This window comes from Pinus tabuliformis, chromosome 2_2, assembly GCF_031772625.1.
Source record: "Pinus tabuliformis cultivar Carrire ecotype Pingquan chromosome 2_2, CPIR1, whole genome shotgun sequence".
Classification (NCBI taxonomy): Eukaryota; Viridiplantae; Streptophyta; class Pinopsida; order Pinales; family Pinaceae; genus Pinus; species Pinus tabuliformis.
Window position 1 is genome coordinate 748,235,319 of NC_142300.1, and position 72,089 is coordinate 748,307,407.

A 72,089-nucleotide genomic window follows, 5' to 3' on the forward strand; every position below is an offset into this window, starting at 1 on the left:
AACCTTGATTGATCTAGATTTAAACAAGAACACAAATAATTACAAATATAACCATAAATACAAAGATGAAACATAAATAACACTTCATTTCATTAATATCAAACACTGAAATATGCTTACAAACATAATGGAAATAAGACTAGCTTGGGTGATGGTAGCTTGTCTCTGAGAAGAGATGTGGCAGCTACATGCATCTAAACTATGTTACAATGAGGCTCAAAGGCCTATTTATTATTGAGAAATAATGGAAAGCCCTAAACATCCATAAACCTAACCCTAGGAGATGAAGTGCCAAACTATGGGCCACGTTTGGATAAATTGGTACATCAACTTCCCGGGGTCGTAACTTTGGCATACAATCTTTGTTTGACATGCAAAATACCTCGTTAGAAATATCTAGTTGAGGACTACAACTTTTGAATCGCTGAAATCAGTCCATTCTAAATTTTGGCCCCAGTTTTCACAAAAAGCATCGTTTAGGGCCTCGAAACAGCTCCAGAAAGGAACTGAAAAACTACAAAAAATAGTAAGTTGTGCTACAAATAAGTAAACTGAAAAAATGAAAGAATAAATTGTGGGCGTCCAAGTGGAATAGGTGGGTGGCCACCAAAATCCACCTAGATCATTCCTCTCCCCTTAAGAAGCAATGGTCCCCATTGCATTGAGTTCCTCAATGAGATGAGGAAACTTCTACTAAACTTGGTCCCTGGTGAGGCACTTGACCTCGTGAAGGAGTTGGCCTACTTTGACAACTCAATATAGTTGGATCCTTCGTTGTCTATTGTTCTTGATCTGCGTGTCCATGATCCAATCAGTTGTGGCTTGTTCCATGTAGTCTGGATTTAACTTTGTAGGTGTGAGTTGTTCTGCAATGTATAATGTGTCCACCAATGGTGGGAAGTATGGTCGAAGGTGGTCCACATTGAACACTAGGTGCAGGCCAAGGAATGGGGAAATTGTGAGCCCACCTGAAACTTGTGTGGCACTTGATGTTGATCATGTCACTGCTTGTACAAGGCATTTGATTTCTCCAGAATGTAGTGGACATGCTTGCAGATGTGTTGGATGTTCTCAATGAAGTTGTTTGTGTTATCGGCTTCGGACTAGACATGAGTCGAATCTGCCTGAGTAACTACAAATGGTATGGCTACACCAATAGGACATAGTTGTTGGAGTCCCAAGCCCACCTAAGAAGGGTTGTGGCTAATCGAACTGTGGAGAGCCCATTAAATTTATGCTGGACATAGGAGAGGATCTCATCCCATGTGCGTGGATGCTTTGAGTTTTACATGCGCAGAATGTGTACTATCATCCTCTTGACGACCTATGTCTGGACATTGGTTTGGGGATGGAAAATTGTGGACTTATTGAGCTTGGTGTCCAGCATCGACCAAAGAATGTAACAAAATGTACTGATGAACCTATCGTCCCGATCTGAAATGATTGAATGTGGGACCCAAAAGTCTCGCCACACTCATTCACATAAGAGTTTAGCATTGGCTTCTGCTTTGATATTCTTCTTGTAGGCCGCCATAATGGCCATCTTCAAGAATCTATCGACGACCACAAAAACACAGGCATTACCATGCTTAGTAGAAGGAAGGCCCAACATGTAATCCATGGAGATGGATTCCCAAGGTCAATTAGGAGTAGGCAGCGGAGTATAGAGGCCTTGCTTCTTGATGGTCGGTTTGGCAACAACGTAGGCAGTGCAGTATCTGATGTACTTCCTGACATCCTATCAAAGATATGACCAATAGAAATACTTATGAAGTATTTCCACCATTTTCTCAACCCCGAAATGCCCAACGACCCGACTGTAGTGCGCTTCCCAAATCATATTGGCGCGCTTGCTTGAACAAACACAAAGATGTCCCTAGTGGCATAACAGGGCATTGTGGAGGTGAATATCTGGAACTTGCCGACCCTCCAAGGGCATCTGGTATGTGTGGATGAATTTTGGTTTTCCTTTTTAGAGAAGTGGCCAATCAGAAGTCTCGTTCCCGCAAGAGTTGAGCACAGTGGTTAAAGCCATGATCAGTGGTCGGTTGAGGCATTCTACAACATTATTGGTGCTTCCCTTCTTGTAGTTGATATTCAAATAGAAATTTTGCAAGTATGTGGCCCACATATGATGGCGATCATTCTGCAAATTCCCTTGCGTCTGTATGAACTACAGTGGTCGGTGGTCTATGTGGATGATTTTTTTCCTTCCCCAAAATGTAATGCTTCCATTATCGGTAGGCCTGCACAATGGAATACATCTCTTTGTCATAAGTGGGATACTTCTATACTATGTCTGAAAGTGTCTCACTATGATAGGCCACTAGATGCCCCTGTTAGATAAGGACTGCCCCAATAGCATATTCAGAGGAATATGTCTCGATCTCAAATGGTTGTTGTAAGTTTGGTAATGTCAGCACTGGTGCAGAGTAGAGGTGATGTTTGAACTCTGCAAATGCCTTCTGTTGAGTTTCAGACCAAAATAATTTTTCTTTCACTTCTCCCTTGGTGACTTGACTTAAGGTCCAAGCGATGTGACAAAACGCCAACACAAACCTGCGGTAGAAATTGGCAAGACCCAGAAAGTTGCGAAGATCTGTCAGAGTGGTTGGGGCTAGAAAATCCCAAATGACCTGGATCTTGGCTAGATCCACATGAACCCCCCATTTATCAATAATGTATCCCAGATGCTGAACTAAGATCATGCCAAAAGTTCATTTCTCCAAATTTGCACATAGCTTGTGTTGGCATAGTTTTGGAGGTGCTCTTCCCAACTCTGGCTGAAGATCATGATTTAATCCAAGTATACCACTACAAATGAGTTGATGAATGGCCACAAGTTGTCATCCATCAGCCTCATGAAGGTTGCAGGAGCATTCGTCAACCCGAAAGGCATAACCAACCATTCCAAAAGGCCCTCCTTCACTTTGAAGGCAGTCTTCTACACATCAGAGGGTTCGATTGGTACCTAGTGATATCTATACTTAAATTCGATCTTGCTGAAGTATTTCCCCTTTTGAGTTGGTCTAGAATGTCATCAATCTGTGGGATCGGGTACCTATTCTAGACAGTGATCTTTTTCAGCGCCCAATAGTCAATACAGAGTATCCAAGTCCCATCCTTCTTCTGTACCAACACGATCAGGCTCCCCTAGGGTGATGAACTCGGCCAGGTGTGACCTTTCTGTAGCATCTCATGAATCTTCCTCTTGATTTCATCGTTCTCCATAATGGAGAACCGATATATTGGTCCATTGGGCAACGACGCACCTGGGATTAGATCAAGGGAGTGCTTGACCTCACAGTGCAGAGTCACCCTTGCAAGATGTCCTCATTCTCCTCCATGACCTTGATCATATGTTGTTGTCGTGCGAAGGGTCCCTATCTAGAGGTCATGGCCACCGTCTTCTTCTTTCTCTAAGGATGTATCATCAAGAAAACAGATTTCCCGATTTTGGAATGAGCTTACTGCATTGTTTTGTAGTAACCAAAGAGATGGTGACAGGCAGTGCCAACTTTGGTATCATGTACAACTTATTTCCCAAGGTAAAGATAACAGTGTGAAGCCTTGACTCACACACAACATGTCACTTCCACAAGTATGGTTGGCCTAATAATACATCACAAACATCAAGGGGAACAATGTCACATAATACCTCATCCGTGAAGGGCTTGATGTTGTATGGAAGTAGGAACTACTGGCTCACGCAAAGATCCTATATTTGGTGAAGCCACCCTATGGTGTATAGTTGTGGGTATGATGTGAACAGCAAGCCCAGCCGCTTCATGACCTATGCTGAAATGAGGTTCTTTTGGCTCCTGCTGTTGATAATGAACAATAGCAAGGAACCCTTTACCCACATCTGGGAGTGGAAGAAGCGATCCTGCTCCTCTAGATCTTTAGGTTCCTCCTTCTAGATCTTCATGGTGGCAATGGTGGCCTTTAGCTCCACATCAATAATCTACTTCCCTTTTTCATTCCCTTTGTCAGGCTTTGAATCATAGTCAAAACATGTATCTAATTTTGAAGCCTTCAACTCGAACACCAGTGACTTCTTAGCCCGACACTCACTTGTGTTGTGAGTGGAGCTCTTATGGAACTCCCACAACTTTCATGTGTCCTTCTTCAGCTTTGTGGTGTTGTTCCTTGCTTGCGGATTTAGCGGGTTATCCTGGGCTGTCCCATCTTGGCTTTGTCCTTTGTTTTGTAGTTCGGGAGCACCTTCACCTTACCACAGATTCACAAATCCAAAGTCTTGCTTCTTCTATTTAAAATTTTGCTCGATATTGACAGCATATCGGTACATCATGCTGAGCAAGGAGATGTCCAGGAAATCCATCTTGTCCTGCATGTACCTGTGTAGGCAGTCACAGTACTTGAGTACCAAATGTTTCTTATAATCCTTGATACCCAACTTCATGCCAAGGGTTTGAAAAACATTAGTAAACTCCGACACATCTTGGTCCCTTCCCTGCTACAGCATGATCCACTTTATGTATATATCCTCATAGCTCCCGACATGGTAGTACTGCTCTTTGATGGCGTCCCGGAATGAATTCAAAGTGGGTTTGGCTGAAAACAATGAGGTTGTACTTTCATCCTTCTGCTCACAGTAGGTTTCCCACTAGTCCTTGATGTGGGGGCGACTTTGAGAAGAGAAAAAGTAATATTTTCCCAAATGGAAAAATCACAAACACAAAAATATCCTTCTATCATATTTAACCATTTATCTACAGCGTGTGCATCTATTTAGCCTTGAAATATGGGAATGTCAATGTTTACTTGTACCTTAAAAGGATTTTTTTTTACATAATAAGTTGTTTCAAAATTTTAATGGTAAATGGATGCATGCATGTGATTGATTGCAGGGTTGGTTGATATGCAGGGAAGGGAACCTTCACCACTTACATCCTAAGCTATTTCATCTTCTCCTTCCACTTCCAAAATCTCTCCCAAAACCCTATTTTATAAGCCATTATGCCTAGGTCACCGAGAGCACTCACTGTAGTGCAATACAGGCCTCTGAGAGGTCTTGTTCTTGGCTAGGGGACAAAATAAACCTCCTTTCATTTGCTTCAACTACTATCCAACTCTCAATACCTTAAAGACAACTTTCTCACCTTCAAAAACCACTTAGAATCCCTCATGTATCATTACAAGCCCGCCTATAGTATTATAGACTTCCTGTAGTAGCATTTTCCTTCAACAATTTTGATCCGCACTGTAACTTTGACATAGCATAGATGCATAGTGATCCCCATCTATGATATTTTCATGAAGGAAATATTCTAAGCTACTGCAAACCATCCTTTTATTCACTACAAAAACAAAGTAGAGTTAGCTTCTTTATTATGCCAGTTGGTTATTCATTTATGAGAAAGTATGAACTAGGTAGATGGTACATGAAATTTTGATTGGTAGTTTGATGAATTATGCAAGATAAATTAGTTTCCCTTCTGCAAGTCAATGATGTAATTTGATGAACTATGCAAGACAACATAGCTTTATTTCTACAAGTAGGTTAGCCTTCTTCCTTTCATGAATTAATTAGTTAGGGTTTTACAAGTTGAGTCAATGGAATTTCTATTTTCATAGCTAGAAGAAATTTCCAATTGTCCCTTTACCAAGATTTCATTCTAATTCAATAGGAGGAAGGGTCTCTAAGCACTTGTTGATCTAATTTCATAATATGGGAAAAGGAAGGTGATGAGACACTAATATTCATATAGGGGGAATTAGAAATAAAATGAAGGGAAAGGATAGAGAAAATGGGACATCATTAATATAAAGGAATTAGAGAAACAATTGATAACTTTTGATCATTTTCAGAAGCAAGGCTCTAGGAGAAGAGAGAGGGAGCACTTAGACACAATCAAGGAAGCAAGAAAAGGACAAGTAGAGGAAAGTGAGGGACCACAAGGAAAAGTCGGAAGAGATGCTACAATAAGAAGACATTGCAAGTAATAGGTTGCATGTGTGAATTCCCTGCTGAGATTTGAATGAATGGTACATGCATCTGGTCGTTTGGCTATTTTGTTTTCATTGGCATGGGATTTGCCTATATTGACAGTGCTTTCAGCCTTTCCTTTCCATTTAATGGATAGCCATGATGTAGTGGGTTCTATATTTTGATTAATCTTTGGATGGCCGATAGACTTAGATCTCAGTTGAGGTGGTCTCAGAAAAATTCCAAGGGTTAAGATAGAGATGGGATTTCTCTTGGACCTCTTAACGGATGGGTGGAGATAAGAAAACTCTTCTAGAGATGGTGAAGGAAGTTATATCCATCCAAGTTTGTTTTGGTATCAGTGTTTTGTTGACCATTTGAAGTGATATCACTGTGCCTGAGGATTGAGGTGGTTTGACCTTTGGAAGCCCTAGTTGGTTCTATTTTTTGTTAACCCACATGATCCCACATTCATGCTTAGAATATGGCACTAGGGTGATTGGTTGAAAGAGAGATTTGGTTAATCCTAATCTATGGTTAGGTGGTATGAGGAAGTCCCTCACCTGGTTGGCATTTGCATATGCTAATATGAATCATGTTCCTATTTTGATAAATGGGAACATGTGCTAGGTATTGTGTTGACCTTATGGCTAGTTTTTCATGGATTTTATTCTAGTTATATGTTGGTTATATGCTTGGTTGAATGATGTTCCCTTACTATAGATCTTTTTCACGATTTAAGAGGTTATTGAATAGTTAATGTATGAATGGGATAACAAGTTTTGTTGAATCTAGCTTGAGAGGGTAATGATTCTTCCTAATGATTCTCTGATGAAGTTAAGAAGATAATTATTAGATGTGTATTCATGACTTGTAGCTTCTATGTTTACTGCAAGAATCATGAAATGTCTATCGTATAACTAAAATGTTTTTGGATAGATCTAGCCATAGTATTATTTGTATAGACTTATTATTAGCTTTGACATAGTTCTGGGAAGTTCTGGGTTGTTCTGGGAAGTGGCCTAGAGGCTAGCCTTGAAAGGGTAGCATTGATCTCATAACCGCGCCCTCAAAACTCACAATAGTTTATTGCAACTGCATGCAGGAAGGTTCATGTACGCGTTTGGAGCCTTCCAACCACATGCACATTATGTCATGCATGTATTTGGTGTGTAAATCTTGAGAAAAATAATTTTCGACTCAGCTATTGATCACCAGTGCTATTTGTTAGACACCTCGGTCATATCGAGTCCCTTAGGGATGGTAGCACGGGAGATTCACTCAATGATCCTCTGACATGTCACATGCTTTTGTAGCATACTAAACAATACCCCTAATTTGAATACATATTGGAAAATACCTCTAAAAAACATATTATTTAACCCCCACAAATATGAACCCAATAAACCTTCTCAATATAAAAAAACCCCTACTTTCAATAGATATAGTAGGTATCGAATTTTTCATTAGAATTTTTATACCCTTTTATATTTTTTTATTATCTCTGAGCTCCATGTTTTATATCTGAAAATATAAAAAACCTTTACCCCCTATATATCCCCGAATATATTATGTAATTTTTTCATCAATATATATCCCCCAATATGAATGCATGTTGTATGATATTTCTCCCCTAGTGAAGTCCCCATGGATGACAATAATTTTTCAGTTAGTAGACCCCACTTAAATAACTGGAACTTGGAGGTCGGTTCATGTCATAGTAACATTTAGCTCATGTTTACCTTGGAGGGATTGTAAAAGCAAGAGAATGTGGTATTGGCTGGTTACAATAGCCAACTATAACATCTCTCTCAAAAGAAAACTGTAAAATAATGTATATCAACACACTTGGACTATATATATATATATATATATATATATATATATATATATATATATACTATCTTAGAGCCTATTTACTATATAAGTATTCATGAGCTCATATGATTTAATACAAAACATTTCGAAAAGCATTAAAATACTCATACTTAATTGTTCATTTAACTTAGAATATTCACATACCAAACTATACTATTCAAGTCATATTTTGATTTTTGGCCAATCATATATATATATATATATATTCCATAAATTTGTGACTTTTTTTAGTTCACATAATAATGTATGTCATGATTATATATACAAGCACCCCATTGGGCATGTTTGTGTTACCACAATTTTACATAGATAAATCAAACCCTTCCCCTTGGAGAGACATTCATCATAGCTTGAATGATTTGCAGATTATGAAAATCCTTAATTTGTTTAAGAAAAACTTATAAATCCAACTTTATATCCATTATATGATAACTCACAAACCATTGGAAGTTATAATTGTTACTTTCACTTCTCCTACGAGGACTTCTATTAAATTTAGATCGTTCCTTCACTTAGATTAGTTTTGTTGTATGTATGGTGCTCTTCTCTACTTTACTGTTAATGGTTCTCATGGTTAATATTTCCAAAGGGTCTAGAGAATGTGAGTTGTGTGGCATGTGGTTTTTGTGCATGTATCATAGATTTTTGTGTAGTTGATATGTCATGACATTGATAGTTTGGATGAATTAGGGTTGAATTGATGATGATGAGGTTCTACATTCAGTTATGGGGTAACTACCCTCTCCCATGATACCACACCACCCTCATTTACTCTCTCTTTTTTCCACCATGATCTTTGCAACCTAATCTCACCTGTAACACTTGGAAATGTATTATCTCTATGAGTGTTGGATTTTCTAATGCTACAGGGTCTTTGAAAATCCTTCATTCTAATGTTCTTTCTTCTTAGGTTATGGTTTGTGACATTGTCTCGTTTTCACCAATAAGTTTTTGGCCACTGGCTAGTTAGTATTTTTTTTTAGTTGATACCTCTATTCCTTAGGTGAAACTCAAGGTTTTAATTTGATTTATGTTATGTTTGCAGACTTCCTATAACCAAGGGCTTTTTTGGTGCCAAGGAAAGGAGAGTGTAGGTATTAATTCTTCCCTTCTCCTCATTTACTCTATTATTTATTATGTCTTTAAATTCAAGTTTTAGCAATAACCTTGGTTCTATATTATGACTGCAGGTACTAAAATTCGACCCCAGGATTCTTCTTATGCAAGTGACCTTTTTATAAAAACCATTGCAATGTAATTTTTCTTTATTTTAGTTTCCAATTGAGCACTTCTTCTTTTCTAACAAACCATTTTTTTCTTCTGTGGGTCTGCAGGTTAGCTCCTTTATGGAACACAATAGATACAAAAATAAGCTAGCTTTTCAAGGATAACTCTTCTCGGTTGACTGTTGTCCATATTTGTTTTTTTTATCAACTTACTCTAGGGTTTTGGTTGTGAAGCTAAAACCTACTCCTAGAGTTGCACATTAAGGGGCTTATACTCTTGCTTGCACATTTGTTTTCTTTATAGATCCCTTTCGACTTAATTTTTCAATACATAAACATATTTTATTCTCTATATAATTTCATCGATTTGGCTTTACAAAAGTTTGCTCTAGAAAAATGACTAGTACTAGTGCTTTTTTTGCATGATGGTTGTATATTTTCCAAACTCCATTTCAGTGTGCCACACTGTATTTTTAGTTGCCTGGGCATATTATGATATTGGCCGTTCTTCTTGGCCTGAACATTATGGTTGACTAACTATTGAAACCTTTTTTCTCATACATGGAAAAATCATATTTTTTATTAAGAATAAATCCTTTCGGTTATATTTTGTTTTACTGTCATCATTGATATGTGCACTTTTTTGTTATACTTCAATTCCATGTAGTAACTGAAAAATTAAATATTTCCTTTCATTTACATGTATAGAGTATTATGTTAATTTATCGATAAATGAACAATGATTTTTTTTTTAAATAAACCTTCCTCCTTCATTCTTTAATTCTTTCCTTTCTACAACACTATTATCTATCCTCCTTTGTATACTTGCATTGTAATGAAGATATTCGGGTTGGTAGTAAGACTTTGTGCATTTCTAAAAATATTTGTATTGAGGCATAATAGTCTAGAGAAGAAGGCAGGGCTTATCCTGGAGGCCTACATTCTACCTTCTTCCTTCAGACATATCTTCTAGATTCTAAGGCCAATACCCTCTCTGGTCAATGAATATTCAATTGGTTCATCTAACCTCAGTAACTAACCTAACTCAAACCCTAACACGTGTTTAGGTAACTACTATAGATGTAATATATATGTATATATTTTCCTAAACATACATTTTTCTATTGTACATTTTCCTTATTGTGGGTGATCAAAATAAGAATATGGATTGATGCAATACTTTAACTTTCTCTTTCCTTTTTTTTTTTTCTAAAATAAAACAATTATAGTAACTCTTATATGCAACTATTTACTTCCAAAGTTTTCTCGATAAGCCTTACCTTACCTACCTTGGTATTCTCCAAGCTTACCAATGAACTTGTTACAAGTTAATATTACATATAATACCCATCCATAGAGTCAAATGTGTATATACAGTATAGTTCTTTCTTTATATACAATTATCCTGAATAGTTTTGAAAAGTACTAATTCAACATCTAGTTCAAATTAGTTTCTATTTGAGAAAATTTTCAAGAGATTATTCTGAACTAATAAATACTTATCTAGTCCTTCCTGAAAGTGTGAAATGGGCTTCCTGAAAGTGTGACATGAGCTTTCACTGTCGTCTGAATTGTAAGTTAGATCTTAGATCTAGCTACCCCCAAACTCTAATCCACACTATCAAAGAATAATTTTCAAAATATATTTATAGGGTATTAACCCCTAAACTCCTACATATCAACATGCTTATTTTCCTGAGGTTCCAACCAATATTCTTATTCCACTAGTGATAAATAAGAACAATTGTATTTCTTTCCCACAATTTATTCCTACATAGAACTAATTTATTGGCATTTATCTCCAACCATTACTTTTTTTCTTTGGTCTGTCTCTTTCATTTTTCCATCCATACTCTAGCAAAAGGGATAAAATTTCCTCTCTTTTTTTCCTTCCCTTTTCTTGGATCATAACTAATTCCAACTATTCCCTGAGAGGTGTGAGTTAAGTTCCACCTGACATCCCTTGACACATTTTCAAGAATGGAATGACAAAAACAATAATTTCTTTTTCATTAATCAACAAAATATAAAATATTTACATCACCTAGTCAGTGATAAACTCTTAATCTTTTCCCATCATATTGAAATAGTAAAAGTTCATAAGTAATTATCGACGGGTTTTACATCTACCCTCCCCTAAAAAGTGACACCATCCTCGGTACTTCATATTCCATTATTCTTTGGAATAGCATTGGAAAAGCCTCTTTCATTTCTTCTTACAATTTCCAAGTGGCCTCCTCCAGCCCAAAGTGCTTCCCATTTCACTTTGACTTGAGAAATGGTTCTTTTGCAAATAGTAGTTTCCCTTTGATCCAAATTTTGTATGAGCTCAACCTAGAATTCTTTTTCTGGTTCGACCTATACAACATTTCAATAATTACATGATTAGGATTAGATATATATATTTCTTTAATAATGACACATGAAATACATTATGAGCGTTAGTATAAGCTAGTAAAGCTAATTGATAAGTCACTAGCCCAGCTCGAGCCATTACATCATAGTTCCTACAATATCAAGGAACCAATTTAAAACAACTCCATGATTTTAGGGAACTCTTATTGGATTTTACTTTCAAATAATCATGCTCCCCCACTTGGAATTCATGGGAGTTCTTTTCATATTTTCATATATGTTTTCTCTATCATGTGCCTTCTTCAAGTTTTGTTTGATTTTCTTTACCATTTGCTCCATTCTTGCAGTAATTCAGGTAATAGTACCATTTTATCTTTAATTTGACTCCAACATATTGGTACATGGCATCTCCTCCCATATAGAGCTTCAAAGGGGCTCATTTTTAACAAGGACTCAAGTCCATTACTATAAGTGAATTCTACCAGGTGTAGATAATCGTCCACTTAGTAAGTCGATTCATACAATACATATGCAACATATATTCAAGAATTTGGTTCACACTTTCAGCTTTCGCATCTGTTTTTGGATGGTATGTGGTATTTGAGTTTAACTGTGTGCCTAATCCAGTAAACAATGACCTCTAAAAGTTTGAAGTAAACTTTGGAATCTATCTGATATAGCTACCTTGGGTATACCATGCAAGTTAAAAATTTCCTTCAAAAACACATTAGCCACTTATGTAGCTTTATATGTAGTTTGCATGACAATCAAATGGGCAGCCTTTGTCAAATTATCAACCACCACCATTATGGAGTTATGGTGTTTCCATGTTCAGGGTAATCCCATGACGAAGTTTAGGGATATTACCTCCTACTTCCATTCTAGTATAGGTAAGGGATTGAACAAGCCTACTAGGTGTTTGTGTCAAGTCTTTACTTACTGACATTCCTAGCACCTAGTCAGATATTAAACAATTTATTTTTTAATTATGGATCATAAAGGCTCTTATTTGAGGGTTGTAACTAGTTTTTGGTACCTTGGACAACCTGCAAGAGGTTTCTCATGGTACTCATCCATTATCAAACATTTGATTCCCTCATGATTTTCTATATAAAAGTCTGGTTTTCTATATTAACATCCAATTTTAGCAATTTCATAACCAACCCACTTGTCTAAATGATATTTAGTTTCGAGAATTCTATATATTTGATGGTAGTTTTGATCCATTAATGCTTACTTTTTATCTATTCAAACAAATATGGTTCAATTCACTGATGGAAACCTCATATACTTATTTCAAAATCTGACTTAAGGCATCTACCACCTTATTTTCTTTACCTTTTGTGTGCTTAATGCTGAATTCATATTCACTTAGGAAATCCATCCATCTAGCTTTTCTGGCGTTCATCTCGAGTTGAATGAAAACGTATTTCAAACTCAAATGATTCATAATCAAGGTAGATTTTCTTCCAATCAAGTGTTTCTTCCACATTTTGAGGTCATGAAGTAATACCATCAATTATAAGTCATAGATTGTGTAGTTCTTCTCATTATCTTTCAATTTTTGAGACTTGTATGCCACAACATGCCCCTCCTACATAAGAACACCTCTCAGGAATTCAACATATATGTTTGTACATACTTCAAATTATTTCTCTAGATCTACTATCTTGAGCACCAGAGCAACAACGAGTAAGTGTTTCAGCTTTTCAAAGCTCTCTTGGCATTGAGGAGTCCATAAAAGATTTACCCCATTCTTCCACAGGGAAGTTATGGGGTAGGCTAGCTTACAGAAAGCCTCTATAAACTTATGATAGTAACCAGTTATCCCCATAAAATATCTTATGTCAACCATGTCCTTCAATATTAGTCAGTCAAGAATGACCTTCACGTTTTCAAGATTCACAACTATTCTTTCCTTTGAAATCACGTGACCCAAATAGTGTACCTTATCCTGAAAAATTATTGCATTTACTGAATTTTATATATAAATCGTTTTCTCATAGAGTTTGTAGTACTATATCCAAATGTTGTTTATGTTCCTCCAACATTTTTGGGTACACCAGTATATCATCTATAAAAATAAATACGAACTTATCCAAAAACCTGCTAAAAACATTATTCATTAAACACATTAATGTGACAGGTGTGTTCATAATCCTGAAATGTAACACATTGAATTCATAGTGTCCATATTGGGTTAAAAACATGGTTTCTGGTATATCCTCTTCCCCGATTCTCAGCTAGTGATACCCAAATCTGAGATCTATCTTAGAAAACATCATCGCTCTATTAGTTTGGTAAAAAATATCATCAATACGAGGTAAAGGTTATTTTTTTTTTTACTTATAACTTATTCAAATGGCAATAATGTATGCATAGTCTGAATATGCCATCCTAATTATTAATAAAATAGAAGGGCACACCCCATGGGGATACATTGTGCCTAATATACCCTTTACTTAGTAATTATTGTAATTAAATTTTCAATTTAATGAGTTCTGGTACCATCATGCAATAAGGGGCTTTAAACACTGGTGTTTCTCTTGGTACTAGTTCTATGGAAACATATATCTCCCTCCTTGTTGGTAGTCTTAGAATCTCATCGGGAAATACATCTTGAAAATTTTTGACCACGTCTAATTATTTTAGCAACTTGGTTGTCTTTCTTTGAGACTGAATTTCTATTTGGATGGAAAAATGTTGACACCCTTTTCTAATTTTTTTTTTCAATTGCAATGCTAATATTTGGTGTATTGAAACAGGTATGGGTATACCTCTTATGACTTCATCTTCGATACCGTCAGTTATACAGATAACTATTTTCTTAAGATAGTTAACAAGTTCTCTATGACTTTCCAGTCATTCCATGCCTATAAGGACGTCATAGGAGACCAATGGCAATATATTTAAGTTCATTATAGTATATTTCTCGTTAAACACAATAGAGCAAGCTTTTATTGAATTTGTAACACTTCTCTTTGCAGCCATTGCTAGTTGAACTAGCCAAGGATTTTAAATTTTTCTACTTGTAAATTACAGTCTTCTACGGCTTTAGGACTAACATAACTTAGGTTTGAAATACGATAAATTCATACAGATATAGTTTGGTTCAAAATAGTACTTTCTATTTCCACCATGGTGGATTGGTGCTCCATCTATTGATCCTCCAAGCCTGCACTAATGTGCAGAATGTTTCTAGCTACATTGTTGACTGAAGAAGCCTCTTGTATGTTTTGAATATGTTGTACTAATTTTGTTTTATAAGGGAAATTGAGTAAGAGATGAGCTTCACCAAAACCCCAACATTTTCATTCCCATTCAATCCTTTACTAGGTTCAGTTTGCATATTTTTCATCATGTCTAAAAATTCTCTATTAAATACATGGGCTTGATGGCCAAAATGTACATAAATATGATCTTCGTCAATATGGGTTTGCTTACAAGGTTCTTCCATAATGCCTTCCTTTTATCAAATCCTCTTTTGTCTTAACTATACAAAATCAACAAATTATTATTGTTGGATACTTTTGGGAGACATAGTTGACCAAAGGCTTTAGTTTTTGAAACCTCACTCTGATACCACCTATAACATCCCTCTCAAAAGAAAACTATAAAATAATGTATATCAATGCACTTTGATAATTTTCTTTTTCTTTTTATATATAAAAACTATTTATGGTCTTAGAACCCATTAAACTCAAGGTTAACATATGTATATGGATTTCTCTTATTTCAGAAGTCTAGAAATGATAATTATTCATGAGCTCCTCTCATTTAAAATAAAGAATTTTAAAAAGTGTTAGACCAATAATAGTTAATTGTCCATTTACTTTATAATATCCTCATACCAAAATCTACTATACTATTCAAGTCATATTTTCATTTTTGGCCATATATATATATATATATATATATATATATATATATATATATATATGTATGTATGTATGTATGTATGTATGTATGTATGTATGTATGCATGTATGTATATTCTGTGAGTTTCTTTGGTTCAAATAACAATGTAAACCATGATTATATATGAAAGTACACCAGTGGGAATGTTTTTGTTACAATAACTTTACATAGGTCACTCAAGCCCTTTCCCCATCGAGACACTTTTTCATAGCTTGAATGATTTGGAGATTGTGAAAATTCTTAAGTTATTTAAAAAAAAAACAATAAATGTAATGTTATATACATGATCACATAACTCACGAGCCATTAGAAGTTATAATTATTAGTTTGACTTCTCATACAATGAGTTATATTAAATTTAACTCATGCCTTGACTTAGATTGGTTTTGGTATATGTATGGTGCTCTTCTCTACATTACTATTAATGGTTCTCATGGTTAATATTTCCAAAGACTCTAGAGAATGGTAGTTGTATGGAATGTGGTCTTCATGTATGTATCATATATTTTTGTGTAGTTGAGGTGTCATGACATTGAAGGTTCGAATGAATTAGGGTTGAATCAATGGTGATGAGGTTCTAGGTTCAATTATGGGGTAACTACCCTCCCTCACGACATTGCACCACCGTCATTCGCTCTGTCTCACTTCTAGTGAGAGTTTTCCAACTCTATCTCACCTGTAACACTTGTATATGTATTATCTCTATGGGTTTTATATTTTCAATGGCTTATTTCACTCTTTAGCACCCCAAATATTCTAATGTTATTGGGTATTTGATAGTCCTTCATGGTTTTTCTTTCTTCCTAGGTTATGGGTTTTTACACTTTCTATTTTTCACTAATAAATCACGGCCACTGGTTAGTTAGTCATTTTTTTTGAGTTGACACCTCTATTCCTTAGGTAAAACTTGAGGTTTTAATTTTATTTATGTTATGTTTTGAAACTTCGTGTAACCAAAGGTTTTTTTGGCGCCAAGGAAAGGACAGTGTAGGTATCAATTCTTCTCTTTTCCTTATTTACTCTAATTTTGGTCTTGTCTATAGCTTAGAATTTTAATAATAACCATGGTTCTATATTGGAACCACAGGTACTAAAATTTAACCCTGAGATTCTTCTATGACAGGTGAAATTTGTTTAGAAATACTACTGCAATGTCGATTTTCTTTATTTTTCTTTCCAGATGACTATTTTTGCTTCTCTAACAAACCCTTTCTTATTGTGTTGGTTTGCAGGTCAGATCCTTTCTGGAAGACAACATATATGAAAATAAGCTATGCTCGCTAGGATAATTCTTCTTGGCCGAATGTTTTCAAGTTTCTAAGTTTAATTTTTTTTTTACTAGCTCCAGGCTTTTGTCCATGAAGCTCAAACCTACTCTTAGAGTTGTACATTCTAGAATTTACACCCTCACATGGAAATTTGTTTTCTTTATGGAGCCTTTTAAGCTTAATTCTTCAAAACATAAACATATTTTATGTTCTGTATAATTTCTGTCATTCGGCCTTACAAAATTTTTCTCTAGAAAAATGGCTAGCAATGAAGATATATGGGTTAGTAGTAAAACTTTATGTGTTGCCCAATATATTTTTGTTGAAAATAAGAACAAGAAATTTTAAAAATAACATCTAGAAATTCTAATTTAGTTTGTCCTTGAATTAAATTGAGAATTAAATTGTAATTTTTTTCTCATAGAAACTTGTAATAGTTAACTAAGTTAAGTTGACTTAGTTAACTTAGGAAATTCAAGTTGGAAGTCTATCTATAGTCATGTAAGTGTAATCCCTAAGTCTTAAGGATCTAGATTGAGTTTATTGGAGTCGTAATTAGATAACTGAGTTCAACTAAGTTATAATTAGTTAAACTAGCTCTAACTGTTGGAGGAACTAGTAGAGGTCTAGTATTGAGTTGGTGCACTAGTGCATCCTTAGTGCCACACAAGATAACTGAAGATTCACTTAAGAATAATGCATGCATGTCACTTTAGAGGAAGACCCAGTTGAGACTAGAGTGCAGGGACAATGTACTATCAGTTGTATAATTTTCTGAGTTTTACAGATTGTGCATGCAATCAGTTTAGGACCTATTTTTATATTGTGTAGTTATAAAGTGAGAATTTCCCTTTAAATACAGGCTAATTCTCTCAAGAATTGTGCAAGGAATTAGGAGCTTGGGGGCTTGGAAATTTGGTTAAGTATTGGCCAAAGGAAGTCAGTCAAGTAGTGGATAGAAAATACTTGTGCAGGTTGAGCTCAAGGTTGAGAAGAGCATATTGTATTCATCGAAATTATTTGACCAAGAGATCAAGGAAATAGGGGCTTGGCAGGAAGTGGAAATTGGCTAAGCATTGGCTAAGAGTGGGCTTCTGAGGCAGAGAGTTGAGCACACTTTTGTGGAATTCTTCTAGTGAGAACAAGCTTTGTATCTTCACTAATATTTTTTGTTTAATGCAATACAAATAGGTGAGGTTTTGAGTAGTGGCTTTCCCTAGTAAAAAAATTTGTGTTATGTGTCATTAATGTTCTTCCTCTTGTTGGATATTTTTTTTATCGATCATTGGTTTCCGCTATTTGAGAGTAGAGTATATTCTTATCTTGTGTTTTAGGAAATTACATGAGTTGTGAATCTATAGGAAAATCTACATGGTATCAGAGCTAAAGATAGTATAGAAGAGAATAATTTTAATTTGTCCTTGTAGATTGATGGAGCTCTAGTTTAGCGAATATCTAGAAGTCCCTATGTGTAGACTTCTTAATGGAGCTAGAAGGCCACTAGTGGGTAGATTGAGGATCAATATTTTTTTTGGGCTGAGAGTTTGCAGATCATATCTAAATTTTTTGTTGAAAATTTAAAAAAAAATAACAAATATAGATTCCTTGTGGAAAAATACCCAAATTCAAAAAAACAATTGTCTGAATCAGAGTTCAGATGAGGGAGATATTGTTGATTTAAATCAGGTCCTTTTTTAGAAGAAAAATTGTGATGGCAGGACAGATGAAAGAGATTGGTGTGCAAGCCAACAACTTGTATGATCTTGAGGTACAAGATCCATGAAAAGCCTTGAGGAGTAAGGAAAATGTTAGAGGCCTAGTGGTTGAGAGGGAGAGTGAATTACCTCTCAACATGCAGCCCCAAAAGAAGCCTCAAAAGCAGCCTCAGACAATTGTGGAGTAGCCACAATTGGAGAAGCATAGAGGAGACTAAGTGGAGGAATCCACTCATAAAGAGACCTCTAGTAGGGGGGAATTTTGAGACAAGCGGGTTGAGGGAGCACATGCAGCCATACCTCTAGGTGTGAGGTGGGGCGATGTGAGGTGATAGTCCCAAGAGGGCTGAAAAATGGGCAGGTTCCATTGAGAGGTTTTGCCTCATGCATATTACCTTACTATGGCAACCCAAAGTTAATAGTAACAGGAGGAATTGGTAGTGATCGATGCAGTCAGAGATCAAAGTGCTAGAGGCTAGAGCAGCTAGATACTGAAGAACATAGAAAAGGGTTGACAACAATGTAGAAAGGCAGAGTCCACAGAATTGTAGAGTTTGCAGTAGACAGAGGCAGTAGTAGTTAGAGACTTTGGTGACAGATGCATCATACTAATTTTGGTTTGATTTTTTTCAGTTTCAAGAGTTGATGTAGCAACAAAACTAGAGAGAAGTGTTGCATGCAGAACATTCCAAAGGTTCAGTGTCAGGATAGAGTTTAATTCCTTTCTTGCTGATAGGGATTGTTGAAAATAGAAACAAGAAATGTTATAAATAGCATCTAGAAATTCCAATTTAATTTGTCCTTGAAATAAATTGAGAATTAAATTGTAATTCTTTTCTCATAGCAACTTGTAATATTTAACTAAGTTAAGTTGACTTAGTTAACTTAGGAAATTCAAGTTGGATGTCTATCTGTTGTCATGTAAGTATGATCCCTAAGGTTAAGGGGTCCAAATTGAGTTTATTGGAGTTGTAATTAGATAACTCAGTTTAACTAAGTTATAGTCAGTTAAACTAGTCCTAATTGTTGGAGGAACTAGTAGAGGTCTAGTAGTGAATTGATGTACTAGTGCATCCTCAGTGCCACACCAACTAACTGAAGATTCACTTAATAATAAATCATGCATATCAGTTCATAGGAAGACCCAATTCTCTCTAGAGTGCAGCGACAATGTACTATCAATTATATAATTCTCCGGGTTGTACAGATAGTGCATGCAATCAGTTGAGGAACTATGTTTGGATTGCACGGTTATAGAGTGAGAATTTGCCTTTAAATATGAGCTAATTCTCTCAGCGATTGTGCATGGAATTAGAATCTTGGGGGCTTGGAAATTTAGCTAAGTATTGGCCAAAGGAAGTCAATCAGGAAGTGGATAGAAAATACTTGTGCAGGTTCATCTCAAGGTTGAGCAGAGCATATTGTATTCAACCAAGTTCTTTTACCAAGAGCGCAAGGAAATAGGGGCTTGATAGGCAGTGGAAATTGGCTAAGTGTTGGCTAATAGTGGGCTTGTGAGGCAGAGAGCTAAGCACACTTGTGTGGAATTGTTCTAGTGAGAACAAGATTTGTACCTTCACTCATATTTCTGATTTAATGCAATACAGATAGGCAAGGTTTTGAGCAGTGGATTTCCCCAAGAAAACTTATTGTGTTATGTGCCATTAACTTGTCTTCTTCTTGTTCATATTTCTTTCACCAATCTATTAGATTTCACTGGTTGAAAGTAGAAGTAAATTCTTGTCTCTTGTTTTAGTAGATTACATGAGCTTGTGAATCTATAGGAAAATTCTACAATTTTTACTAAGGCATAATACTCTGGAGATCAAGCTAGGGCCTGTCACAGGGTCTTGCCTTCTTCTTTTAGGCGTATCTTCAAAAATTCTAGGACATTTATCCTCTTTACTCATTGAACATTTAACTGATTCATCTAACCTAGGTAACTAACCTAACTCAAACCCTAACACATGTTTAAGTAACTACATATGTATATACAAAGTGATGCAAAAATTTAACTTTAACTTTAACTTTCTCTTGCATTAGTTTGGATTCTTCCCTTATCTTTTTTGATTAATAGAAGAATCCAAATTGACACAAAAATTTAACTTTCTCTTTTCTTTTCTTTGTTAAATAAGAAAATGATAGTAACTCTTACCTGCAAATATTTACTTCCAAAGTTTCTACAATAAACCTTACCTTAACTACCTTGGTAGGCTCTAGTATCATACATACCACTAAACATGGTACAAGTTTGTATTACATATAATATCCATCCACAAATTCCAATATGTATATATAGTAGAGTTCCTTCTTTATATACTATTTTTTGTTGAATAGTTTTCACAAGTACTAATTCAACACCTAGTTCAAATTATTTTATATTTAGCCAAATTTTCTAGAGATTATTCTGAAGTAACAAATGCTTATCTAATCCTTCCTAAAATGTGATATGGGATCTCACGTTCCTCCCCACCATAAATTAGCTCTCGTAGTTATCTACCCTCAAGCTCTACTCCACATTGTCAGAGAATAGTTTTCATGAAATATTTACTCGGTATTAAACCCTTTTAGAAACTCCTTATATATTCAAACTGCTAATTATAATTTACTAAAACAATAAACTCGAATCTATTATACTCGTCAGTTAAAACAATTAAAAGATCGTGAAGTCACAAAGCATACAAGAGAAATAATTCAATAAACACATTACAGAATTATTTCTTGGGGTAAGCCATAACTAAAAATCTCTGCTATCTGTATATTGCATTAGTCAGAAAATATGAGAAGATTACAATGCTTTACTCAAGCTCGAGCAACCTCTACACTATATTTGTCACACGGCTTCTTAGACAAGCGTAGGCCAATACTTAACCAAGTTGTGGCTTTCCCAATTCCTTGCTTCCTTGTGTTGTTTCATTGGGAATTAGCCCCCCATTAACTAGGGAAATTCCTCAATATGAATTGTGTGCTCATCCTAAGCCTTCCTCTGACTGCATGCACCACATGTACAATATGGATGATTATACAATTGATAGTACATTGTCCCTAAACTCCAATCTCAACTGGGTAAGTCTCATATCTAACATGCATGAGTTAATTATAAGTCAATCATTAGTTAGATGGTTGAACACATGAAGCAACACCCTACTGTCTGACCTCCTACTAGTTCCTCCATCAGTTGGAACTAGTTTAATTAACTTTAACTTTGTTAAACTGAATTAATTAATTACAACTCAAAACAAACTCAACCAAGGCTCCTATAATGTAGGAGACACTTTACGTGACTCTAGTTAGACTCTCAACTCAAATTAACTGAGCCAATTAACTTAGTTAACTCATACAAGTTGTCTTGTGATGTGGAATTACAAATTTATTCCTAATTTAATTCAAGGACAAAATTAAATTAGAATTTTCTTGTTGCATTTTCAACACTCCCTCTCAACAAGAAAGGGATTATTAGATAACCCAATCATACCTTTATGAAACACACATTTTCCTCCTGATACTGCCTTAGTTAAGATGTATGCATCTTGTTCCTCTATAGGATTGTACTCCATCAATATGATTCTCCTTTGCACACAATCTCATAGATGGTAATACTAGATGTCGATATTCTTACATTGATCATGGAAAACTAGATTCTCAAAGAGTTTGATACAACTCTCAATGTCATGGTAAACCACTGTAGGTTCCATTTGCTCACCAAATAACCCAATAAATATATTTCTCATCTGGATAGACTCACAAGCTTCTTAACTAGAAGCCATGTACTCTGCTTCTGCTGAACTAGGTGCAACTAATCTCTGCTTCCTATTGTACCAAGAGAATATTTTTGCAACAATACTAAATATCCCCCCCTAATGTGCTCTTCCTGTTGGATGGAATCCCTACCCAATCTACATCTGTGAAGCCTTTTAACTTCACTCCCTCTATCTATTTGTACCAAAGACGAAACTGAGTGGTGCCTCTGAGGTATCTCAACACATGTTCAGTTGCCTTCCAATAAATTTCGATTGGCTTAACCATTTCTTGACTAAGCTAGTTAACTGCAAAACATATGTTTGGTCATGTGCTCACCAAATACATAAGTGAACCCACAAGCTATCTCTAAATAGTAGCTTCCACTACTTCACCTGAAGTAGCATCTTCCTTCCTCCAATTCCATGCCAGAGATTTGCTCTCCATGTGGAACTTCTTCAGTATCTTGTTGGTATACTTGCCTTGAGAGACAAGAAATTCCTCATCTCCTTCTCATACTTCCATAATAAGGAAATGATGCATGAACCCTAGTTCCTTCATCTCAAATTGTCTTGCAAGATCCTCTTTGAAATATTTTACTAGCTTCTCATCACCTGTTAGAATTAAATCATCGACATATAATACTATAGTCAATAACTTACCTTCAACCATAATATAGCAATGATTTGAATCTACTCCACTTTTGGTGAAGCCCAACTTGGTGAAATAGATATCAATCCTGGTGTACCAATCACGAGGTGCTTGTTTCAATCCATACAACACTCGATTGAGTCTGCACACATGCGACTCTATCGAAGGTATCAAATCCTTCTAGTTTCTTAATGTACAACTCTTGCTCAATCACTCCATTGAGGAATGTTTCTTCACATCCATCTTATGTATGTTCCATCCCATCTGTACTAAAAGTGCTAGAATAGATCTGATTGAAGAGTACCTTGCTACTGGATCAAAGGTATCCTTGTAATAAATTCCCTCCTCCTTAGAGAACCCTCTTGCAACAAATATGGCCTTGTGTTTCTCCACAATCCTATATGCTACTTTCCTTACCTTGTAAAGTCATCTAGAACTCACCACTAACTTGTCTATTGGACTTGGGAACACTTCCCAAACCTTTTTTCTAATAATGGAGTCATACTCCTCTACCATGGCATCAACCCATACTAGTTGTTGCAATGCTTCCTCGAATGAGGATGGCTCAATCTCTACACTCTCACTCATCAAAGCCATGTAGAAAGTGTACTGATTTTGTGACCTCCTCTTTTTTCACTATGATGTGGGTGCTCCCACATTCTCTCTAGCATCATGCATTAATATGTCAGCCTCTTTGGTGTGCTTCCTTCCATCTCTGGAACTCTCTGCATGAGTGGGTGCTTCCACTCTATGCTCCTCCGCATGTGGTTACTCACATCATCTTGAGGTTCTTCCATTGGAGATAAAATCTCCTCATATCCATGCAACTGAAGCTCCCTCTCAAGGGAACATCTCATGGCATTCTCTTCATTTAACTTCAAATCTATATGAACCACTATTATCATGTGATATGGTAGGTATACTTGATAGTTATTAGGTGTATCAGTGTACCCCACAAATATGCCCAAGTCAACTCTTGGTTCTAGCATTTTCCTTGCATCCTTGGTAACAATATAGTAAATTGATGAACCAAAGATCTTGAAGTGTGCCACGAGTGGTTTCTTACTTGAAAAAAGATTCTTCTAGTGTACTCATATTGAGAATCTGATGAGGACTTCTTTTTTTCACATATACAACTATCTTACATGCTTCAACCCACAAGTGCAATGATAGGCCCTAATCATGTAACATCAACCATGCAGCTCCCAAAATACTTTTGTTCTTCCTTTCATCCACCCCATTCTCTTGTAGGTTATGGGGTACTTTTAACTCTTGTCGAATGCCTTCTGATGCACAAAAGTTATTGAATTCATTTGACACATATTCTCCACTGTTATCGCTCTTCAGAGCCTTCATTTTCTTGCCAATATCTTTTGTCAACAAGTGCTTTAAATTCACAAAATTTAGAGCACGTCTAATATTTCTCCTACATGAAGAAAATCCAACACTTAAGTGAGAATTACTTCAAAAATATTACATAATACATGTGCTTGGTCGTCGAGGCTTTCGAGAAGAGTCCACACACATCTAAGTGAACTCTTGTAAGGATCACTTGCGCTTGACTGTCCTTATCATTAAAGGTGGCTTTCGTGTACTTCCCCAATATACACCTTTTCTATGTATCTCTCTGCTCTCGTGCACCCTTGGGAAGTCCTGTAGAAATCTATTACATGATCTTCAAATCTCTGTGGTGCAAGTCACTAAATATTCTATGCCACAATTCACTGATGTCTCGGCTCTACAACTTCTCTTATATTGTGCTCAATGTTGCAAAATCTTCTACATCCAATTTGTAGCGGTTCTTCACCCAAACCCCGATGCATTTCACATGTCCTGAGGATATTTGATGAAAGAAAGTTTTTCCTTTCCTAAATATCATATTGTAGCAACAATCCCCCAACATAGCAACTGAAACCAAATTCTTCTTCAGACCCGGAACATACATGACATCTTTTTATGTGAGAGGATAACTAGACTTGCTCTGAAAAGTAACTGTGCAGATGTCGATCGCATTATACCTTCCATCATCTCGCATTTTGATGTGCATCTTTAGGTTCTTCTCCTCCAAGTCACTAAAGAGTTCTTTGTTTCTGGTCATATGGAATGAGGCTCCACTATCCAGATACCACACACTACCCAGCACCGATGTCACTATGCAAGAAATTAGGGTGAAATCCAACTCGAATTGTGAACAAATGGCTTCACATATTACTCCTCCTGAAGTCTTCTTTCCATCCTTCTTATGCAAACACTTCCAGGCATAGTGTCCTAGCTCATGACAGTGAAAACATTTAATCTTCAACAAGTCCTTCTTCTTTCCATCCTGACTAGAATTTGATTTTGGAATGGGATGACTTATGTTTCCCTTTCTTTACTGCTCCATCCAAGGAACATTTCTCCTCATCAACACGCTTGGATGAGGATCCATATCTGGTGCTCCGTCGAATCTCTTGCACCAATTCGGACCACAAACACTCCCACTCTTGTAGCTTCTCCCTCCCAATTATGAAAGCTTGGTAGTTGTGCTAGCTCTTGGGAAGGCCTAGAAGTGCTAGGATGACCAAATCATCTTCAGTAACTATAAAAGGAGCACTTCCCAGCTCATCTCAACATTGGGTGAACTTGGTAAAGTACTTTTGTATTTTGTCACCCTTCTCCATCTTAATTTTCCTAAGCTTGTCCTTTAGTGCTAGCTTCATGTGATCATTTTTGTTATGAAATGGGTTTGTAAAGGCCTTCCACATTGCATATGGAGTCTCCTTCCCATGGAGGTATGAGACAATATGATCTCGAACTCATTCTAGTATTATCCTTCTCACCTTTGCAACACATTTCCTCCACTCCTCCAGATCTTGAGCATCGGTTGTTGGGCACTTAGGAATATCTTTGTCTATGAATTCCTTCAGCCCATTGTCTTCCAACACTTCATCCATCCTTCCCCTCTAAGCAATATAGTTCGAACCACCACTAAGGTCATATTCGAGTCTCAATCCATAGAATGATATCCTGTTGGATCTGGGGAATGATAATTTAAATTTTATTTCACCTATAAAAGAAAAACTCGTATTCTCCTCTTATAGTGTGATTTCTTCTGTTGTACCATGTAGAAATTCCTTGTAGATTCAAAATTCTAATTATAATTTACTAAAACAATAGACTTGAATCTACTCCACTCATCAGTGGAAACAATTAAATGATCGTGAAATCAAGAAGCATACAAGAGAAGGAATTCAATCAACACATTACACAATGATTTCCTTGGGAAAGCCATAGTTGAAAACCTCTGCTATATGTATATTGCATTAGTCAAAAAATATGAGAAGATTACAATGCTTTTCTCAAGCCTGACCAACCTTTGAACTATCTTTATCTGTCTCACAGCTTCCTAGACAAGCCCATGCCAATACTTAACCAAATTTTGGCTTTTTGAAATCCCTATTTCCTTGAGTTGTTTCCTTAGGAATTAGACCCCTATTATTTAGGGAAGTTCCTCCATATGAATTGTGCAATCCTCATAGGTCTTCCTTTGATTGCATGCACCACCTGTACAATTCAGATGATTATGAAACTAATAGTAAACTATCCCTGAACTCCAATCTCAACTGGGTAACTCTCAGGTTGGACATCCATGAGTTAATTATGAGTGAATCATCAGTTAACTCGTTGAACACATGAAACACCACCCCACTATCTGACCTCCTACTAGTTCCTCCATTAGTTGTAACTAGTTTAACTGACTTTATCTTAGTTAAACTGAATTAATTAATTACAACTCAAAATAAACTCAACCAATGCTCCTATAATGTAGGAGACACTCTACATGACTCCAGTGAGACCCTCAACTCAAATTAACTAAGACAACTAAGTCAATTTAACTTAGTTAATTTGTACAAGTTGTCTTGTGATGTCGAATTACAATTTTATTCCTAACTTAATTCAAGGACAAAATTAAATTAGGATTTTATTGATGCATTTTCAACACCCCTGAACCCCTAAGCAACATACTGCTTATTTTTCGTGGGTTCCAACCAGTATCTTTCTCGAACTAGTTATGAACAGGAATAACTGTATTTTCCTCCCACAGTTTATTCCAACATAGAACCAACCTATTGGCATTTATCTTTGACCATTTTATTTTCTCTAGTTTCCGTCTTTGCTTTCTCCATCCACCCTCTCACAAAAACAAGAAAATTTCATCTTTTTGTTCTTGTGCCTTTCTTAGAGCCTAAATAATTCCAACTATTCCCTGATTGTTTGGAGTTAAGTTCCACCTAACAGCCCTTAACACATTTTCAAGAATGCAATAACAAAAATAATAGTTTTTTTTTCATTAATCAACAAAAAATAAAATATTTGCATCACCCAGTCTCTTATAAACATTTAATCTTTTTCAGTCACAGTTAAATAGTAAAATCTCAAAAGTAATTATCTAGGGGTGTTACACTAACCTCTGGGGAGTATTCGCCAGATGAAGCATGAACCCATCATGGGTTGTCTACTCTATCCTTGATTCTAACATGAGACCTATTTAGGGAGAGAGTATAATTTTCCCAATAGCAATATATCCCTGTTATTTTAGCTACATGGCACTTTTCCAGCTTTGTGCACACATAGTAGTTCTTACATCATCAATTGCCTAGTATAAGTGATCCCCTGCTCATTAAGTGATGTGACGAGGTACCGTGGTAATCTAAAAATTTATAAAAAACACACCGAGGGATCAATCCAGACCCTCAACCTTTTGGTGTTGCCAACATTTCTTGTCAAACCACCATTGATCACAAGGAAGGAGGAGATGACAACTTTCCAAATGATAGAAGGATGATGTCATTTCTTGTCAGGGTTTAGAATCCACTCCTCTAAGGATAGAGGAAAGATGTGATTATGTGTAAGAATTGGTATCCACACGCTGTTAGTAAAAAACACCCTCCAAACGACCTTTTCCTCCAACAACCTTGAAATATAATAATCTATAATAAAATTATAGTTAATTATGGTAAAATATAAACCATACCCAAACATACTTATAAATTATAATAAAATTATAGTTAAATATTGTAAAATATAAACCATAGCCAAACATAATTATAAATTATAACTCAAAGTCATTTCTAAGTAATTATTACCTTCCATTAAATTATACTATTGTCACCGTAGAAAAAATAAAATAAAAAATAATATTTTAATGTTGAGAATATAAAGTACAATAATAATAAATATAAATGCCTGGAATAAAACAAATTATAAACATAGATATGCTTTTAACAATATGATAAAAATAATATAAAATAAATTTTCATATCTAATAATTAATATTTCTCATATTAATAATATGTAACCATATTTATATATTATTTTCTATAATAGCAATTATCTAACCTATATTATTATATTATAAAATTATACAATATTATATTAATTATTTTAATATAGTATTATTATAACATATAGTAAGCTAAAATTTAATATATATTATAATAATTTATAGTAGGCTAAATTTTTATCTGAGTCAAGATCAAGAAAGCATAACATTAAGTATTTGTTTTTTTGCGTGGTTTTTCACTCGAGAATATGATAAATATAAATTTAAAAAATTTAATCTAGAAACTTAAATATATCACAAACATAATGAATTTTATATAATATAAGTTTGAAAATTATTATATAATAATATTTAATATTCTTATTTATATTATTACCTTGAATAGTGCTTAATGTCTATTTAAAAATAATTATTATTATTTATTAATATATATTTTTAGACACATATTTGTATAATAATTATTAGTAATAGATACGTTTAGATAATAAGGATAATGGCTAACCGAAACTGTAATTATAGTTGGTCTTTTGGACCTTAAGAAATATAAAAAATAACTGATACTTTTTTAAAATTTGATTTATATGTTCGAAATTTGTTAAGATAACTATTCCAAAATTACTATAATTTTGATGATGATTAGTAAGGTAGGTATTATAACAAATATCTTGAAATTGACTTTTAATTTGGGTATACCCAAATCGATTTAAGAGGAAGAGATTTTCATCTTCAACTGTTAAAATTGGCAACTTGGGCCAAACTCCATGTGGGTCACCTTATTAATGGCTGATAATATTTTTCCTAGATTCCTCTCGTCGAGAGGTGTATGATTAATTTAAATATCATCTGATTCCAATAAGTATTTATGGAAATATGAATCTATTTTGATTATTGACAAATTATCAATGTCGGCCAGCAACGTATGTGGGCTCAAACGCCCAACAGACACATCCATTCACCTTCAACGTTTGGATATAAATACAAGATGACTCCTCCTCATTTGGTCACTCACTTCTCATCATATCTCTCTCTCCTGCGTAGAAAGGCTCTCTCTCTCTCACGTGTGAAAAAAAAGACACAGATTTCTTACACTGGTGCACAGCGAAGTCTTGGACTGATGCATAGCGAAGTCTTGGACTAGTGCACGCTGAAGTCTTGGACTGATATGCAGTGAAATCTTGGATTGGTGCATGACGAAGTTTTGGACTGGTGCACGACGAAGTCTTGGACTGATGTGAGGTGAAGTCCTGGACTGGTGCATGGTGAAGTCTTGGACTGATGCACAACGAAGTCTTGGACTGGTGCACGATGAAGTCTTGGACTGGTACATGGCAAAGTCTTGGACTGGTGCATGGTGAACGACTCACCGATGGAGAGTTGACGAGTTCGATCTAGGGTTTGCTGCCCTAGTTTAGGGCTGATCTAGGGTTTGCTGCTATTGATATAAATCAGATCTTTGTACTATTTTTCTCTGTTGAATTATTGAAGATAAAAGAAGATTTGATCAAAGGGTTTCCCCATATTGGGGTTTGTCCCTGGCTAGCTGCCACATCTTGTCTCTCTTGTCTTGGCTTGTTTTTTGTTGATCATTTAAATGTTCTATATGCACTTTACTTAATGTACATGTGATTGCTAATCTATGGATAATTATAAGAAAGATAAGTAAACTGCTCTAAGCATAGAACATACCATAACTTAACATGGTATCAGAGCTGAAGTGAAGACAAAGCCCAAGCAAGAGCAAGAGAAATCACCGAAGAGAAGGTTGGAAAGGCTGTCTGAACGAAATCATGGGGTCCTCAACACACTTCCCTACCGAAGACAAACTCCATGAGAAGTCTAACTATCACGGATGGGAGATGTCTCTCGATCTAACATTAGAAGAACAAGAAGTGTTAGACCATGTGAGAGGCGGAATTGTTGAGCCTCCATCAAATGCATTCGCTGCTACTAGGAACAAATGGACAAAGGGAGAAGTCAAAGCAAAGAAGATCATCCAGGACTCTATCAAGAAATGCTCGGTGGCCTATGTTTCTAAGCTGAACACCTCCAAGGAAATCTATGATAGACTGGTGAGTTTATTTAAAGTTAATGATGCAAATCAAGTCTTGTTTCTTAGAAATAAGCTGAAGGAAATTAAGAAGGGAAAAGATGAGAGTATGCAAGCATACTTCTTAAGAATCACCGAGATCAAGAACGATCTCCTATCTATTGGGGAAGTAATTCCTGACAGGGAAATGACACTCACCACTCTTGGAGGACTACCATCTGAATGGTATATATTCAGGACTACTCTTCTCAACAATAACGTAATTCCTGGATTTGAGGAATTAATGGCCAGATGCATTCAAGAAGAAACAAGGATGGAAGAGCAAGAAATACCCATACTTAAAGGTCATCCCTCTGCCTTTTCTTCTCATACTAAAAGAAGAAACAATACTGGGGCTAAATTCAAAGGAAAGGTTGTTCCAAAGGGTGGAAGAATAGGAATCAGGATGATGTTACAATTGCAATAAAACGGATCACTATGCAAGGGAGTGCCCTGATAAAAGGGACCATAATCTGGTAGAGAAAGAAACCAACCTAGAAATTATTCTTGGAGACAATTCAAAATATCCCATGAAAGGCGTAGGAAATGTCACTCTTCAACTAAATCAGGGTAATACCATCCACATACAGTATGTATTATATTTACCTGATCTCAAAAAGAACCTGGTGTCCATTTCGGCAATGGAATACAAAGGCTATAAGGTGGCTTTGAACAATGGCAAGATACGTGTATGGAAAAAGAACTTTAAAGATGCTTTTACTCTTGGGTTTTGAGTTGATTCATTATATCAAGTCGGAGGAAGTCCGTTGGGTGTCATGACTTGTGACACATCTCTTCAGTCTGAATTATGGCATCAAAGGTTTGCTCACCTTCATTATAAACCTCTACCTGATGTAAGAAAAAAGGTGATTGGGATGCCGGAGTTCAGACTAGAGCAAGAAGGTGTATGTCCAGGATGTGCCGAAGGGAAGCTCAAAAGGGGACTATTCCCCTCAAGCCAAAGCAAGACCTGCGATATATTGCAGTTGATTCACTTAGACATATCTGGTACGATGCATGTGAACTCTTTGGGAGGATATTTGTATTACCTCACTTTTACAGATGATTATTCTCGCAAGACTTGGATATATTTCTTGAAAAAGGAGGAAGTGTTCTCCTGGTTTCAACACTTCAAAACCTTGATCGAGAATCAAACCGAAAAGAAGATCAATATCCTAAGGACTGATAATGGGACTGAATATGAATCCAATTAGTTTCATGACTTTTGCAAAGAGGCTGGCATTAAGAGGGAGACCACTACACCCTATACTCCTGAGCAGAATAGTGCGGTAGAAAGGAAGGACTGTATGATTGTGGAAGTTTTCCATGCTATGCTCCATGATCAAAGACTTCGAAAGTTTCTATGGACCGAAGTTGCGAACATCGTTGTATATGTACAAAACCGATGCCCTCATCAAGCATTGGGTTCCAAAACTCCTAAAGAAGTATTCACCGATAATAAACTTGACGTATCTCATTTTAGAATTTTTGGAAGCCAGGTATATTTTCATGTGCCGAAAGAGAAAAGGAATAAATTGGGTGCATATGGAAAGAAAGGAATCTTTGTGGGTCATAGTGAAAATACTTAGGGCTATAGAATCTATGTAGCTGGTCAAAGGGAAGTCGAGATTAGTCATGATGTCACCTTTGACGAAGATATGGCCCTTAGCAAGGTGGACAATCTTCCTACTTTGAGGAACACTAAAGAAGCTGATACCAGGGAACCGAAAGAAAAAGAAGAGGAGACAATGCCCGATGTGGAAGAACCCCTAGATCCTATTGATCCTCCTCTGCCTGGGCCCTCCTCTTCAAGGAAGAGGCCTTCGTGGCTTAGGGGGACAGTTGATGATGCTGAAGGACACACAACACCCTGAGGAACCTTCCGTGAAAGTGAGAAGCCAAACAGATATCAGGGATGCCTCACCATCATGAGCACAATCATCCAAAATGAGCCTTCATCATTCACAGATACCATCAAGTATCAAGTATGGAAGGATGCTATGACTGAAGAATATGAGTCTATAATGATGTCTAGGATATAGTCCCCAGACCCCAGGACAAGGGAGTTGTCACTTCAAAATGGCTTTACAAGATAAAGCATGCAGTTGATGAAAGTGCGGAAAAGTATAAGGCTCGTTTTGTCACTCGTGGTTTCTCCTGGGAGAAGGAAGGTATAGACTATGATGAGATATTTGCACCTGTTTCTTGATATACCACCATCCACTCAATCATAGCCCTTGGTGCTTCACAAGGATGGAACCTATATTAGATGGATGTCAGGACTTCATTCTTACATGGTTCAATCAAAGAATAGGTCTATGTGGATCAACCCGAAGGATTCGAGATTCATGATCGAGAATCTCATGTGTGCAGGTTGAAGAGTGCCCTCTATGGGCTAAATCAAACACCCCGAGCATGGTATGAGAGGATTGATAGCTACTTGATGATGTTGGGATTCACTAGGAGTGAAGCTGACCCCAACCTTTACATTAAGGTTATAAGATGACAAGCCTCTCATATTGGTGCTATATGTTGATGACCTCTTTCTAACAGGTGCAAACTCTCTCATTCACAAATGTAAGAGGGAGCTGGCTTCTGAGTTTGAGATGAAAGACCTAGGACTTATGCACTATTTCCTAGGACTGGAAATCTGGCAGAAACCAGGGGAGATTTCCCTATCTCAAGGAAAATATGTGGTGAAGATATTGGAGAGATTCGGCATGGTGGACTGCAAGCCCATAACCACCCCGATGGAGTTTGACTTCAAGAAGTTGAGCGGTAGTCCTACTGGACTTGTTTTATGAAATACCACTGAGTATCATCAACTCGTCGGAGCATTGATGTTCCTAGTGAACTCCTGTCTATATATATGCTTTGCAGTCAACACGTTGAGTAAAAACAAGGTTGAACCTCACCACATAAATTGGATTGGTGCAAAGAATCTGCTAAGATATCTTCGTGGCACAATTACTTATGGGTTAAGATACACTGCCGGAAATGTGAGACTACTCGGATATATTGATGTTGATTGGGCACGCAATGTGGTGGACCATAAGAGAACTTCTAGGTGTTGTTTCTCCTTGGAATCTACTTTGATATCCTAAATGAGCAGGAAGCAAAAGTCCGTGGCTTTGAGCACTGCCAAGGCAGCGTACATTGCTGCTAGCATGGCCTCCTGTGAGGCAGTCTGGTTAGGAAAGCTCTTCAGTGAGCCGTTTGGATTTACTTCTGATACCATCGTGATCCTATGTGACAACTAGAGCGAGATTCGTTTATCAGAGAATCTCATTTCCATGATCTCTCCAAGCATATCAATATCAGGTACCACTATATTCATGTCATGGTGCAGTGGGGAGCTATAAGGCTCCAACATATCAGTACCGATGAACAGGTCGCCGACATTTTGATAAAGCCCCTACAAAAGGTCAAATTTCTAACCTTTCAAGAACGACTTGGAGTCATTCAGAGACCCTCTTTTGAGGGTCAAGTATGATGTACTAAGCTCTGGGAGCTCGAGGGGAGCACGGGGTACTTCACCATCCCCTGTTGGTGCACATTTTACAGGGTAAATGGTTCAACCTTCTCCTGACACCCTGTGGCGACAATGGAACAGGATGATTAGTTCTCCTATGGGCTAGGATGATTCATTCTCCATGGCGACTATGGAACATGATGAGTCATTCTCCTGTAGGCCAGGATGATTTGTTCTACGCGGCATCCACTAGATAAGATGATTAGTTCTCATGTCGAGGCATCCTACCCATGTAGTTTGGGACTCATGTGAAGTACCTCTCATCTGCTCAATGAGCAAGGAAATGAAGATAGGGACCATAGTAGTTCTATCGATGGACACATCGTTGTATCTACCGTACTCCCTATGCTAGGATGACCTCCATTGATCTAGGATCAGTGATACTAGTCTGGGACCAGTGAGAGTGGTACATCGTCTTAAACTAACTTCGGGTCAGTAGAGGACTGGTCTTGGACTAGTGAAAGTGGTACACACTCCAGACTGACTTCAGGTCAGTGGAGGATGGTATGAGACATCCTCAATCACTTCTTCTTCTTCATAGTTCGAGTAGAGTAGAACAGAACAAACAAGATCATAGCAGAGTAGGGGTCAAGCTATACAAGGCAGTGCATTTGATGGCTGAATAGTAGCAATGGTTAGACGAATTGCATATTGAGTTCTCCCTAGTTGAGAGGGAGTGTTAAAATTGGAAACTAGGGCCAAACTCCATGTGGGTCACCTTATTCATGGCTGATAGTATATTTCCTAGATTCCTCTCATCAAGAGGTGTAGGATTGATCTAAAGATCATCTGATTCTGTTAAGTATTTATGGAGATATGAATTTATTTTGATTATTAACAAATTATCAAAGTTGGCCCGCAACTTATGTAGGCTTAGATGCCTAACAGACACATCTATTCACCTTCAACATTTGGATATAAATACAGGATGACTCCTCCTCATTTGGTCACTAATTCTCATCATATCTCTCTCTCTCCTACACAGAAAAAGAGTCCCTTCTCTCTCCTGCGCAGAAAGTCTCTCTTTCTCACATGTGTTAAAAGAAGGACGCAGATTTCTTGGACTGGTGCACGACAAAATCTTGGACTGATGCGCAGCGAAGTCTTGGATTGGTGCATGGCGAAGTCTTGGACTGATGCGTGGCAAATTCTTGGACTGGTGCATGGCAAAGTCTTGGACTGGTGCACGGGTGAAGTCATGGACTAATGCATGGTGAAGTCTTGGACTAGTGCACGGTGAAGTCTTGGACTGATGTGTGGCGAAGTCTTGGATTAGTGCACGGCGAAGTCTTGTACTAGTGTACGGTGAACAACTCACTGGTGGAGACTTGACAAGCGCGATCTAGGGTATGCTACCCTAGTTTATGGCTGATCTATGGTTTGATACTGCTGATATAAATCAAATAATTTTACTATTTCTCTCTGCTGAATTATTGAAGATAAGAAGATTTGATCAAAGGGTTTCCCCATATTGGGGTTTGTCCCTGGCTAGCTGCCACATCTTGTGTCTCTTGTCTTGGCTTGTTTTCTGTTGATCGTTTAAATGTTCTGCCTGCACTTTACTTAATGTATATGTGATTTCTAATCTGTGGATAATATTAAGAAAGATAGGTAAACTGTTCTAAGCATAGAACATACCATAACTTAACATCAACCCCTAGTGTCACAAAGATGACAAATTTTTGGATTCTATGGTTTGTAATAAGTATCTTGAAATTTATTTTTAATTTGGGTGTACCCACACCACTTTAAGAGGAGGAAGCTTTTATCTACAAAGCCCTTTGTGTCACAAAGATAACAAATTCTTGGACCTCATTATGCTTTGGGAATGATCCAACACCTATATTTGTCACATAGGTGATTAAGTTTGTTTGTTTTATAGGAATGTTGATTTTCTTCTTTGTGTTAGTCATAACTAGGAGATAATTTGGATATTCTACATTACATTAGAGTTGACCACCTCCTTATAATATATTCTATATTACATTAGCATTAGTCACTCCCTTAAAATATTTGAACTTCCTTTTATTTCAACTCTTTATGGCACCACAAATTCTTTTTAAATTTGGATGTAATAGTAATTTTAGTGTTATCGATATCCTATAAGATGACATCTTCGAGTATTCCCAAATGATTTCTACCCAATACTTGACATCTTGATCCCTTCTTCATTTCATTTATTGTTTTTTTATGGCTAGAGTTAAAATCCATTTTATGGAGCCACTTATCATCCATATTGTTTAACATATTCTTTTTAAATATAGATGTCATAGTACTTTTAGTGTTATTGATATCCTATAAGATGACATCTTCGAGTATTCCCAAATGATTTCTACCCAAGACTTGACATCTTGATCCCTTATTCACTTCGTCCATTGTTTTTTATGGCTAGGGTTAAAAGCCATTTTATGGAGCCACTTATCATCCATGTGGCTTAACATATTCCTACACAAGATGAACTTAAAAACCATGGGCATTCACTCAATGGGGAAGAGGTTGGTTCCTATGAAGAGAATAGCATAGGGTGTAATGTTTTTAATTTTAATTTTATATATTTTAAAACATTTTTTCATTTGTTTTTCCCTCCACATTCACCAAGATAACACGAATGGTTAGAGTATCAAATAAGAGGGTTTTCTTGTCCCACAACCAAAACTCCATCAATTTGCACTTGTTTTCCAGCCATTAAAAATGTTCCTCTCCATTTATCCTTTTTCTGGGACCTAATATCCATTTTAGGGAAATTGTTTAAAGACATTTTCTATAAACTAATATTATAATATAAGGAAGTGTTGTAAGTGATCATATAAGGTTTGAGCTCATGAATTTTGCTTTTTTGTGAAATTTTATTTTCATATTTCTTTTTTTTTTAAATGAGGTTTGATTCTCATATTAGTTTTTTTTTTTTTCATGCTCATAGTTATACACATATTAAAGTAAAAATTCTTGCAGATTTTTAGATGATTACCAAAATTATAAAACAAGTAATTTATATATTTTGAATGGGATATTTATAGCCTTCAAGTGATATGAATAGGTGTCTTTCTAGCTAGGGTGACATGATGGCTTGGAGAGCCAACTTGGTCTCTTGTGGAGGAAAAAATAAAAAATAAAAAAGTCAATTTTTTTTTGAAAAGGTCACAAACAACATGTCTTTCATAATTTTCTTTTAATATAAAAATCAATAAATATTTTCCTTTCCTTACAAGCATGAAAAACATGCTTCATATAAATTTTCTTTTACAAATATAATTTATATTTCATCATTACAAGTACAATTGAAACATTATGAATATCCGCCCTAAGTAAAAAAATAACTAGGCAAGTATTCATAATAACTATCCACGTGTTCTTTGTATGCATGATTTCTCTTAGGGAAGGTACAACTCATTAATAAAATCATCATCTATGTCAACAGTCTTGACCTACCTCAACATCATCATCATCAATAGGTACCACAACCTATATTAGCACTCCTAACTAATGGTACTCACTGAACCAGTTACCACGATATGTTTGGCACTTCACCTCATGTTACTGTGACTAGTTCAGAGTTTCCATCATGCATGGTCAAAACCTAGGGACACCCATCTCCCAACATTGAAAGGCCTCACTCTAGGCTATGGTGTTGAAAAGTAACCCACTCCATTAAGCGTATATTCCTAAGGGACCATCCACTCTAGAATGTTTTTCCATCATGCTATCTCACCAACAGTCTGATCCATGCTCCTGTTGTCACTAACAGACTAAGCCATACCCCTATTGTCCACTCATCAACAATCTAGGACATGCTCCTATTGTCACTAATAGTCTGAGCCATGCCCCTTTTGATGTCACATCAATGCTCCCTCTCACTAATAGATGGGTTCTCCACAAGTCCAAGCTTGTCCCTGAAGTATAATGGGATAAAGGCTCTGTGAGAATATCAACTATCTACACATCAATTGGAATATATTTAGAGCCTCATTGCTCCTTTCTGCACCATATCACAAATGTAATGGTACTTAATATCAATATGCTTCATCTTATCATGAAATATTGAATTGTCTGTTAGCTTCATAGAGCTTTGATTTTCACAACAATTTTGATTCCAGCAAAAGCTCAAACAATCTAAAGAATAGCTTATGAAGGCATAGTCCTTCACAACATGCTAGACAAACTACATTATACTCTGCCTCTACAGTACTTAGTGTGAAAAATGTCTAATTCCTACTCATCCATAATATCATAGAAAATCCCAAACTAAAACATACACTATATGTACTTTTCTTATCATTCGCACTCCCTACTCAGTCATAATCCATATATCCTTGTAGTTGTATCTCACCACTAGAGGCATATCTCAAGAAATAATCAATAGTACCACACAAATTTCTTAGTATATTATTTTCTACAATCCAATGCTCATGTCTCAATTCCGTCTAAGACTAAGTCACTACAAAGAAAATGTTTGCCCTAGTATTCACCAAATACATCAATGAACCAATCAACATTCGATACATGGATGATTCAACCACATGAGACTTAGAATCCTTTAGCTTTATCAAATTCATCACCATAGTATTTTCCATAAACTTGCATTCCATCATTCGAAATTTCTAAAGGATCTTGATGACATGCTTTCCTTGCTTGAGGAGGATTTCACCAAGTCCCTTTCAAACCTCCAATCCCAAATAGTAATGCATCAAACCAATACCCTTCATGTCAAACTCAAAGGACAACTCCCTCCTACACTGAAAAAATAAGATGATCTACACCTGTTAGGAAAAAATCGTCATCATGTAGTAGTTGCATCATAAGCTCACCTTTCACAACCTTGATATAAAGGTTTGGTTTAGAAACACTCTTCAACAAACTAAGTCTCGTTAGATACCCATCAATTCTAGAATACAAAACTCTTGGTTCTTGCTTGAGTCTATATATGGCCTTCTTCATTGCTCACACAAGGTATTCTCTCTCATGAACCTCAAACCCTTGATGTTTCTCTATGTACACCTATTCCTCAATCATGCCATTAAGGAAGGTAATATTCACATCCATTTGGTTAACTTCAAGCCCATTAATGAAGCAAGAGAAACAAGAGATCTAATTGTGGTGTGCCTAGAAACTGCTGCAAGGGTTTCATCATACACTTCTTCCTCCTTCTGGGAGAACCCTCTAACCATGAATCTTTCCTTTTATTTGTCACTGACCCCATTTGATGCATGTTTGATCTTATGTATCCACTTTTAGGTTACCATATCTTTTCATTCAAGTCTTCGAACAATTTCCTACAAATTGTTCTTCATAATAGATTGGTATTTCATTCCATCATTGTATCCTTCCATACTTGTTGGGTGGTTTCTTCCTCAAATTTGGAAGATTCAGAGTCAATCAACTTAGTCATTAAGGTTGCATTACCAAAATATCTCTTAGGTCTCTTAGATTCCCTCAAGGTGCCTTGTGGAGCCGCATTTCCTCTTGCATCCTACAAAGTAGATTTAAGCCAAGCCGGTATTTTCTCTATTTTATTGAACAACCATGGGATCCAATGGTTCAAAAAATCCTTACGGTATTTCTTCATGATCTTCACGATGAATTAAGGATCTGGGAGGACCTGTGACATTTTATTTGAGAGCCACATGCTTCTTCTCTTCATGTTTAGTGTCAAATTGCTCTTCTATGGGTTTCTAATAAGTGGCATATTCATCAAAAGTCATGCCCCTACTTATTTCAACATGCTGTTGTCCTTGGAAATAGATTTTATAAGCCTTTGATGAATCATTGCACCAAAAAAATATCTCATTGTTTTTGGATGGCTCTAACTTTTTTCTTTCATACTTGGGTACATGTATGAACACTAAACAACCAATGATTATCATATGATCAACATGTAGTTTCTGATCCACGAGGATCTTGAAACTAGTGTCCAAAGAGTACCGAACCAAAAGAAAACTTCAAGGGATGATTGGTAAAGGTGGAATTATTTGAAAAAATTATGAGCATAAAAGGTTAAATGTGCCCATGTATTTTTCAATTAAATTGTAAAAAAAAATGATTAAATTTGAGAATCCACCTCACAAACCATTTTCCTAATCTCAAGGAAAGTTGAGATTTTCATGGGAATGTTTCCTTTAAAAAGGTGGATAAGGGAAGAGTTTGGTGGAGTTGAGAGATCTTCTCCTTGATAATCTCATAATTTCCTCTTTGAAGAAAGACAATAAAAGTGATTCAACCTATGGAGGTGAATCTAGAGATGTATCCCAGTGAAGGGGGTGGACTCCATTATCATCTTGGTTTTGAGGAAGATCTTTGTTAATGCTTGACTATATTATTTTAGATGCAGTTTTACGTTATAAGATTATGATGAAATTTGCATTTTTAAGGATAAAATTGTAACTTAAATTAATCAGCCCTTACAATGAAGTGAAAGTATATTATTGCAAGTTTTGATTGCTCTTAAGTTCGTAGATCAGTTTATGACGAATGAGTGCTTATTTAGGAGTCTTATGTTCTAGAAGTCAAGGAGGACTTCTATTTAGGATAAAAGCAACTGCCATGGTTGATTCTTCCCACAAGAATATTTTAAGATCTTGATCATGTATCATTGCCTTCATAGATTCTTCAATAGATCCATTCTTTCTCTCGGGCACTCGATTGTGTTGAGGGTTATATGGAACCATCAACTCCCTCTTAGTACCAACATCCTTGTAGAAGGAAATGAACTCCTTGTAGGTGTACTCTCCTCCATTATCTTATCTCAGAGTCTAGATATCTTCCTTGTCACGTTTCCACTTCATCCTTGAATTCTTGGAACTTCCTGAAAACTTCATCGTTTGACTTCATAAGATAGATCCAAGCCGTGTGAGATAAGTCATTGATAAATGATACATATTAAAGAGTTCCTTTAAGATGTTTCCTCAGCATAGGAACACATACATCAAAGTGGACTAGATCCAAAATCTCTTTGGTCCTATGTTCATTGCTTGGAAAGGGTTTCTTAACATTCTTTCTAATAGCACATCCCTTACACACACCTTTATGATCCATCAACAAACATGATATACCTAAAACAATCTACTTCAAAGATTGAAAGGATCTATAATAAAGGTGTGCATTTCTCCTATGCTATAGCTCACAAGGATTAATATCATTATGAACTAAATCTTGGGAAGGCTTTGTTGAGAAGAGCAAAAAGAAATGCTAAAAATAGCATTCAGAATACTCCAATTTTAATTTGTCCTTGAATTAAAATTGAGAATTAAAATTAGAATTTAGTCTCACCAGCTGCTTGGAAAATAATTAATCAATTCATCTTGAGTTAATTAGTTGGAGAAATTCAAGCTAGAAGTCTTTGTGAAGTCATGCAACAGTTATGCCTTAAATTAAGGAAGTTATCTATTAATTAAGGAGATAAGGATGAGTTGTATTTGAGTGGTAATTGGTTAGCTCAATTAACTTAGTTAAGTCCAGTTAAATTAGTTCCAAACAATTTGTGGAACTAATTGTGAGTTCAGTCAGTTACTACATGCATGCATGGAACTATTGTACTCCAGATAACTGAGGATTCTCTCATAAATAACTCATGCATGTCTATTCAGACAAAGACCAATTTCGATTAAAGACAGGGACATTTTACTATTAGTTGGAGGAATTTTCCTATATAGGGAACTCATCCATGTAGAAGGAACAAGGTTCCTTGAGGATTGCACAGTTTTACAGGGTGTGAGATCAATGTGAGTGATCAATGTTACACTTGGTAAAAGTAAGATTACCCAGGAGAAACAACGCAAGGAAATAGGAGGCTTGGAGCACAGAGTAGAAGGTTTATGAGAAGGCTTGTTTGCCTATGAGCATCCAGGAGGATTGTACTAAGAGATGGCTAGCTGTGCGAGCTATAGCTTTGTGTAATCTTGATGTGTTTCCACCTTGTATGATAATACAGATAGCAAGGTTTTTAGCTGAGGCTTTACCCTCAGTATCTTTTGTGTTTCATGTGCATTGATTATTATTCTTATGGTTATACGTGTTCAGCTCTGATTCAGCTCAATCTTTAAGCTTCCGTAAGTTTGATTGTAGAAGTAGATTCAGTGTTTTGCTTTAGTACATTGCATAATTAGATTAATCTACAGTGAGAAATTTCTATACGGTATCAGAGCAAAGGTGATCGAAGCTGTGAATAGTATACTGAGAAGGGAAATTCGAAGTTTGAAGTTCAGGATTGAAGGTACAAATCAAATTCATCTCACACTTCAGGTTGGTCAATGGCATTCTATGGCTTGAGACTCGAGTATGCATTGGATGGCAGCTCGAATTACATAGCATGGAAATATCACATGGAAGCTATATTAGAAAACAATGGTTTGAATGATTTCTTTAATCAAGAAATCCCAAAGCTAGGTTCAACTAATGCACAAGAGTTGGTTGGATGGAAGAATTGTGTGGCGAGGGTGAGATGGGTCATCCTTGAGGGAGTTCGAGACCATATTGTCTCAAGTCTCCATGGGGAGGAGACCCCATTTTCGATGTGGAAGACATTGAAGGACCTATATCAGAATAGTAGCAACCAGAGGAAATTGGCACTCAAGTATAAGCTTCGAAGAATCACGATGGAGAACAGTGATACTATTTCCACATATCTAAACAAGCTCACCACCTATAGAGATGAGCTTGGAAGTGTGGTAATAACTACTATTGATGATGATATGGTGATCCTCGCTCTCCTTGGCCTTCCAAAGAGCTGGCATAACTACCAGGACTCTGTGAATGGAAGGGAGAAACTGCCTGATTGGGAATGATTGTGGTTGGATCTCATGCAGGAGGAGATTAGGAGGAGCACACGAGATGGTTCTTCATCCAAGGAGGATGAAGAAAATCTGGTCTTAGCGAGTAAGGCAAGGAAAGGGAAGGATACGGATTCTCATCCAAAATCGAGTTCTTCTCATGGAGGGAAGAAGGCTGACAAATCTCAATTAAGATGCTTTAATTGTCATGAGATAGGTCATTATGTGACTAATTGCCCATCGAAGAAGTCCAAGAAGGGATCCTCGGATGGATCTGAAGGTGAGGCATTAGCCTCTCAGTTCGAAATGGACTTCACTCTCATCACATGCATGGTTTCATTAATGATGGGTTGTGGTTGGTTTCTTGATAGTGGAGCCTGATTCCACATGACCGACGATAAAATTTTATTCAGTACCTTGGAGGAGAAAGACCTTAAGATACTTATAGAGATGGGTGACGATGGAAGGTATAGTGTTTCAGGAGTGGGCATGATTTCTTTCCAAAGGGAGGATGGAGCTCTTATCACCTTAACAGATGTGAAGTATGTGCCTGGACTGAAGAAGAATTTGGTATCGATCGCGATGTTGGAGGAAAAAGGCTATGATGTTGTCTCAGTAAAGGAAAGGTGTTCCTTAGACACATCACCACGGGACAGGTGAAACATATTGGTTCACGAGTTCAGAACTTATATGCTCTTGAGGTTCAAGATGCATGCAAAGCCTTGAGGAGCAAGGAACATGTTAGAGACTTGGTGGTTGAGAGGGAGAGTAAATTACCTCTTAACATGTAGCCCCAGAAGAAGTCTCAGATAAATGTGGAGGAGCCATAATTGGAGATGTTGAGAGGAGACCGAGTGGAGGCATTCACTCATGCAGAGACCTCCAGTAGGGGGAAATTTTGAGCCAAGTCAAAAGATGGATCACATGCAGCCATACCTCCAGGTGTGAGGTGGGGCGATGTGAAGTGATAGTCCCATGAAGGCTGAAATATGGGTAGGACTCTTTGATTAGACCTTGCTACGGGAGCCCTGACGAGGACTAGCAAGACTGGCTGAGTGAGTAGAGACAGATGCAGATGGAGCAGCAGAAGGAGCTTCAACATCAAAGGGTGTTTCCAACCAAATAGGGAGGTCAGTTGGGAGATCAGTTACTTACTTCTCACTGACTGAGTTGCAATGCAGTAGTGGGCAGCATGATGCAACATGATGAGAGGAGGTGCAGTGTAGATGTAGTGCTGGGAGATAGGACTAGTAGCGACACGGATGCATCAGGAGGAATCAGTGTGATTGATGTAGTCAAAGATGAAAGTGATAAAGGCTAGAGCAGTCAGATACTGAAGAGCACAGAGGTGTAGAGTTTTTCGTCGACAGAGGCAATAGCAGTCAGAGACTTTGATGACAGAGGCATTATACTGATTCAGGTTGGATATTTCTTGTTTCTGGAGTTGCTAGAGTAACAACACTAGAGAGAAGTGTTGCATGTAGAACATTCCAAAGGTTCGGGACCAGGATCGAGTTGAATTCTTTTCTTGTTGAGAGGGAGTGTTGAGAATAGCAACAAGAAATGCTAAAAATAGCATTCAGAATATTCCAATTTTAATTTTTCCTTGAATTAAAATTCGAATTTAGTCTCACCATCTGCTTGGAAAATAATTAATTAAATCATCTTGAGTTAAGTAGTTGGAGAAATTCAAGCTAGAAGTCTTTGTGAAGTCATGCAATAGTTATCCCTTAAATTAAGGAAGTTATCTCATAATTAAGGAGATAAGGATGAGTTGTAATTAGCTAGCTCAGTTAATTTAGTAAAGTCCAGTTAAATTAGTTCCAAACAGTTTGTGGAACTAATTGTGAGTTTAGTCAGTTAATGCATGCATGCATGCAGTTAGTGTACTCCAGATAACTGAGGATTCTCTCATAAATAGCTCATGCATGTTTATTCAGACAAACACTAGTTGAGATTAAGGACAAGGACATAGTACTATTAGTTGGAGGAATTTTCCTATAAAGAAAAGTCATCCATGCAGAAGGAACAAGATTCCTTGAGGATTACGTAGTTTTACAGGGTGTAAGATCATTGTGAGTGATCAGTGTTACAGTTGGTAATAGTAGGATCACCCAGGAGAAACATCACAAGGAAATATGAGGCTTGGAGGGTAGAGTAGAAGGTTTGTGAGAAGCCTTGTTTACCTATGACCATCCAGGAGGATTGTACTGAGAGCTTGCTAGCTATGGGAGCTAAAGCTTTATGTAATATTGATGTATTTCCACCTTGTATGATAATACAGATAGCGAGGTTTTTAGCTGAGACTTTCCCATGAGTATTTTCTGCGTTTCATGTGCATTGATTCTTCTCCTTATGGTTATATGTGTTCAGCTCTGATTCAACTCGATCTTTAAGCTTCCGCAAGTTTGATTGTAGAAATAGATTAAGTATTTTTCTTTGGTACATTGCATAATCAGATTAATCTACAGTGAGAAATTTCTATAGGTTTCCCCAGGAGTTTATACAACCTTCCTTCATGAATCCGAATAACCGTAGTAGAGCTTATACTAGAGCCCTTGAGCCACACAAGAAATTTCCCATCAATGAAGGCTACTCTATCTCCTTTATTCTTGAAAAATGAAATTGAAAACAAATTCTCTTTCAATCCTAGAACATAAAGTATGTTACTCACGTGAACACTTTAACATGTTTCTAGCTCAACAGATGTTGTCCAAATTCCTTTGACTATCATAGATATTATTGTCTCCAAGCTCTTATTTTTGAATGAATATTTTTTCCATCAAACTTGTAAGATGATCACACTTCCTTATCATATGTCTTAAAGCTCCACTATCGATTAAACATACATTGTTCTCATCTATAGGAGAACCTACAAGTGTAGAATAGTAGAAGTGGTACTCTTTATCTCCTTCAACTTTGGGACTTTTAGATTTTTCTTAAAATTCTATTGTGGTAGCATGTTGATTCCCTCTTCTCTTCCTATTATTGAATCCTTCAATACATTGGGCTTTGAAATTCCCAAATTTGTTTCAACTAAAACATTGAATTTGCGACATATCTTTCTTTCTTTGAGGGTTAGGTATTCTATCAAAATCTTTCTTCTTTTTCTAGAAACCATACTTTCCTCTTCCTCTATCTTTCTTGGAACAAGCTGATTAGGCTTGAGAATATTCTTCTTCCTTTGTTTTTCATCCTCTAGGCAATAGTCTTGATCATTCTTTAGAAAATATTTCCCATAATTCTTCCAATCAAGGAGCTTCCTTTTGGCTACTTACACCTACTACAAATGCATCCCATGGTAGTGATAGTCCATTGAGTGCTTAGGTCACAAGTTCGTTGATAGAGAAAAATTCCTCAATATCTTGTAGTTGATCTCTTAGTTAAGAAATCCTCAAAAAGTATGAAGCCACTATTTTTTTCTTTGCCCTTCTTATATCATGAAGCTCATTTCTTAAACTCATGGCTTGGCCAATATTGTTCATAGTATACAAATCATTTAGGGCATCATACATCTTCTTTGAAGTGTTAAGCTTCGAGATGTATGGAACTAGATGATCCTTGATGTAGTCCACAATAATTATTATGGTAGTTATTTCATATTTCTTACACTTCTTCTTTCCTACTTCATTTGTAGGTTCAATCATCTTGCCTTGCACAATTTCCAAAATATCTTCCCTTGTGAGAATTAGGTTGATTCTCATCTTCAAAGCCCTAAATTTTGTAGCCCCCTCTAACTTGTTCTTTGATTTCATAGTAGAAGCCTTGGATCCAACTCAACTTTATTGTACATCTACGGTTTCTTCATGATAGGTCTTTTTCAAGAGTGATCTTTGCGCTCTTTCCTTCACCAAAGCTCCAAAACAATGTTGGTTTTTCCATTACAATAAATGAAAGTACTTTATTTATGAACTATGATAATTACTTCAAATGATATAGATTTCATTTACCGTGGCAATAAGATAATTAAGTAATTATACTTCAAAAATTCAACACCATAGAAAGAAGAACAATAATGATAAAAAATGGAGACAAGGAGATTTTACCATTAAAAAAACCCGCTAAGGGGGAATTATCCAACCAATTTTTTCCTTAGAGAATTAATGCAACAAGATATACATCAAAATTAAATTGTCCAACAATATGACCATCCACCAAGAGCCAAGACAACCTTCCACGAGATCCAAACCAAGTGTCCTCAGTTCTATCCACAAAATCTTCTATAATAGGGTCTTCTTCAGATCTTCAAAAGGGACAAAATTCATCCTACAAATTTGCTTCAGACTTCGCACTATGCCACAGAAAACATACCATAGCAAACCACCCAGAACTAAGCCTCCTTTGATCACTAGAGTGAGGGAAAATTAAGCAAATCTCTTCCTTTTATTTTCAGCCTTGTATTCATTGTATTTCTTTGCTTAGAATAGAGAGAGATGTGATCAGCTAAAGTGCCCTTGGGAGGAGTTTGAATTGGCTATTTATAGCCTTCAAGTGATGAAAATGGGTGTCTACTTGGGGAGGCCGATATGATGACCTGGAGGGCCGCCTTGGTCTGTTGAGGAGCCAAAAGTACAAATTCAATTTTTCTTTTGCAAAGGTCATGAAGGACATGTATTTCATAATTTTTCTTTTAAATAAAAAATCAACAAACAATTTCCTTTTCTTGCAAGCATGATGAACATGCTTCATATAAAATTTTATTTTACAAATGTAATTTATATTTCATCATTATAAGTATAAATGAAACATTATGAAGACTGACAATAGCTACAAAATTCAACAATGGTGAGGATTTCATTTCACAAAATACTTTTCATGCTCATGTAATATATACTCTAATCTTGGTCATTGATAGACATTTTATATTGAAATTGGCCTATCATAATTTTAGTTTTGCTTTTAAAAAATAGGGTTCATGGTGAGGATTTCACTTCACAAATGATTTTTCATCTTCATGTAATAAAGACTCTAATATTCATGTAATACAAACATTAATCTCAAATAGACTTTTCAAAATTTTAATTTATCTTTAGGTAATACAAACCTTAATCTCAAATCTATCTTTCAAAATTTTAATTTTAATTTAAAACAAATAAAGTGTATAATGAGAATTTCACTTCCAAACAAACTCTAATCTTCTACATTTCACTTACTAAAGAAGAGTAATACGGTTGTTGCTTAGTACTGGTCTCTTATGTAAGAAGTAGTATAGTGATTTTAGCATGAAAAACATGATTGAGTTATGTAAAAAGTAGTTTTTGACTATTTTTGAAATGGATCTTAAATAAAAGTTTTTTTTGTTAAGTGATTTTGACATAAAAAAACATGATTAAGCTCATTTAACTTTATTTAATTAAATTTCCCAAAAAATAGTGAAATGATAGGGAATCGTTCATTCAAAATATGTTGTTCTTCAAAAAATATATGTTTTTTCAATGTAATAGTATCTAAATAAAATTACAAAAATTTTAGTTTTCCGAATTCATTATAAAATTTAGCCATAGTCTACAAATTATGTTTTTTTGCCTTGAAAGTTATGGAAATTGTGGTCATATTTTCAAAAAATCTGTCAGAAATTTTTGTAAATCCAAGTAAAATCTGTTAAACTTCACAATTTTAGGTGCTTTAAAAGATTTTAGTGGAGCTGAATCCATTTCCACCATCAAAAGCATGTTTCAAACACTGGCTCTACAAGATTTCTTGAATTTTTTTTGCCTGGATTCCGGCCACTTTTGGCCGTCCGGATAATTCCTCCGCCTAGACAACTTCTAAAATTTATATTCTTTTCTTAATGTAATAGTATTTGTATAAAATTAGATAAGTTTAGTGTGTTATTCTTGCAAATTGAGTATTTTGAAATTTATATAAAAGATGGTGTTGGTTTTTTTTACTAGTTATGTATTTCATGTTTTATTTGATATTTTTATTGATGTAAGTATTATAATTATGTAATTGGTTTATGTTATAATTATGTGATTGGTGTTTTATATATATATATATATATATATATATATAGTAAAAAAAAATGTAGCTAGTTAATTTATGTTTTGAGTTTTTGAGCTAAATTTGACAATGAAATTTTAATGAAATTGTGTTTTTTTTTTAATTATTTAGTATTATGGAAAACAAAAACTTTTAAAATGTTTAAATTATATATAATTTCAACCAATACTTACTGGATTTATTTTTTTGGTTTGCGAGGACTACATCTTCCTCATGTCCAATATACCATCGGGATGCGGGCAGGGAATTGAACTGGTAACTTCACATCAAGGAGTGTCTTAACAAAGCACCAGATCAGTGACCCATAGACAATACCTAATGAGTTTGATATAAATATAATGAAAAAATATATTGCTAAAAAAACATAAACTATGATGTCAGAAGATATACTAATGACAAATAAAATATAATTAGATAATTGTTTTGTATATGTGTAACGAGTATACGATTATTTTAATACTATTTATTGGAATTAATTAATTTAAGAATAATAATAAATATAGATTTTTAATAAATATAATGACCATCATATTTAAACATTATATTTATTATATTCAATTAACTAATAATAGTAGGTTTCGGTTAATAATAAAATTATTAGTTTGACTAAGTCAAAATTAGCCGTTGCAATATAACCGTTGGGATCTCTGCACACTCTATTTAATCAGGGTTAGCCAGATCAGTCCTTCAACTTGTCCTGACGATGAACCACACTGGTTGGTTCGAAACGCGTCCACAAAAGATTGATTATGTGATTTTGCCGAAGACTATCTTAACAATATTTTAAAAATTAAATTTATGATAAAAGTACATTAAAATATTAAAATATAAATTTATTTAAATAAATATAATTATAATTTTTAATAATTTATTTTTAAATTCAAATTAAAAAATTATCGAACAGAAACCGAAAAATTGAAATAATTCCATGCCGAGAAAGCTACATCATCAACAATCACTCAGAATACAAATACTCCAATAAAAAATACACCTTTCATAATAATTTTTTTATATCATATAATGCTTTTATTAAAAATATACCTTTCCTAACAATTTTTTTTTATATAATATAAAGTTTGCAATACCCGCAAATCCAAAATCGAATCCGAACTTTCCAGGCACGTCATTCATTCCTCATGTCCATGCCAATAGTTGTCAATAATTCGATGATTGAAATGCTAATCTGAGCAGTAGGATAGAGCATTCCAAAATTGCACAATTTATCAAGTTTTCATAATGTCTAGCAAAGTAATCGGTCATTCCAAAAATGAAATCCTGAGCTGGCTAGAGGAATGATGATTCGTGGTGCAGTAAGTAGTTGAGACATAAACCAATCGGGTTTGTGCATTGATTGTTGTGTGTAAAGAAAAAGGAAATGAAACATCGGATGCTGTGGATCCTCATGCGTAACCCTACTCTCTAAGTAGTTGAGACATAAACCAATCGGGTTTGTGCATTGATCGTTGTGTGTAAAGAAAAAGGAAATGAAACATCGGATGCTGTGGATCCTCATGCGTAACCTACTCTCTAGATATGTTGACCCTCATCCATGCTTTGCTCAGAGGTAGGCGCTACTTTTTGGGCCCAGCTGAACCTATGATTGCACCGAGTTCCAGAACTTGCAAGTTCACACAATATAGTGAAATACAGTGAAATAAAGAAGGGGCACAATGCCAAGAGGTCTGATCATTGAATGTGGTTACAACCAACCTTTTGGTTTTTGTAATTCGTCGATAGCCGTATTATATTCGAATTGTTTTTCTAAAACATTAGATGGATGTTGGATTTTTCTATTACAAAGTCTTTTATTTCTTAACTATGATAATTATTTCTAATAATATAGTCCTTTTTATTTATGAACTATGATAATTACTTTTAATAATATAGATGTTGTTTAGCCCTCATTAAGTACTTTGTATATTTTAGAAATTTAACATCATATAAAGTAGAATAATAGAGATCACAAATACACAGAGGCAAGAACCTTTTACTCTAGGAAAAGTCACTAAGGCAGAAAAAAATTCCACCAACCTTTTACTTAGAGAATTAATGCAACAAGAGATACATCAAAGTCAAACCCACCAACAAGATGACCATCCACCAACAGCCAAGTCAACCCTCCACAAGATCAAAGACAAGTGTCATCAATTTTGTCCACAGATTCTCCTGCCACAAGTCTTACTTCACATCTACAAGATGGTCGAATTTTGTCCTACAACTCAGCCTCATACTTCGCACTATGCCACAGAAAGTTGTCCAAAACTTGGCCTCCTTTGATCACTAGAGCGAGGGAAAATGAAGTGAATATATTATTTCTAACTTTTACCTTGTATTCCTTGTCTTTCTTCACTTAGAACATAGATAGATGTGACCATCAAAAGTGCTCTTGGGAGGAGGTCAAATGGGCTATTTATAGCCTTCAAGTGATGTCATCAACTGTCTCATTACGCAGGGTGACATGATGACTTGGAGAGCTGACTTGGTCTCTTGTGGAGGAAAAAATAAAAATTTAAATATTCAAATTTTATTTTGTAAAGGTCACGAAGATCATGCCTTTCAAAAAAAAAAAATATAAAAATCTATAAATATTTTTCTTTTCTTACAAGCATGAAGAAAATGCTTCATATAAATTTTATTTTACAAATATAATTTATATTTCATCATTAAAAGTACAAATGAAACATTATGAAGATCGAATCTAGCTACAAAATTCAACATTGCTTCTTAACTAGGGAGGTATTCATAATGACTATCCAAGTGTTTTTTGTATTCATGATTTCTCTTAGGGAGGGTAAAACTCATCAATAACATCATCATCTAGGTGAATACTCTTGACCTACATTAACATCATCATCATCAATAGGTACCACAACCCATTTTAGCACTCCTAACCAATGATACTCACTCAACTAGTTACCATGATAGGTTGTGTGTTTCACCTCATAGTACTCTGACTAGTTCAGGGTTTCCATCACCCATGGTCAAACCCTAGGGACACCCATCTCCCAACTCTGAAAGGCCTCACGCTAGGCCATGATGTTGAAAAGGCAACCACTGCATTGAGTGTGCGTGCCTCAGGGACAATCCTCTCTAAAATAGCCATCTCTCATGTTATCTCACCAACAGTCCGAGCCATGCTCCTGTTGTCACTAACAGACCGAGTCATGCCCCTATTGTCCACCAATAAAAAATCTAGGTCATGCTCCTATTGTCATTAATAGTTAGAGACATGCCCCTGTTGACGTCACATCAATGCTCCCTCTCATTAATAGAGGGTTTCTCCACAAGTCCAAGCTTGTCCATGAACTATACAAACATTATCTGGGATAAAGGTTTTATGAGAATACCAATTGTCTACACATCAATGGGAATACATTGGCGCCTCACTGCTCCCTTCTGCACCATATCACAAATGTAGTGGTACATAATATCAATATGCTTCGTCTTATCATGAAATACTGAATTGTCTGCCAACTTCACAGAGCTTTTATTTTTACAGAACAATAGATTCGATTCTAGCATTTGGTCAAACAATCTAGAGAGTAACTTACAAAGCCATTCTCCTTCACAACATGATAAATAAGTTACAATATACTCTGCCTATGCAATACTGAGTGTGACAGATGTCTACTTCCTATTCATCCAGAATATCGTAGCGAATCCCAAACTAAAATATGCACTAAATGTACTCTTCTTTTCATCTGCACTCCCTACTCACTCATAATCCATATATCCTTGTACTTGTATCTCACCACTAGAGGAATATATCAAGCAATAATCAATAGTACCACACAAATTTCTTAGTATATGTTTTGCTACAATCCAATGCTCATGTCTAAATTCCATCTAGGACTAAGTCAAGGTGTTTACTGCAAAGAAAATGTCTCACTTGGTATTCACCAAATACATCATTAATCCAATCAACATTCGATACATGGATGAATCAACCAAATGAGATTTATAATCATTTATCTTTCTCAAATTCGTCACCCAAGGAGTTGTCATAGACTTGCATTCCATCATTTGAAAATTCTAAAGCATCTTGATGACATACTTTCCTTTCTTGAGGAGGATTTCACCAATTCTCTTTCAGACTTCCAATCCTAATTAGTAATGCATCAAGCCAATATCTTTCAAGTCAATCTCAAAGGAAAAGTCCCTCTTACAATAAACAATAGGATGCTCTATACCCGTTAAGGAACAAATCATCGTCATGTAGTAGTTTCATCACAATCTCACCTTTCACAACCTTGATTTATCTAGATTTAAATAAGAACACAAATAATTACAAATATAACCATAAATACAAAGATGAAACATAAATAACACTTCATTTCATTAATATCAAACACTGAAATATGCTTACAAACATAATGGAAATAAGACTAGCTTGGGCAATGGTAGCTTGTCTCTGAGAAGAGATGTGGCAGCTACATGCATCTAAACTATGTTACAATGAGGCTCAAAGGCCTATTTATTATTGAGAAATAATGGAAAGCCCTAAACATCCAAAAACCTAACCCTAGGAGATGAAGTGCCAAACTATGGGCCACATTTGGATAAATTGGTACATCAACTTCCCGGGGTCGTAACTTTGGCATACAATCTTTTGTTTGACATGCAAAATACCTCGTTAGAAATATCTAGTTGAGGACTACAACTTTTGAATCGCAGAAATCAGTCCATTCTAAATTTTGGCCCCAGTTTTCCCAAAAAACTTCGTTTAAGGCCTTGAAACAGCTCCAGAAGTTTAGGAACTGAAAAAGTACAAAAAATAGTAAGTTGTGCTACAAATAAGTAAACTGAAAAAATGAAAGAATAAATTGTGGGCGTCCAAGTGGAATAGGTGGGTGGCCACCAAAATCCACCTAGATCATTCCTCTCCCCTTAAGAAGCAATGGTCCCTATTGCATTGAGTTCCTCAATGAGATGAGGAAACTTCTACTAAACTTGGTCCCTAGTGAGGCACTTGACCTCGTGAAGGAGTTGGCCTACTTTGACAACTCAATATAGTTGGATCCTTTGTTGTCTATTGTTCTTGATCTGCGTGTCCATGATCCAATCAGTTGTGGCCTGTTCCATGCAGTCTTGATTTAACTTTGTAGGTGTGAGTTGTTCTGCAATGTCTAATGTGTCCACCAATGGTGGGAAGTATGGTCGAAGGTGGTCCACATTGAACACTAGGTGCAGGCCAAGGAATGGGGAAATTGTGAGCCTACCTGAAACTTGTGTGGCAATTGATGTTGATCATGTCCCTGCTTGTACAAGGCATTTGATTTCTCCAGAATGTAGTGGACATGCTTGCAGATGTGTTGGATGTTCTCAATGAAGTTGTTTGTGTTATCGGCTTCGGACTAGACATGAGTCGAATCTGCCTGAGTAACTACAAATGGTATGGCTACACCAATAGGACATAGTTGTTGGAGTCCCAAGCCCACCTAAGAAGGGTTGTGGCTAATCGAACTGTGGAGAACCCATTAAATTTATGTTGGACATAGGAGAGGATCTCATCCCATGTGCGTGGATGCTTTGAGTTTTACATGCGCAGAATGTGTACTATCATCCTCTTGATGACCTATGTCTGGACATTGGTTTGGGGATGGAAAATTGTGGACTTATTGAGCTTGGTATCCAGCATCGACCAAAGAATGTAACAAAATGTACTGACGATCCTATTGTCCCGATCTGAAATGATTGAATGTGGGACCCAAAAGTGTGCCCACACTCATTCACATAAGAGTTTAGCATTGGCTTCTGCTTTCATATTCTTCTTGTAGGCCGCCATAATGGCCATCTTCGAGAATCTATCGACGACCACAAAAACACAGGCATTACCATGCTTAGTAGAAGGAAGGCCCAACATGTAATCCATGGAGATGGATTCCCAAGGTCAATTAGGAGTAGGCAGCGGAGTATAGAGGCCTTGCTTCTTGATGGTCGGTTTGGCAACAACGTAGGCAGTGCAGTATCTGATGTACTTCCTGACATCCTATCAAAGATATGACCAATAGAAATACTTATGAAGTATTGCCACCATTTTCTCAACCCCGAAATGCCCAACGTCCCGACTGTAGTGTGCTTCCCAAATCATATTGGCGCGCTTGCTTGACCAAACACAAAGATGTCCCTGGTGGCATAACAGGGCATTGTGGAGGTGAATATCTGGAACTTGCCGACCCTCCAAGGGCATCTGGTATGTGTGGATGAATTTTCGTTTTCTTTTTTAGAGAAGTGGCCAATCAGAAGTCTCGTTCCCGCAAGAGTTGATCACAGTGGTTAACGCCATGATCAGTGGTCGGTTGAGGCATTCTACAACATTATTGGTGCTTCCCTTCTTGTAGTTGATATTCAAATGGTAATTTTGCAAGTATGTGGCCCACATATGATGGCCATCATTCTGCAAATTCCCTTGCTTCTATATGAACTACAGTGGTCGGTGGTCTATGTGGATGATTTTTTTCCTTCCCCAAAATGTAATGCTTCCATTATCGGTAGGCCTGCACAATGGAATACATCTCTTTTTCATAAGTGGGATACTTCTATACTATGTCTGAAAGTGTCTCACTATGATAGGCCACTAGATGCCCCTGTTAAATAAGGACCGCCCCAATAGCATATTCAGAGGAATATGTCTCGATCTCAAATGGTTGTTGCAAGTTTGGTAATGTCAGCACTGGTGCAGAGTAGAGGTGATGTTTGAACTCTGCAAATGCCTTCTGTTGAGTTTCGGACCAAAATAATTTTTCTTTCACTTCTCCCTTGGTGACTTGACTTAAGGTCCAAGCGATGTGACAAAACGCCAACACAAACCTGCGGTAGAAATTGGAAAGACCCAGAAAGTTGCGAAGATCTATCAGAGTGGTTGGGGCTGGAAAATCCCAAATGACTTGGATCTTGGCTAGATCCACATGAACCCCCCATTCATCAATAATGTATCCCAAATGCTGAACTAAGGTCATGCCAAAAGTTCATTTCTCCAAATTTGCACATAGCTTGTGTTGGCATAGTTTTGGAGGTGCTCTTCCCAACTCTGGCTGAAGATCATGATTTAATCCAAGTATACCACTACAAATGAGTTGATGAATGGCCACAAGTTTTCATCCATCAGCCTCATGAAGGTTGCAGGAGCATTCGTCAACCCGAAAGGCATAACCAACCATTCTAGAAGGCCCTCCTTCACTTTGAAGGCAGTCTTCCACACATCGGAGGGTTCGATTGGTACCTAGTGATATCTATACTTAAATTCGATCTTGCTGAAGTATTCCCCCCTTTGAGTTGGTCTAGAATGTCATCCATCTGTGGGATCGGGTACCTATTCTAGACAGTGATCTTTTTCAGCACCCAATAGTCAATACAGAGTATCCAAGTCCCATCCTTCTTCTGTACCAACACGATCAGGATCCCCTAGGGTGATGAACTCGGCTAGGTGTGACCTTTCTGTAGCATCTCATGAATCTTCCTCTTGATTTCATCATTCTCCATAATGGAGAACCGATATATTGGTCCATTGGGCAACGACGCACCTGGGATTAGATCAAGGGAGTGCTTGACCTCACAGTGCAGAGTCACCCTTGCAAGTGAGGTGAAGATGTCTTCATTCTCCTCCATGACCTTGATCATCTGTTGTTGTCGTGCGAAGGGTCCCTATCTAGAGGTCATGGCCACCGTCTTCTTCTTTCTCTAAGGATGTATCATCAAGAAAACAAATTTCCCGATTTTGGAATGAGCTTACTGCATTGTTTTGTAGTAACCAAAGAGATGGTGACAGGCAGTGCCAACTTTGGTATCATGTACAACTTATTTCCCAAGGTAAAGATAACAGTGTGAAGAGTTGACTCACACACATCATGTCACTTCCACAAGTATGGTTGGCCTAATAATACATCACAAACATCAAGGGGAACAATGTCACATAATACCTCATCCGTGAAGGGCTTGATGTTGTATGGAAGTAGGAACTACTGGCTCACGCAAAGATCCTATATTTGGTGAAGCCACCCTATGGTGTATAGTTGTGGGTATGATGTGAACAGCAAGCCCAGCCGCTTCATGACCTATGCTGAAATGAGGTTCTTTTGGCTCCTGCTGTTGATAATGAACAATAGAAAGGAACCCTTTACCCACATCTGGGAGTGGAAGAGGCGATCCTGCTCCTCTAGATCTTTAGGTTCCTCCTTCTAGATCTTCATGGTGGCAATGGTGACCTTTAGCTCCACATCAATAATCTACTTCCCTTTTTGATTCCCTTTGTCAGGCTTTGAATCATAGTCAAAACATGTATCTAATTTTGAAGCCTTCAACTCGAACACCAGTGACTTCTTAGCCCGACACTCACTTGTGTTGTGAGTGGAGCTCTTATGGAACTCCCACAACTTTCATGTGTCCTTCTTCAGCTTTGCGGTGTTGTTCCTTGCTTGCGGATTTAGCGGGCTATCCTGGGCTGCCCCATCTTGGCTTTGTCCTTTGTTTTGTAGTTCGGGAGCACCTTCACCTTACCTCAGATTCACAAATCCAAAGTCTTGCTTCTTCTATTTAAAATTTTGCTCGATATTGACAGCATATCGGTACATCATGCTGAGCAAGGAGATGTCCAGGAAATCCATCTTGTCCTGTATGTACCTGTGTAGGCAGTCACAGTACTTGGGTACCAAATGTTTCTTAGAATCCTTGATACCCAACTTCATGCCAAGGGTTTGAAAAACATTAGTAAACTCCGACACATCTTGGTCGCTTCCCTGCTGCAGCATGATCCACTTTATGTATATATCCTCATAGCTCCCGACATGGTAGTACTGCTCTTTGATGGCGTCGCGGAATGAATTCAAAGTGGGTTTGGCTGAAAACAATGAGGTTGTACTTTCATCCTTCTGCTCACAGTAGGTTTCCCACTAGTCCTTGATGTGGGGGCGACTTTGAGAAGAGAAAAAGTAATATTTTCCCAAATGGAAAAATCACAAACACAAAAATATCCTTCTATCATATTTAACCATTTATCTACAGCGTGTGCATCTATTTAGCCTTGAAATATGGGAATGTCAATGTTTACTTGTACCTTAAAAGGATTTTTTTTTACATAATAAGTTGTTTCAAAATTTTAATGGTAAATGGATGCATGCATGTGATTGATTGCAGGGTTGGTTGATATGCAGGGAAGGGAACCTTCACCACTTACATCCTAAGCTATTTCATCTTCTCCTTCCACTTCCAAAATCTCTCCCAAAACCCTATTTTATAAGCGATTATGCCTAGGTCACCGAGAGCACTCGCTGTAGTGCAATACAGGCCTCTGAGAGGTCTTGTTCTTGGCTAGGGGATAAAATAAAACTCCTTTCATTTGCTTCAACTACTATCCAACTCTCAATACCTTAAAGACAACTTTCTCACCTTCAAAAACCACTTAGATTCCCTCATGTATCATTACAAGCCCGCCTATAGTATTATAGACTTCCTGTAGTAGCATTTTCCTTCAACAATTTTGATCCGCACTGCAACTTTGACATAGCATAGATGCATAGTGATCCCCATCTATGATATTGTCATGAAGGAAATATTCTAAGCTACTGCAAACCATCCTTTTCTTCACTACAAAAACAAAGTAGAGTTAGCTTCTTTATTATGCCAGTTGGTTATTCATTTATGAGAAAGTATGAACTAGGTAGATGGTACATGAAATTTTGATTGGTAGTTTCATGAATTATGCAAGATAAATTAGTTTCCCTTTTGCAAGTCAATGATGTAATTTGATGAATTATGCAAGACAGCATAGCTTTATTTCTACAAGTAGGTTAGCCTCCTTCCTTTAATGAATTAATTAGTTAGGGTTTTACAAGTTGAGTCAATGGAATTTCTATTTTCATAGCTAGAAGAAATTTCCAATTGTCCCTTTACCAAGATTTCATTCTAATTCAATAGGAGGAAGGGTCTCTAAGCACTTGTTGATCTAATTTCATAATATGGGAAAAGGAAGGTGATGAGACACTAATATTCATACAGGGGGAATTAGAAAGAAAATGAAGGGAAAGGATAGAGAAAATGGGACATCATTAATATAAAGGAATTAGAGAAACAATTGATAACTTTTGATCATTTTCAGAAGCAAGGCTCTAGGAGAAGAGAGAGGGAGCACTTAGACACAATCAAGGAAGCAAGAAAAGGAAAAGTAGAGGAAAGTGAGGGACCACAAGGAAAAGTCGGAAGAGATGCTACAATAAGAAGACATTGCAAGTAATAGGTTGCATGTGTGAATTCCCTGCTGAGATTTGAATGAATGGTACATGCATCTGGTCGTTTGGCTATTTTGTTTTCGTTGGCATGGGATTTGCCTATATTGACAGTGCTTTCAGCCTTTCCTTTCCATTTAATGGATAGCCATGATGTAGTGGGTTCTATATTTTTATTAATCTTTGGATGGCCGATAGACTTAGATCTCAGTTGAGGTGGTCTCAAAAAAATTCCAAGGGTTAAGGTAGAGATGGGATTTCTCTTGGACCTCTTAACGGATGGGTGGAGATAAGAAAACTCTTCTAGAGATGGTGAAGGAAGTTATATCCATCCTAGCTTGTTTTCGTATCAGTGTTTTGTTGACCATTTGAAGTGATATCACTGTGCCTCAGGATTGAGGTGGTTTGACCTTTGGAAGCCCTAGTTGGTTCTATTTTTTGTTAACCCACATGATCCCACATTCATTCTTAGAATATGGCACTAGGGTGATTGGTTGAAAGAGAGATTTGGTTAATCCTAATCTATGGTCAGGTGGTATGAGGAAGTCCCTCACCTGGTTGGCATTTGCATATGCTAATATGAATCATGTTCCTATTTTGATAAATGGGAACATGTGCTAGGTATTGTGTTGACCTTATGGCTAGTTTTTCATGGATTTTATTCTAGTTATATGTTGGTTATATGCTTGGTTTAATGATGTTCCCTTACTATAGATCTTTTTCACGATTTAAGAGGTTATTGAATAGTTAATGTATGAATAGGATAACAAGTTTTGTTGAAGCTAGCTTGAGAGGGTAATAATTCTTCCTAATGATTCTCTGATGAAGTTAAGAAGATCATTATTAGATGTGTATTCATGACTTGTAGCTTCTATGTTTACTGTAAGAATCTTGAAATGTCTATCGTATAACTAAAATGTTTTTGGATAGATCTAGGCATAGTATTATTTGTATAGACTTATTATTAGCTTTGACATAGTTCTGGGAAGTTCTGGGTTGTTCTGGGAAGTGGCCTAGAGGCTAGCATTGAAAAGGTAGCATTGATCTCATAACCACGCCCTCAAAACTCACAATAGTTTATTGCAACTGCATGCAGGAAGGTTCATGTACGCGTTTGGAGCCTTCCAACCACATGCACATTGTGTCATGCATGTATTTGGTGTGTAAATCTTGAGAAAAATAATTTTCGACTCAGCTATTGATCACCAGTGCTATTTGTTAGACACCTCGGTCATATCGGGTCCCTTAGGGATGGTAGCACGGGAGATTCACTCAATGATCCTCTGACATGTCACATGTTTTTGTAGCATACTAAACAATACCCCTAATTTGAATACATATTGGAAAATACCTCTAAAAAACATATTATTTAACCCCCACAAATATGAACCCAATAAACCTTCTCAATATAAAAAAACCCCTACTTTCAATAGATATAGTAGGTATCGAATTTTTCATTAGAATTTTTATACCCTTTTATATTTTTTTATTATCTCTGAGCTCCAAGTTTTATATCTGAAAATATAAAAAACCTTTACCCCCTATATATCCCCGAATATATTATGTAATTTTTTCATCAATATATATCCCCCAATATGAATGCATGTTGTATGATATTTCTCCCCTAGTGAAGTCCCCATGGATGACAATAATTTTTCAGTTAGTAGACCCCACTTAAATAACTGGAACTTGGAGGTCGGTTCATGTCATAGTAACATTTAGCTCATGTTTACCTTGGAGGGATTGTAAAAGCAAGAGAATGTGGTATTGGCTGGTTACAATAGCCAACTATAACATCTCTCTCAAAAGAAAACTGTAAAATAATGTATATCAACACACTTGGACTATATATATATATATATATATATATATATATATATATATATATATATATATATTTACTATCTTAGAGCCTATTTACTATATAAGTATTCATGAGCTCATATGATTTAATACAAAACATTTTGAAAAGCATTAAACTACTCATACTTAATTGTTCATTTAACTTAGAATATTCACATACCAAACTATACTATTCAAGTCATATTTTGATTTTTGGCCAATCATATATATATATATATATATATATATATATATATATATATATATATGTGACTTTTTTTAGTTCACATAATAATGTATGTCATGATTATATATACAAGCACCCCATTGGGCATGTTTGTGTTACCACAATTTTACATAGATAAATCAAACCCTTCCCCTTGGAGAGACATTCATCATAGCTTGAACGATTTGCAGATTATGAAAATCCTTAATTTGTTTAAGAAAAACTTATAAATCCAACTTTATATCCATTATATGATAATTCACAAACCATTGGAAGTTATAATTGTTACTTTCACTTCTCCTACGAGGACTTCTATTAAATTTAGATCGTTCCTTCACTTAGATTAGTTTTGTTGTATGTATGGTGCTCTTCTCTACTTTACTGTTAATGGTTCTCATGGTTAATATTTCCAAAGGGTCTAGAGAATGTGAGTTGTGTGGCATGTGGTTTTTGTGCATGTATCATAGATTTTTGTGTAGTTGATATGTCATGACATTGATAGTTTGGATGAATTAGGGTTGAATTGATGATGATGAGGTTCTACATTCAGTTATGGGGTAACTACCCTCTCCCATGATACCACACCACCCTCATTTACTCTCTCTTTTTTCCACCATGATCTTTGCAACCTCATCTCACCTGTAACACTTGGAAATGTATTATCTCTATGAGTGTTGGATTTTCTAATGCTACAGGGTCTTTGAAAATCCTTCATTCTAATGTTCTTTCTTCTTAGGTTATGGTTTGTGACATTGTCTCGTTTTCACCAATAAGTTTTTGGCCACTAGCTAGTTAGTATTTTTTTTTAGTTGATACCTCTATTCCTTAGGTGAAACTCAAGGTTTTAATTTGATTTATGTTATGTTTGCAGACTTCCTATAACCAAGGGCTTTTTTGGTGCCAAGGAAAGGAGAGTGTAGGTATTAATTCTTCCCTTCTCCTCATTTACTCTATTATTTATTATGTCTTTAAATTCAAGTTTTAGCAATAACCTTGGTTCTATATTATGACTGCAGGTACTAAAATTCGACCCCAGGATTCTTCTTATGGAAGTGACCTTTTTATAAAAACCATTGCAATGTAATTTTTCTTTATTTTAGTTTCCAATTGAGCACTTCTTCTTTTCTAACAAACCATTTTTTTCTTCTGTGGGTCTGCAGGTTAGCTCCTTTATGGAACACAATAGATACAAAAGTAAGCTAGCTTTTCAAGGATAACTCTTCTCGGTTGATTGTTGTCCATATTTGTTTTTGTTTATCAACTTACTCTAGGGTTTTGGTTGTGAAGCTAAAACCTACTCCTAGAGCTGCACATTAAGGGGCTTATACTCTTGCTTGCACATTTGTTTTCTTTATAGATCCCTTTCGACCTAATTTTTCAATACATAAACATATTTTATCCTCTATATAATTTCATCGATTTGGACTTACAAAAGTTTGCTATGGAAAAACGACTAGTACTAGTGCTTTATTTGCATGACGGTTGTATATTTTCCAAACTCCATTTCAGTGTGCCACACTGTATTTTTAGTTGCCTGGGCATATTATGATATTGGCCTTTCTTCTTGGCCTGAACATTATGGTTGACTAACTATTGAAACCTTTTTTCTCATACATGGAAAAATCATATTTTTTATTAAGAATAAATCCTTTCGGTTATATTTTGTTTTACTGTCATCATTGATATGTGCACTTTTTTGTTATACTTCAATTCCATGTAGTAACTGAAAAATTAAATATTTCCTTTCATTTACATGTATAGAGTATTATGTTAATTTATCGATAAATGAACAATGATTTTTTTTTTAAATAAACCTTCCTCCTTCATTCTTTAATTCTTTCCTTTCTACAACACTATTATCTATCCTCCTTTGTATACTTGCATTGTAATGAAGATATTCAGGTTGGTAGTAAGACTTTGTGCATTTCTAAAAATATTTGTATTGAGGCATAATAGTCTAGAGAAGAAGGCAGGGCTTATCCTGGAGGCCTACCTTCTACCTTCTTCCTTCAGACATATCTTCTAGATTCTAAGACCAATACCCTCTCTGGTCAATGAATATTCAATTGGTTCATCTAACCTCAGTAACTAACCTAACTCAAACCCTAACATGTGTTTAGGTAACTACTATAGATGTAATATATATGTATATATTTTCCTAAACATACATTTTTCTATTGTACATTTTCCTTATTGTGGGTGATCAAAATAAGAATATGGATTGATGCAATACTTTAACTTTCTCTTTCTTTTTTTTTTTTTTCTAAAATAAAACAATTATAGTAACTCTTATATGCAACTATTTACTTCCAAAGTTTTTTCGATAAGCCTTACCTTACCTACCTTGGTATTCTCCAAGCTTACCAATGAACTTGTTACAAGTTAATATTACATATAATACCCATCCATAGAGTCAAATGTGTATATACAGTATAGTTCTTTCTTTATATACAATTATCCTGAATAGTTTTCAAAAGTACTAATTCAACATCTAGTTCAAATTAGTTTCTATTTGAGAAAATTTTCAAGAGATTATTTTGAACTAATAAATACTTATCTAGTCCTTCCTGAAAGTGTGACATGAGCTTTCACTGTCGTCTGAATTGTAAGTTAGATCTTAGATCTAGCTACCCCCAAACTCTAATCCACACTATCAAAGAATAATTTTCAAAATATATTTATAGGGTATTAACCCCTAAACTCCTACATATCAACATGCTTATTTTCCTGAGGTTCCAACCAATATTTTTATTCCACTAGTGATAAATAAGAACAATTGTATTTGTTTCCCACAATTTATTCCTACATAGAACTAATTTATTGGCATTTATCTCCAACCATTACTTTTTTTCTTTGGTCTGTCTCTTTCATTTTTCCATCCATACTCTAGCAAAAGGGATAAAATTTCCTCTCTTTTTTTCCTTCCCTTTTCTTGGATCATAACTAATTCCAACTATTCCCTAAGAGGTGTGAGTTAAGTTCCACCTGACATCCCTTGACACATTTTCAAGAATGGAATGACAAAAACAATAATTTCTTTTTCATTAATCAACAAAATATAAAATATTTACATCACCTAGTCAGTGATAAACTCTTAATCTTTTCCCATCATAGTGAAATAGTAAAAGTTCATAAGTAATTATCGACGGGTTTTACATCTACCCTCCCCTAAAAAGTGACACCATCCTCGGTACTTCATATTCCATTATTCTTTGGAATAGCATTGGAAAAGCCTCTTTCATTTCTTCTTACAATTTCCAAGTGGCCTCCTCCAGCCCAAAGTGCTTCCCATTTCACTTTGACTTGAGAAATGGTTCTTTTGCAAATAGTAGTTTCCCTTTGATCCAAATTTTGTATGAGCTCAACCTAGAATTCTTTTTCTGGTTCGACCTATACAACATTTCAATAATTACATGATTAGGATTAGATATATATATTTCTTTAATAATGACACATGAAATACATTATGAGCGTTAATATAAGCTAGTAAAGCTAATTGATAAGTCACTAGCCCAACTCGAGCCATTACATCATAGTTCCTACAATATCAAGGAACCAATTTAAAACAACTCCATGATTTTAGGGAACTCTTATTGGATTTTACTTTCAAATAATCATGCTCCCCCACTTGGAATTCATGGGAGTTCTTTTCAAATTTTCATATATGTTTTCTCTATCATGTGCCTTCTTCAAGTTTTGTTTGATTTTCTTTACCATTTGCTCCATTCTTGCAGTAATTCAGGTAATAGTACCATTTTATCTTTAATTTGACTCCAACATATTGGTACATGGCATCTCCTCCCATATAGAGCTTCAAAGGGGCTCATTTTTAACAAGGACTCAAGTCCATTACTATAAGTGAATTCTACCAGGTGTAGATAATCGTCCACTTAGTAAGTCGATTCATACAATACATATGCAACATATATTATAGAATTTGGTTCACACTTTCAGCTTTCACATCTGTTTTTGGATGGTATGTGGTATTTGAGTTTAACTGTGTGCCTAATCCAGTAAACAATGACCTCTAAAAGTTTGAAGTAAACTTTGGATATCTATCTGATATAGCTACCTTAGGTATACCATGCAAGTTAAAAATTTCCTTCAAAAACACATTAGCCACTTATGTAGCTTTATATGTAGTTTGCATGACAATGAAATGGGCAGCCTTTGTCAAATTATCAACCACCACCATTATGGAGTTATGGTGTTTCCATGTTCAGGGTAATCCCACGACGAAGTTGAGGGATATTACCTCCTACTTCCATTCTAGTATAGGTAAGGGATTGAACAAGCCTACTAGGTGTTTGTGTCAAGTCTTTACTTACTGACATTCCTAGCACCTAGCCAGATATTAAACAATTTATTTTTTAATTATGGATCATAAAGGCTCTTATTTGAGGGTTGTAACTAGTTTTTGGTACCTTGGACAACCTGCAAGAGGTTTCTCATGGTACTCATCCATTATCAAACATTTTATTCCCTCATGATTTTCTATATAAAAGTCTGGTTTTCTATATTAACATCCAATTTTAGCAATTTCATAACCAACCCACTTGTCTAAATCATATTTAGTTTCGAGAATTCTATATATTTGATGGTAGTTTTGATCCATTAATGCTTACTTTTTATCTATTCAAACAAATATGGTTCAATTCACTGATGGAAACCTCATATACTTATTTCAAAATCTGACTTAAGGCATCTACCACCTTATTTTCTTTACCTTTTGTGTGCTTAATGCTGAATTCATATTCACTTAGGAAATCCATCCATCTAGCTTTTCTGGCGTTCATCTCGAGTTGAATGAAAACGTATTTCAAACTCAAATGATTCATAATCAAGGTAGATTTTCTTCCAATCAAGTGGTTCTTCCACATTTTGAGGTCATGAAGTAATACCACCAATTATAAGTCATAGATTGTGTAGTTCTTCTCATTATCTTTCAATTTTTGAGACTTGTATGCCACAACATGCCCCTCCTACATAAGAACACCTCTCAGGAATTCAACATATATGTTTGTACATACTTCAAATTATTTCTCTAGATCTACTATCTTGAGCACCAGAGCAACAGTGAGTAAGTGTTTCAGCTTTTCAAAGCTCTCTTGGCATTGAGGAGTCCATAAAAGATTTACACCATTCTTCCACAGGGAAGTTATGGGGTAGGCTAGCTTACAGAAAGCCTCTATAAACTTATGATAGTAACCAGTTATCCCCATAAAATATCTTATGTCAACCTTGTCCTTCAATATTAGCCAGTCAAGAATGACCTTCACGTTTTCAAGATTCACAACTATTCTTTCCTTTGAAATCACGTGACCCAAATAGTGTACCTTATCCTGAAAAAAAAAATTGCATTTACTGAATTTTATATATAACTCGTTTTCTCATAGAGTTTGTAGTACTATATCCAAATGTTGTTTATGTTCCTCCAACATTTTTGGGTACACCAGTATATCATCTATAAAAATAAATACGAACTTATCCAAAAACCTGCGAAAAACATTATTCATTAAACACATTAATGTGACAGGTGTGTTCGTAATCCTGAAATGTAACACATTGAATTCATAGTGTCCATATTGGGTTAAAAACATGGTTTCTGGTATATCCTCTTCCCCGATTCTCAGCTAGTGATACCCAGATCTGATATCTATCTTAGAAAACATCATCGCTCTATTAGTTTGGTAAAAAATATCATCAATACGAGGTAAAGGTTATTTTTTTTTTTTTACTTATAACTTATTCAAATGGCAGTAATGTATGCATAGTCTGAATATGCCATCCTAATTATTAATAAAATAGAAGGGCACACCCCATGGGGATACATTGTGCCTAATATACCCTTTACTTAGTAATTATTGTAATTAAATTTTCAATTTAATGAGTTCTGGTACCATCATGCAATAAGGGGCTTTAAACACTGGTGTTTCTCTTGGTACTAGTTCTATGGAAACATATATCTCCCTCCTTGGAGGTAGTCTTAGAATCTCATCGGGAAATACATCTTGAAAATTTTTGACCACGTCTAATTATTTTAGCAACTTGGTTGTCTTTCTTTGAGACTAAATTTCTATTTGGATGGAAAAATGTTGACACCCTTTTCTAATTTTTTTTTTCATTGCAATGCTAATATTTGGTGTATTGAAACAGGTATGGGTATACCTCTTATGACTTCATCTTCGATACCGTCAGTTATACAGATAACTATTTTCTTAAGATAGTTAACAAGTTCTCTATGACTTTCCAGTCATTCCATGCCTATAAGGACGTCATAAGAGACCAATGGCAATATATTTAAGTTCATTGTAGTATATTTCTCGTTAAACACAATAGAGCAAGCTTCTATTGAATTTGTAACACTTCTCTTTGCACCCATTGCTAGTTGAACTAGCCAAGGATTTTAATTTTTTCTACTTGTAAATTACAGTCTTCTACGGCTTTCGGACTAACATAACTTAGGTTTGAAATACGATAAATTCATACAGATATAGTTTGGTTCAAAATAGTACTTTCTATTTCCACCATGGTGGATTGGTGCTCCATCTATTGATCCTCCAAGCCTGCACTAATGTGCAGAATGTTTCTAGCTACATTGTTGACTGAAGAAGCCTCTTGTATGTTTTGAATATGTTGTACTAATTTTGTTTTATAAGGGAAATTTAGTAAGAGACGAGGTTCACCAAAACCCCAACATTTTCATTCCCATTCAATCCTTTACTAGGTTCAGTTTGCATATTTTTCATCATGTCTAAAAATTCTCTATTAAATACATGGGCTTGTTGGCCAAAATGTACATAAATATGATCTTCGTCAATATGGGTTTGCTTACAAGGTTCTTCCATAATGCCTTCCTTTTATCAAATCCTCTTTTGTCTTAACTATACAAAATCAACAAATTATTATTGTTGGATACTTTTGGGAGACATAGTTGACCAAAGGCTTTAGTTTTTGAAACCTCACTCTGATACCACCTATAACATCCCTCTCAAAAGAAAACTATAAAATAATGTATATCAATGCACTTTGACAATTTTCTTTTTCTTTTTATATATAAAAACTATTTATGGTCTTAGAACCCATTAAACTCAAGGTTAACATATGTATATGGATTTCTCTTATTTCAGAAGTCTAGAAATGATAATTATTCATGAGCTCCTCTTATTTAAAATAAAGAATTTTAAAAAGTGTTAGACCAATAATAGCTAATTGTCCATTTACTTTATAATATCCTCATACCAAAATCTACTATACTATTCAAGTCATATTTTCCATTTTGGCCATATATATATATATATATATATATATATATATATATATATATATATATATATATATATATATATATATATATATGTATGTATGTATGTATGTATGTATGCATGTATGTATATTTTGTGAGTTTCTTTGGTTCAAATAACAATGTAAACCATGATTATATATGAAAGTACACCAGTGGGAATGTTTTTGTTACAATAACTTTACATAGGTCACTCAAGCCCTTCCGCATCGAGACACTTTTTTCATAGCTTGAATGATTTGGAGATTGTGAAAATTCTTAAGTTATTTAAAAAAAAAAACCATAAATGTAATGTTATATACATGATCACATAACTCACGAGCCATTAGAAGTTATAATTATTAGTTTGACTTCTCATACAATGAGTTATATTAAATTTAACTCATGCCTTGACTTAGATTGGTTTTGGTATATGTATGGTGCTCTTCTCTACATTACTATTAATGGTTCTCATGGTTAATATTTCCAAAGACTCTAGAGAATGGTAGTTGTATGGAATGTGGTCTTCATGTATGTATCATATATTTTTGTGTAGTTGAGGTGTCATGACATTAAAGGTTCGAATGAATTAGGGTTGAATCAATGGTGATGAGGTTCTAGGTTCAATTATGGGGTAACTACCCTCCCTCACGACATTGCACCACCGTCATTCGCTCTCTCTCACTTCTAGTGAGAGATTTCCAACTCTATCTCACCTGTAACACTTGTATATGTATTATCTCTATGGGTTTTATATTTTCAATGGCTTATTTCACTCTTTAGCACCCCAAATATTCTAATGTTACTGGGTATTTGATAGTCGTTCATGGTTTTTCTTTCTTCCTAGGTTATGGGTTTTTACACTTTCTATTTTTCACTAATAAATCATGGCCACTGGTTAGTTAGTCATTTTTTTTGAGTTGACACCTCTATTCCTTAGGTAAAACTTGAGGTTTTAATTTTATTTATGTTATGTTTTGAAACTTCGTGTAACCAAAGGTTTTTTTGGCGCCAAGGAAAGGACAGTGTAGGTATCAATTCTTGTCTTTTCCTTATTTACTCTAATTTTGGTCTTGTCTATAGCTTAGAATTTTAATAATAACCATGGTTCTATATTGGAACCATAGGTACTAAAATTTAACCCTGAGATTCTTCTATGACAGGTGAAATTTGTTTAGAAATACTACTGCAATGTCAATTTTCTTTATTTTTCTTTCCGGATGACTATTTTTGCTTCTCTAACAAACCCTTTCTTATTGTGTTGGTTTGCATGTCAGATCCTTTCTGGAAGACAACATATATGAAAATAAGCTATGCTCTCTAGGATAATTCTTCTTGGCCGAATGTTTTCAAGTTTCTAAGTTTAATTTTTTTTTACTAGCTCCAGGCTTTTGTCCATGAAGCTCAAACCTACTCTTAGAGTTGTACATTCTAGAATTTGCACCCTCACATGGAAATTTGTTTTCTTTATGGAGCCTTTTAGCTTAATTCTTCAAAACATAAACATATTTTATGTTCTGTATAATTTCTGTCATTCGGCCTTACAAAATTTTTCTCTAGAAAAATGGCTAGCAATGAAGATATATGGGTTAGTAGTAAAACTTTATGTGTTGCCCAATATATTTTTGTTGAAAATAAGAACAAGAAATGTTAAAAATAACATCTAGAAATTCTAATTTAGTTTGTCCTTGAATTAAATTAAGAATTAAATTGTAATTTTTTTCTCATAGAAACTTGTAATAGTTAACTAAGTTAAGTTGACTTAGTTAACTTAGGAAATTCAAGTTGGAAGTCTATCTATAGTCATGTAAGTGTAATCCCTAAGTCTTAAGGATCTAGATTGAGTTTATTGGAGTTGTAATTAGATAACTGAGTTCAACTAAGTTATAATTAGTTAAACTAGCTCTAACTGTTGGAGGAACTAGTAGAGGTCTAGTATTGAGTTGGTGCACTAGTGCATCCTTAGTGCCACACAAGATAACTGAAGATTCACTTAAGAATAATGCATGCATGTCACTTTAGAGGAGGACCCAGTTGAGACTAGAGTGCAGGGACAATGTACTATCAGTTGTATAATTTTCTGAGTTTTACAGATTGTGCATGCAATCAGTTTAGGACCTATTTTTATATTGTGTAGTTATAAAGTGAGAATTTCCCTTTAAATACAGGCTAATTCTCTCAAGAATTGTGCAAGGAATTAGGAGCTTGGGGGCTTGGAAATTTGCTTAAGTATTGGCCAAAGGAAGTCAGTCAAGTAGTGGATAGAAAATACTTGTGCAGGTTGAGCTCAAGGTTGAGAAGAGCATATTGTATTCATCGAAATTATTTGACCAAGAGATCAAGGAAATAGGGGCTTGGCAGGAAGTGGAAATTGGCTAAGCATTGGCTAAGAGTGGGCTCGTGAGGCAGAGAGTTGAGCACACTTTTGTGGAATTCTTCTAGTGAGAACAAGCTTTGTATCTTCACTAATATTTTTTGTTTAATGCAATACAAATAGGTGAGGTTTTGAGTAGTGGCTTTCCCTAGTAAAAAAATTGTGTTATGTGTCATTAATGTTCTTCCTCTTGCTGGATATTGTTTTTATCGATCATTGGTTTCCACTATTTGAGAGTAGAGTATATTCTTATCTTGTGTTTTAGGGAATTACATGAGTTGTGAATCTATAGGAAAATCTACATGGTATCAGAGCTAAAGATAGTATAGAAGAGAATAATTTGAATTTGTCCTTGTACATTGATGGAGCTCTACTTTAGCGAATATCTAGAAGTCCCTATGTGCAGACTTCTTAATGGAGCTAGAAGGCCACTAGTGGGTAGATTGAGGATCAATATTTTTTTTGGGCTGAGAGTTTGCAGATCATATCTAAATTTTTTGTTGAAAATAAAAAAAAAATAGCAAATATAGATTCCTTGTGGAAAAATACCCAAATTCAAAAAAACAATTGTCTGAATCAGAGTTCAGATGAGGGAGATATTGTTGATTTAAATCAGGTCCTTTTTTAGAAGAAAAATTGTGATGGCAGGATAGATGAAAGAGATTGGTGTGCAAGCCAACAACTTGTATGATCTTGAGGTACAAGATCCATGAAAAGCCTTGAGGAGTAAGGAAAATGTTAGAGGCCTAGTGGTTGAGAGGGAGAGTGAATTACCTCTCAACATGCAGCCCCAAAAGAAGCCTCAAAAGCAGTCTCAGACAATTGTGGAGTAGCCACAATTGGAGAAGCATAGAGGAGACTAAGTGGAGGAATCCACTCATAAAGAGACCTCTAGTAGGGGGGAATTTTGAGACAAGTGGGTTGAGGGAGCACATGCAGCCATACCTCTACGTGTGAGGTGGGGCGATGTGAGGTGATAGTCCCAAGAGGGCTGAAAAATGGGCAAGTTCCATTGAGAGGTTTTGCCTCATGCATATTACCTTACTATGGCAGCCCAAAGTTAATAGTAACAGGAGGAATTGGTAGTGATCGATGCAGTCAGAGATCAAAGTGCTAGAGGCTAGAGCAGCTAGATACTGAAGAACATAGAAAAGGGTTGACAACAATGTAGAAAGGCAGAGTCCACAGAATTGTAGAGTTTGCAGTAGACAGAGGCAGTAGTAGTTAGAGACTTTGGTGACAGATGCATCATACTAATTTTGGTTTGATTTTTTTCAGTTTCAAGAGTTGATGTAGCAACAAAACTAGAGAGAAGTGTTGCATGCAGAACATTCCAAAGGTTCAGTGTCAGGATAGAGTTTAATTCCTTTCTTGCTGATAGGGATTGTTGAAAATAGAAACAAGAAATGTTATAAATAGCATCTAGAAATTCCAATTTAATTTGTCCTTGAAATAAATTGAGAATTAAATTGTAATTCTTTTCTCATAGCAACTTGTAATATTTAACTAAGTTAAGTTGACTTAGTTAACTTAGGAAATTCAAGTTGGAAGTCTATCTGTTGTCATGTAAGTATGATCCCTAAGGTTAAGGGGTCCAAATTGAGTTTATTGGAGTTGTAATTAGATAACTCAGTTTAACTAAGTTATAGTCAGTTAAACTAGTCCTAATTGTTGGAGGAACTAGTAGAGGTCTAGTAGTGAATTGATGTACTAGTGTATCCTCAGTGCCACACCAACTAA